At 43.7% G+C, this 51,653-nt stretch overlaps 1 protein-coding gene and 1 long non-coding RNA gene across 2 annotated transcripts; both read left to right on the top strand.

The window, feature by feature from the left end:
• The first annotated feature begins 590 nt into the window (after positions 1 to 590).
• Positions 591 to 2,665, top strand: LOC140525161 (uncharacterized). Its single transcript, XR_011973947.1, has 2 exons — positions 591 to 950; positions 2,324 to 2,665. It is a non-coding gene; the product is annotated as an uncharacterized lncRNA (long non-coding RNA).
• Positions 2,666 to 27,160: 24,495 nt separating this feature from the next.
• Positions 27,161 to 50,244, top strand: YWHAG (tyrosine 3-monooxygenase/tryptophan 5-monooxygenase activation protein gamma). Its single transcript, XM_072640267.1, has 2 exons — positions 27,161 to 27,535; positions 46,635 to 50,244. The coding sequence occupies exons 1-2, from the start codon at positions 27,449 to 27,451 to the stop codon at positions 47,289 to 47,291; spliced, it is 744 nt and encodes a 247-aa protein (XP_072496368.1). The 5' UTR covers positions 27,161 to 27,448; the 3' UTR covers positions 47,292 to 50,244.
• Positions 50,245 to 51,653: the final 1,409 nt, after the last annotated feature.

Raw genomic sequence — 51,653 nt, 5'->3', positions numbered from 1 at the left:
CCAGGTCCATAATCCTATATTCCAGAACTAGCATCCTATGGAACTAGTGAGTAGAAAAGCTGAGCCAGAACTGCAGATCAGTGCTAGACCCAGAGTCCCAGTACACTGCTCTTTCCACTCTGACCCAGTCTCTACTGTATGTTTCTCTGGCTATTTGTTCACCCAAGACTCTCTCCTCCTGCCTGTGGTTCAAGCACAAACAAAACCCGGCTAGTGAACCTCAGATCTCCTCAAAGACTAAGTCCGACCCATTCCCAGGTAGGTTAAAGGAAAAAAATAAACTAAACTGAAACAGTGATCACAGATCTGCCGGGTCCCCCCCAGAAGGGGCTCTGCCTGGGTTTGGGACAGTGACCCAGCGTGGGGAGGAACACAGGGAACCAGAGCAGACATCCCCAGCCTAAGCTTCCCTCCTCGTGGGGAGGGAAGCGACTGGAGGAGGGAGCCAGAGCCCACATTGTCTCCTCAGCAACGCCCCTGAAGGAAGGTGGTTTCTTCCTCCTTACAGCTGGAGGAGCTGGAGCAGGGTGGAAGGGAGGATAGGGGATAGACTGTCTGCCTCGGGGCGCCTGTGACCCGGCGAGGTAAGGAAATTTGGACCTCCCTCCCCCTTCCCCCTGTGCAGGCTGAGATGGGGGGTGCAGATCCCCATCCTCTCCCCATTCTGTCTCCCATCGGGTGGGGCTGACTTCATTGCTGAGTCACAGTGCGGATGGGCTGGGGCCGGCCGAGCTTGGGGGCTGGGTTTAGGGCTGGGCGAGCCGCAGTGAGCAGAGAGGATGAGGGGAAAGGGCCCCCCGGGAGAGGCCACCAGATCCTCCGCCGCAGCCCAGCCGCAGCCTTGTCTTCCTGCCTCCTGACGCTCGCCCCATCCTGCTCTCCAGCTGCTAGCCGATTGGCAGAGATGGGGGCAAGGTGGAGCCATCATCAGTCAGCCAGGCTGGGGGCTGGTAGGGACCAGATGCAGGGAAGGGATGAGGGTGAGGGGAGCTAGGGTGCGGTTAGCAGGAACCGACAAATGGACGCTGGGGACAGGAAAAATGGACAGCTCTTCCCCCACGGCCCCCCACTCCCCCCAAAGCAGCAGCCTCCAGTTCATACACAGCACAGGCTAAATCCCAATTCTCAGGGATGACTGGGGTGGGGCACCGGAAATTAAGCATCTCTTTAAGGATCAAATGAGGTACTATTTGCAAAATGTTTAGCTTTCGCCTAGCTCTTTGAGGGCGCTTAATCAATGCCTATTCCCTTCCGTTTATCCCCCCTATCCCCCGAAGTATCAGCACTCCCACACACATACTTGCTTCTGGATAGGCTGAATCCCTAGAGTGGCTCAGAAAGCTCTAGACCCGGGAGAAAAGAAAGAAGGAAGGGCTTTGGAGAAGCAGGATGGGCGGAGGTCCTAGGTGGGCTGTGGCCCTTTGAGAAAAGAGAGGGGAAGGAGGGAGGTCCCGACTTAAATGTGGTGTGCCCCTCTTGGGGGGAGGAGAAGAGGGGAGACTTGATTCTAACAGCTGCAGAGGCAGGGTTAGGGACCACGGGGCATGAGGCACAGCCCCCAGTGTTACACAGTGAGAGACTTTGAACACTGGAGATACAGGTCCAAGCTTTCAAAAATTCCCAGTGTAGTAGAGATAACAGGCTGCCCATACACAAGCATCTCAGGCCAGGGGATGGATTTGGTGTCAAGGATGTGTGCTCTCCATGACTCAGGGAAGGCCCCAATGATTCCCAGGGGAATCAGTGTTCAAACTTTGCTAGGGCTGCAGAAAAGCCTTGCCCAGACTCAGGCTGCTGGGATGGGAATGTGGATGTGGAGGGATGGCACATTTCCCTCAAGTCTCAGGAAGAGCTTTCTAACAATTAGAACTGGAAGAAGCTGCTTCCTAAAGCTCTGTGGTGCAGTGTCAGGAGGTCTAGGTTCAAATCCCACACTTTGATACTTAACTACCTGTTTGACCTTGGCCAAGTCACCACCTCTCTAGTCTTATCTGTTAAATGATAGGGTTGAACTAGATGACCTCTGAGATCCTTTTCAGCTCAACCTATGATCCTAGGAGGACTGAAGGAACCAAGGATGTCCTGCTTGATGGAGGTAGTAGGAGGGCATCCAGCTAGGGGAGAGATGCCCGCTGGGGGCTAGCACTGACAAAAATTCCACCAGCAACAAGATCATGTGCCCTGCCCTGGGCAGCTGCTTAGAACCACAATGGAGATAGTGGTGCAGGAGAAACATGGTGGGGGTGAAGAGGGGAGGGGAAACTCACTCTCTTCTCCATCCTGGTCATGCTCCACATCCCTCAACCTTTTTCCCACTTGACAGCTGACCTGATTTGGGGAGAGGCAAATCCAGTGAACCAGCTCCAAGGTCACACCTTGATCAAAGACCTCCTATCTATCAAGGACAAGTCCTTGGAAACGAAAAGGATCAGGACACGATGGGGGCTCCTGGTCCCTTGGTGGAGAAAAAGGATTAGCCAGGAGTCCTGTGGCCCAGCTTAGGTGCACACAGATGTTGGGAGAAATTTGGACTCACTTCTTTAGAAGTTATCCTTGGGGGGCCAGCCTAGTTCAGTGGAATGAGCATGGGTTTTGAAATTAAGAAGACTGGGTTTCCAACTTACCTCCAATACTACCATGTGACCTTGATTGGCAAGTGATTTCATTCTTCTTGGTCTCAGTTTTCTCCTTTGTCAAAATGAGGATCAAAATGGAACCTCTGAGGTCCCATTCAGCTCCTGATCTATGATACTTTGATCCCTGGGAAAGAGCAAAGGAGTCATTTGAGATGGAGCACAGGGATTCTCTAGGGTTCTAGACCAAGCTGTCTTGTAATGAGTTCCCTGGGTTGGGAGGAGGGGTAGGGAAGAGAAGGAAAGGGGAACTTTGAAGGGACTAATAGAGTCTAGAAAGGGAAACATGGGAATGGTGAGGGGAGGCAAGAAGGGAAAATGGAGAGGTCAATTTGGGTCAGTAAGAGGGTACTCCTTTCCCTCTTGTAGGGCTTGGTGGTAAATGCTCCATCACCCCAGCTGCAACCCTCCCTTCCACTCTCAGCCTGGCCAAGGCTCTGGGGAGTCAGAGGAGCACAATGCAGGACATTGACTCTGGAAACATCTGTATTTCCCAGACTGCAAAACTCAAAACAATGATTGGGGGAGGAGGGGGAGAAGGAGGCTGGAGGAGAAGGATCAGGAATGGAGGAGAAGGGAGGAGAGTGGAGGGGAGAGGAAGTGGGGAACAGAGCAGAGAGAAGAAGAGGAAAGAGAAGGGAAGGGAATAGAAAGAGAAAAGAAGCAGAGTGAGGAGAGACACTAGAGATTAGGGAAAAAATCAGAATCAAGGGAGGAGATAGTAAAATAGAGTGGCCCACTCCCCGGGAGCTCTGAGATTCTGGTTAGCACTGGTCCCCAAACTTAGCCACTGTACCTCCTTTTCCACCTCCCACATCCATTTCCCTGCCCAAGGGATTCAGATGCAGCCTCAGCAGGGGCTAAAGAACTGGGAGCTTCTTGCCCCATCCCCTCCCAGAACAAATCTCTGCGGTAGCTTCCCAGAGAAGAGGTCACCCAGACTTTTTCACTGAAGACCTCATTATCTCCTGAGACAGCAACTCTGCTTTTGTCAGCGCTGGTAGGAAATCTTTCCTTACTTTGAAGCCAAATCTTGCTTCTAAGTTGCCTTGGAATTCTTTCCTCCGTATATCCATCACTGAGCATCCACAAAGTGCTGACTGTATGCTGGACCCTGAAACAATCTCTGCCTTCCAAGAGGACCAGTTCTATCGATGTGTCCTCTCTTCTCAGTTCACTTGGTCATTTGTTAAGCCTCAAAAAAAAGGACCAAGGAGTTTGAGGGGCCTTTTGCCAATACCAAGGTATAGACACGTTGCTAAATGCTAGAACTAAATTAAAGTCTATTCCATTAGGTTCTATTCAGCCTAATTCCATTCCGTTCTATTGGGCAAAAGAACCAGTGTGATACAGGAGAAAAACTAGGAAGACTTGAGTTCAAGTCCTGCTTCTGACATTCTGACTGTGTGACCCTGAGCAAGTCTCAATGATTTAGGCAACTGTCCAAAATGATAATCTCCTGAGAAAGTGCCAAATTGCATTGGTAAAGCAGTTTCCCCGGCATAGGAGTTCCAAGGAAATCACAGGTGTAATCCCCATCCCGGTCTATGGATTCAGTCCTTAGTAAGCGTCCACTGTGTCCTCAAGGACAAATTCCTGTCCTTGAGAAGTTTATGCGCTATTGGGTGTGGGATCTGTACAGATCTACACTAGCCTGATGACTTGGGGCAGCTCACTTAAGCTCCTCAGGGCTCTTTTCCTCACCTGTCAAAGGAGGGGGTTGGAATCTGCACACTTTGAGATCCCGTCCTGCCTAGATCTAGGAACCTATGAATTGGACTCAATTGCCCCCAGCTTCTCAGACCCATCCATCTATTTTCCTGTTTGAATGGAAACTCCCTGAGGGTAGGAACTTTCATTCTTTCTTTTTGTATCCCCAGCTTTTAGCAAGTGCTTAATAATGCTTGATTGGCTAATCCAGCAGCGCAGTTCCCTCCTCCCCATTGGCATGTTCTTTCCTCTAATGCTGCTTGTGGTGTTCTGTGTTTCAGTCCTGTCCAACTCTCTGTGACCCTATTTGGAGTTTTCTTGGCAAAGATACAAGAGTGGTTTGCTATTTCCTTCTCCAGCTCATTTTACAGATGAGGAAACTGAGGCAAATGGGGTTAAGTGATTTGCCCAGGGTCACACAGCTATTAAGTGTCTGAAGTTGGATTTGAACTCACAAAGATGAGTCTTCCTGATCTCAGGTCTTGGGGCTCTATCCACTACACCACCCAATGCCTTTAGGCAACTCTTTTTTCTGCTCTTCCACCTCTTCCATGAAGCCTTCCCTCTGTAACTCAGTGATGTCAACTTCCCTCAACTCTTTTGTCACACTCATGGGTTCTGGCATGTGAGTTGTCTTTCCAGGAAGGGTTAGAGTCCCTGAGGGACAAAAACTCTATTTCAGCGCTATCTGTAATCCCCAGTGTGCCTAGCGCCCCAGACCCATTTCCTACCACCTTCTAACCCTCAGCCCTGGCCAAGGAAAGAAGAGACTTGGGGAGAGGGAGGGAGAATGAGCAGCTGCCATCCCTGCATCATCCAGGGCCTCTCCCTCCACCCCTGGAAGGGAAAAGAGCTTGAATAACCCAACTGATTTGTCAGGGCCCACGTCAGTTCTTATTTAAAGTCTGTGCTCTAAAGAGGCCTTATTGAGAGCAGTGCTAAAAAAAGACCCGCTACTCACCCATGGCCAGCCTGAGCTGGACCCTTCAGACAGAAGCCTTCCAAGGGCTGGGGGGTGGGGTAGGGAAAGGTAGAGAATGTGCATGTGTGCATGCACGTGTGTATATGTATGTGCACATGTGTGCATGTATGTGTGTCTATGTGCATGTGTATGTGTGAGTGTGTGTGGGGGGGAAGGACAGGTGCCCCAGATGCCCAGCCACACAGAGTCAGACCATCAGGGCAGACTTCAGGAAGCCCTGAAAGCCACCTTCCTATTGGCGCACAGCCTATTGTCCTTCCAGGATAGACCTGCCCTGACACAGTCTGGCACAAGACATAAATGCCTGGATTTGGTCTTTTAACTGTGGGTTCAAACCCTAGCTGTTCTATTTATCACCTATGTGGCCTTGGGAAAGTTGTTTTACCTCCTTAGCTCAATAAATGGAGGGTGGGGTGAGCTGACTATAGGAGATCTGAGGTTGTTTCATATTCTGAATCTATGATCACTGTATGGCTCATTGCCAAGCTCTGGGAGAGGCATAATTGGTCTTATAGGCAAAGTATGGATGAGTAGAAGTCCCGAATCCTGGCCCTCCACCCAGGTGTAAATTCTCCTTCCTCCCAGCTCCATTTTTTTTCTTTTCTTTTGATAAATTATTTTTATTTGTTTCACTAAATATTTCCTGATTATATATAAAATTTTTTAACAATCACTTTTTAAAAATTTGAGTTTCAAATTCTCTCCCTCCTGTTCCTCCCCCTGCTTGAGAAGGCAAGCAGTACATGGATTATACACATGAGATCATGAAAAGTATATCTCCATGTTAGCCATGTTGTGTAAGAAAACACAAATAAAATAAAACAATAAAAGCAAAGCTTAAAAAGTGTGCTTCAATCTGCATTCAGAGTTCATCAGTTCTCTTTCTGGAGGTGGCTAGCATTTTTCATCGGTCTTTCAGAATTATCTTGGATCATCGTATTGCTGAGAATCGCTAAGTCATTCACAGTTGATCACTGTGCAATGTTACTGGTACTGTGTACAATGTTCTCCTGGTTCTGCCCATTTCACTTTGCATCATCAGTTCATATAGGTCTTCCTAGGTTCTTCTGAAGCATCCTGCTCATCATTTCTTACAGCACAATAGTGTTCCATCACAATTATATACCACAACTTGTTCAGCCATTTCCCAATTGATGAGCACCCATTGATTTCCAATTTTTTGCTACCACAAAAAGATCTGCTGTAAATTTTTTTGTATTTTTTCTTTGATCTCTTTGGGATACAGACTTAGTAGTGGTATTACTGGTTCAAAGGGTATGCAAAGTTTTATAGCTCTTTGCTTTATCTCAAGTCAGTGGTTATAGCATCTCTTTTCTCCAGGATATCATCCTCCATCTGCGGTAATCCCAGACCTTCAGAGGCAGCAGGATTGTGTACAGTGGTTAGAGTGCTGAGGTTAGACGCAGGAAGATCACAGTTCAGACACTGCCTCTGACATTATTAGCCATGTGACCCTGGACAAAAGTCACTCAGTATGCTGGGAGATTTAATAGCTATACCCTAGGCCAGTCACTGAGGCCCGATAAACTTCTGTCAAATGAGGGGGCTGGACTTATGGCCCCTGAGTTTTCTTCTAGCTCAGAATCCATTGATTTGGTCAGGAGGCACCACCTCAGGGAAATGTTCCTTGATCTCCCTGCAGAAAGTGATCTGTTCTTCCTCTGAACTCCCATGGAATCTTTTCTGTACCTCTCCGGTGACACATCAAATCTGACTTTGGATTTTACTGGGACCCCAATCTCATACATCTCTGTGTCTCCCTGAGACCTAGCACAAGGCTCTGAAGGAGGTACTCAACTAGATGTTTGTCATTGTGAGTAGTTTTCCATTAGGGGAGGAAGGAAAGAAGGAAATAATGATAGGAGTGGACATAAGGAGAAAACCAGGACAGCTTCACAAAGGGAATGGCTAAGGTACCCAGTGGGTACAGAACCTTCCTCTGGGCCAGGAGCACCTGAATTCAAGTCCCACCTCTGATGTGTGCTAGCTGTGGGACCCAGGGCAAGTCCCCTAGCCTGCCAGTGACCCTGCCAGCTTCTGTTAAAGACTACGCATTGCAGAGAATGTGCTAAACTATATTGCTAGAGGGCTTTCCTCCCTGGGAGCTCCTTCCGTTAATGAAATCATGGGTCTATTGTTTAAAAAAAAAGATGCAGGACACCATTCTGCCTACTTTGCAGTTTTGTCCAAGATACGTGTTCCCCTTTCACCTAGACTGGGACATGTGCCCAGGAGAATCTTCTTCTTTGCAGAACCCTACCCTATGTATTGGGGCAGCTAGGTGGTGCAATGGATAGAGCACCAGTGCAGGAGTCAGGAGGACCTGAGTTCAAATCTCACCTCAGACACTTGACACTCACTAACTGTGTGACCTTGGGCAAGTCACTTAACCCCAGTTGCCTCATCCTGGGTCATCTCCAGTCATCCTGATGAATATCTGGTCACTGGATTCAGTTGGCTGTGAAGGAGAAGTGAGGCTAGTGACCTGCACAGCCCTCCCTCACTCAAAACAAAGTCAAGTGCAAGTCATGTCATCATTACTCTGATGGCATGGTCTTCTTCAGCAACGAAGGATGAACACACACCCTGCGTACTCCTTCCAGGAAGACATGCAATGAAAAACATTCAGAAAGAGTTTGGAGTGCACTAAGTACTGAGAATATAATTAGAAAGGCAAGAGAATGCTTGCTCTCAATTCAAATTAGGGGAGACAATATATCAAGAAGGGTTCAGCCTTATGTTTAGTTCACAGCAGATGGAAAATGTTGATTGTTCTTAGGCAGGGAAAATAGCAGGGAAAATGATGAGGCCCAGAGGATCTTGGGGGTGTCAGAGCAGGGGGAATGGTTAGTTTGCTATCAAGAGACATACAAAGGAAAGTATGGAGGAGTCTGGGACCCTGAACACTCACCCCACAGTTTGCCTTTGCTTCTGAGGAATGAGAGCTTTAGAGTTGGAAGGGACCTCAGAGATCCAGCCATCTCCTTTTACAAAGAAACTAAGCCCTGGAGAAATGATTTGTTCAAGGTCACACAGATGAGTGACAGAGTGGGCATTGTAATTCGAAATCCAGCCTGCATTTCTCTCCTTAAGCAGTTACTTTCTGGGTGCCTTTCATAAAGTGACTTTTCCTATCTGGTTCACTATTTCTCCACTTCCTCCTCTATCCTCTTCTCTCCTACATTCCAGAGGATGTGGAGAGAATGAAGAGAGAGAAGCCTGTTGGGACAAGTCCTAATATGATAATGGCATCCTAATATGATAATGGCCTCTGTGACTGGGCAACCTCTGTAGAAGGCCATGAAAGTCCATGAAAAGTCTTGCATCACTAGGTCAATCACTAGAGGAGATTTGAAGCTGGAGGGGACCTACCTGACTGGTCATCTAGTCCACCCCTTCATTTTTTCAGAAGAGAAAACAGAAACTCAAGGAGAAGAAGTAGCTCCCACAAGGCCGCAGAAACAGTAAGTAAAAGAGTCAGAATTCAAACCCAGGTCTTTTGGTTCCAAATCTTGAACCTGTTTTACCACTGTAGGCCACATCTCCTAAGGAAGGAGGAAAGCTCAGGATGGAAAGATCTAGATAGGGAGCAGTATGACCTTGGCCATGTTCTGCCAGCTGGCTCATCCATCTTGATCAATGGGAGATCGATGGCTAGGGCAGGCTAGGCTGGGAGATGGAGCTGAGCCAAGCTGGGCTGTCTCTTTTTTTCTGCACAACCCACTAGAGAAATCCCAGAGCCAACCACCCTATCTCTGCAAAGAGAGTTCTTTGATGGCTCTCTGGATGAATACTTCATGGGGGCTGTGATTTTCCCCATCCTTAAAGATTTCTTTAGGAATAGGAGAGTTCCTGGTATAGAGGACAAGCTCAGTGGCCCTGCAATCAAAGGATCTGGCCATGAATCTAACCCCTGCCACTTATTATCTGGGTGACCATGGGCAACTCACAGCCTTTATGAAACTATGTCCTCTTCTATAAACTGAGGGGGCTCAGACTTGATGGCTTCTGAGGTCCCTTCAAGCTTTAGGTCTGTAATCAGTCAATCAACAAGCCTTAAATAAACACTTGCTATGTGTGAGGCATTGTGCCTAAGCACCGTGGAAATGGAATGACAAAAACAGCCCCTCACCTCAAGGAGCTCACATTCTAATGAGGAAGACAGACAACATGTAATTGGCAACATGTAATAGACAAAAATAATGGACAACATAAAGATAATATAATCAACAACATGTAATAGAATATAATGGACAGCACATAATAGACAACATGTAATAGACAGCATGGGTCCTCTACCTTGAAAACTTGGATCCTCCCAACTCCAAAGCCAGTACTATGGCACCCTTCTCCCCAACCCCATCCTCATTACTGAGCCTCATCTCCCTACTATGGGGATTGGGGTGCTTTTTAAAACCAAGCATTTCAAAGCCTGTATCAATATTGACTACATTGTCAGCATGGCCCTATCATGATGCTTGACTCTCTGCCTCTCTGTCCCTACATACTGTAGGATAGCTAGATGATAAAATGTTGCACTAAAAGTCAGGAAGACCTTAATAGATGTATGACCCCAGGTAAGTCATTAACTTGGTCAAGCCTTAGCTTTTTGATGTATAAAATGGAAATAATAATAGCACCTACTTTCCAGTATTATTGTAAGGACTTAATGAGATAATATATCAGTGTTAGTTATTAATAATAATAATAATAAACCAGAAATCTCCTACTATCTGCAACCTTGGTTGTTTTCTGCAAGTCTGAAAGTTCCCTGGAAATAAATCTGTCTTACTAACAGATAAACTAGACTTCCTCTCTTATTTTCCCAGTTACAAGAAAAGAAAGATGCCCTGTGTCCTCCTTTTCCCACCAGTCCCCTGAAACCTGGGAATGCCCATCCCTGAAAAGGAATGTGCTCAGGAAATCTTTCAGTAACCTCCATATGGCAATGCAATCTTACTCATTAAGCCTTTAAAAGACTCTTCTCTGCTAAGCCCTTCTTAAAACTCAAGAAAATTCCTCTGAGGAAAGGAGCTGAGGAATTACAAATGCATTCCCCTGACTAATCAACCCTGCTGATCCTAACCAACCAACAAGCCATTCTGAAGGCCTGGGCCCCCTGTACAGAGCTAGAAACAATGCCATTGGCTCTTAAAGTTCTAGATTGGTATGAGCTGCTATTATTCAATTCATCTGACAAGTATAACTTGCCATTTGTATGCCAAGCACTATACTAGACACTGGAGACACAAAAATGAAAACAAGACAGTTTTTGCCCTCAAGAAGCTTATATTCTGCTGGAGTTGGGGGTGGAGAAGGGAAGGGAGGATAATAGGATTTGAACACAGGTACATATAATACAAGGTATGGAGTGGTGGGGCAAGTCATGGTTTCCTGATCTGTCAAATGAGAGGATCTCTTCCTGAGAAGGGACCCTGAGTCTATGATCTTATGAGAAAATCCAGACAAAGTGCTCTGGGAATATTTAAAGAGAAAAAATCCCTGTCTGCTAGAGGGATTGGGAAAATTTTCATGGAAGAGCTGACTCCTAAAGTTTAACCTTCTCAGGATCCTGGAATCTTAAATCTAAAGCTGGAAGGTGCTTTTGAAGACATTGGATCCAATCTCTTTTAACAAAGAGGTTGTAAGAGAAGAGGTTAAATAACTTGTCCAGGGTCTTATGGTAGGGTCAGAGGATCATAGATTCAGATGTGAAAGGAATGTTAGAGGTCTACCCATCCAACCTCTTCATTTTACAGATGAGGAAAGTGAGGCTGAGATGATATGGTTTGCCTATGGTTGTGGGATGAGAAGTATTTTGAGAGGCAGAGATGAAGAAGAAGCCGATTCCAGTAATGGGGAACAGCATGTGCAGGTTCACATGAAGGTGAAAGGTCAAAGGAGAAGGTTGAGAAGTGTACCATTGTGGCTAGAACTTAGAGTGTGGGGAGGGAAAGAGAGTAGAGTAAGGTAAGGCAGGAAAAAATAGATTGAACATTGTGCAAGGCCTTGAATGCTAAGCTGAAGAGTTTGTATGTCATGATAGAGGCAACAGGAACCTATTGAAGGGTTTGGAGCAGGGGGGAGATACAGTCGATCCCTGAACATCCCTGTTATTCACAGAATCTCACCTTTCCACATGTTAGTCATCTCTCAAGCTCTACTGCTCATTCAACACCCTCATAGTTAGTTTAGTCTTGTCCAATTCTCCATGACTCTTTTTGGGGTTTTCTTGGCAAAGACACCATGTCTTTCTCCAGCTCATTTGACAGATGAGGAAACTGAGGCAAACAGAGTGAAGTGACTTGCCTAGGATCACACAGCTAGTAAGTGTTTAAGCCAGATTTGAATTGGGGAAAATTAATCTTCCTGACTCAAGGGCTTATATTCTATCTACCATCCTACCAAAAACTGCCCTAACACTCTGATTATATGAATCTGAATCAATAGTTAGTCTTTGAACTCCCCTGAGTCTACAGGAAAGGACCAGGTCTCTTTGTGCCTCATGGCATCACTGAATGAAAAGAGCCTAGATCAGGAGTCAGGAGACTTATACTCAAATCCCAACTCTGCCCCTTACTAAATTATCTCTGTGTGCATTATATGTTTGTATGCATTTGTATATGCATGTATGTATATATATGTGTATGTGTATGTATACGTATGCATGTGTGTATATGTATTGTGTGTGTGTATATGTTGTGTGTGGGGGAGGGGCTAGGGGGAGACCTTAAGCTTCAGTTCCCTCCACCTGGAAAGATGGCCCCTTCCGGCTCTGACTTTACAAATTCTAATCCTTCACAGTCAATGAGTCCTTTTTGCTTTATAAAAATCTCTTTAACAAATTGCATTGGTCTGTCCCCAGAGCTAATGAGGTAGCCTGCCTGAGGAAAGAATCTCCTTGTTTGATTCACTTTTTATCCTTCTAAGGCAGCAAAGGAAGAGCCTTATAATTCTCCATTTGGGTATTTTCCAGACACCTAGACAGACACGTGTTTGTTCCTGACTGGGCTGATGTCATTGCCTTCCAGCCTCAGAACAGGGGGAGGGAGTTGACGTGCAGATCAGGTGTGTGTGAATAAGATCAGAATAGTGCTCCTGGTCCAGCCTCTGACAATTTACCTGGAAATCTCAGACCCCTCCCTTTCCCTCCCCCAACACACCATCATCCTGAACTGTCTTGCATTTCTCAGATAATTTGCTCCTCTCCCTCCTTGTTCCAGGTCCCTCCTCCTATCTGTCTCCTGTACCCACTCTTCTACTTCCCCTTGCTAGATTCACAGATTTAGAGCTGGGAGGGACCTGGGGGCCATCTAGTCAAAACCCTTCATTTTACAGATAAGGAAACTTCAGCCCAGAGAGGTAGCATCACTTGTCCAAGGTCATAGAGCTATTAAACGTCTGAGGCAAGATTTGAACCCGGTGTTTTGGACTGTAGATCTGGCCCTCTTTCTATTACCTTATCTTGGCTGCCAACCTCTAGGTTTACTATGAACACTGGATCTTTAGCTTCAAGACTGGCCAGTGGAGTGGAGGCCCCAAACTCTTCCAAGTCTGCTTCTATTGCCCCCATTGCCCAAATAGAACCCCTGCTGGGGTCCCCTGAATTGGGCCTCCCCCTCTTAGGTGAGGTCCTTGGTTCCTAATCCCTTTCCTCTGTTAAGGCTCACTGCCACCACACTTCCCTCCTCCTTCCACTACTTTCTCTTGTCATCCCTCATTCCCCTCCATTTTAGGTTTTGTCTGCCTTCTCAGCTGATAGCTAGAAAATCTGAAACCCTCATTGTACTAAGCAGAGAGCTCCAGGAGGGCCTTCCCAGATCTCCATTGAGAAGGCAGCTTAGAGGTCATCTCATCCAACCTTCCATTTAAAAATGAACAAACTGAGACCTAGCTACCCATATTCATCCCCAAGCTCTTCCAGAGGCAATAAATACAAAGATGGAGGGCTTACTGTTAGTAATAATTCACATTTTTTTATAGATCAGAGTTTTCAAAGTACTTTACACAGATGACCTCATTGGAACCTCCTACCAGCCCCATGCTGGTATCCCCACAGGCATCACCCATGAAGAAAACTGAGCCTTTGAGTCATTGTGACTCAATTATACTCTTGAAGGTAGGATTCGAACCCAGTTCTTCCTGACTCCAAGACCAGCATTTTGCCAAGTTGCCCTTCTTTAGGAAGATCAAGGACTAGAACCCAGTCACTTCTATGGTGAATTTTGTTCCCTAGTGCAAATGAACATAAGTAATAAAATGATGAACCAGGTCAGGGGACAGAGGAGTTTGGTGCAAATGCTTTGTATGTATCTCATATTTTCAATATGTTATATAAACATAAGACAGAACAAAGTGTGGACTATTGTACACATATATAATATACATGTAAATGGATGTAGACATTTGTATTGTATACGTGTATAACAGGGACAGAGAGGTAGAAGGAGAGAGAGAGGAAGAGGCAGAGGGAGAGAGAGAGAGGGACAGGGACAGGGAGAGGGAGAGAGATTTCACCAGACCTGACAGAGAGTTTCCCAGACCTGTGATTTTATTAGTCTAAAGAAGTCCCAGCAAGGAAGCCCTCACTATCAATGCAGGTCAGTCTCTTCATCAGCCATTTATAGCCTTAGGGAGTTGTGTGGCTCTGAGCAGTTGTGAAGCTCTTACAGTCAGCATGTGTTGGAGGTATGGCTTGAATTCAGGTTCTTCTGAGACCAGTCCCTTATCCATTAAGCCTCTAAGGTCAGTCCTGACCCTTAAGCCGCCCTGTCCCTCATCTGTAATCATGGTTATCATTATCAAATACAACACTTTAAAGTTTGCAGAGCACTATTCAAATTTTATCTCATCTTTATGCTCATGAGAACCCTACGAGATAGTTGCTGCTTACAGATGAGGAAGCAGAGGCAGACAGCTTAAATGTGACAGGGTCACACAGTTCACTAAGGTCCAAACTTCAGGTCCAGTGAGCTGTCTACTGCCCCACTTAGCTGCTGTCTCAAATAAAATGAATATGTGTGTAGTACTTACCGGTGTGTATACACACCTGTGTATATGTGTGCATACCTGAAGAGCTGTATTGTACACATTTGTGTATACTTATGTGATCAGAATAATCTCTGAGCTGTTGGTCTGGGGCACCTCCCCCAGAGAGCAGAATGTGCTACAGTCCCTTTCTGAAAAACATAAGGCTTGTTGAGATTTCACAGGGACTCCTATCAGGAGCTATCTGGGTCATCTCAAAAAGAACCCCCAGAAAGGAACCCTGGAGTCCCAGAGCTTGCTTAGCTCTTTGAGAAGTATCTCAGTCCACCAGATCAGGAACTTCCCCAGATCATGTTTATTGCATAAACACACCTACAGTTCAGCTCTTCCAAAAAAAAAAAAATTCTAAGACTATCACCCAAAATTTTAAAAGGTGGTTGACTCTTGGGGGAGGTTACCTAGGTCAACTTCTCTCTCTCTGTCTGTCTCTCTCTGTCTCTGTCTCTGTCTCTGTCTCTCTCTCTCTCTGTCTGTCTCTCTCTGTCTCTCTGTCTCTGTCTCTCTGTCTCTGTCTCTCTCTCTGTCTCTCTCTCTGTCTCTCTCTCTGTCTCTGTCTCTCTCTCTCTGTCTCTCTCTTTCATATTTTCCTGTTATTTCCCTGTCTCCTGTTCTTCTCTCCCTTCTCCCATGGCCATACTTTCTTTCTCTGTTTAAGACATACATTGTTTTTGCTGTCAGTTGATATTTCAAGTGCATCCCTTCTGTGCTGGGCTCCATAGCTGAAGGAAAGAATCTTTCCAAAAATCTATCTTCTACTTTAAAAATTTATGCCGTCTAGAGACAAATGAACAATAGATTAATAACATCTTAGAACTAAGGGAGAACTGCAGAACTCATCTAGCCCAGTTCCCTCATTTTGAGATAAGAAAACAAATATGCAGAAGGTTGGTAACTTTTCCAAGGTCATAATCAGTGTCTGAGGTGGGATCAGAACTCAGGATTCCTGACTCTTACTTAATTCTCTGCTCTCTTCACTATATATACTGCCTCTTAAGAAGAGGATTGGGGGGCCAGTTAAATGATTCAGTAGATACAGCACCACGCCCTGGAGTCAGGAAGACCAGAGTTCAAATTTGACCTCAGATACTAGCTATGTATGCTGGGCAAGTCAACCCTGAATGCTTCCAAAGGTAGAGTGGGAGGAAGGATTGTTTCTGAGGTCAGAAGACCCAGATTTAAATTCCACCTATCACTGTGACTTTGGACAGGTCCCTTAACTCTTCCAGGCCTCTTTGGACAGATGAGGAGCTGGGACTAGGTGACCCTTGACATCCCTTCCAGCTCTTAATCTATGATCCTGTGAAAACCCCTAGCCTCTCACTTTGACTATTATAATAACCTCCTAAATGGCTTCCCCACTTTACAATATTCCTAACAAATCAGATCCTCCATACAGATACTGCGATGGTCTTCCTAAGGCTAAGGCCTGATGGTGACACACTGCTGCTGAAAGCCTTCAATAGCTGCCTATTCGTTGCTCTAGAAGATGCAGACTCCTCCACTGTTCAGCTAATGTCCAACACAATTCGGTTTCTCCCTCCCTGAGTTCATATCACTCTGTCAAGAACTCCACATTTGGACTGGTCAAAGCTGTTTCTGCCCGCTTCTTCCTCCTTCACTCACCATGCTCCCCATTTCTAAGAGAGTATGAGGTCTCTGAGGTCTGTTGTTTCTGTGTAGCTCCAGTGCCCAGAACCTCTGGCTTGTTATTCAGTCATTTCTATCATGTCCAACTCTCTGTGATGCCATTTGGGGTTTTCTTAGCAAAGATACTGGAATGAGTGCCATTCGTTGCCTTCTCCAACTCATTTGACTAATGAAACTAAGGCAATGGGGTGAAGTGACTTGCCCTGGGTAACACAGCTAGGAAGTGTCTGAGACCAGATTTGAATTCACAAAGAAGATTGGAGGTCTAGGGCTCTATCCACTGAACTGCTGACTCTGGCATATAGTAGGTACCTAATAAATGTTTATTGGTTGATTGAGTGATAGAAACCTTAGCTGGCTTTTGGTTGAGAGGTCAGTATTATCTCTATGCTTATGAATTTTTGGGTTCTCTATTTTTTGAATGGGAGAGTGGATGGAGGAGAACAATCATGAATAGAAAGACATGAGACACTGTTGAAAGCATTGGCCTGCCCGGCTCAGCAGTTATCAGGGAAAATCCTTGGATGCATACCATGCCTTGCTCATTATGATGAATGAGGGGAAGGGATGATACAATGGGAAGGACATTGGTTCTGGAGTCTGAAGATCTGGGTTGCAATTCCACTTCTGATTCCTGCATTTCATTGGGCAAGCCCCTTTGCCTGTCTGGGCCTCAGTCTCTTTTTTAACATGAGGGATTTGTACTAGCTGGCTTCTGAGGCCCCTGCCGGGGGGATTTGGGAACCTGTGACTCATCTGCCCATCCTGCCCCCAGTGTAGGCAAGGGTTTCCCATCTCACTGTGTCAGCACCAGCACCAGCATTCCCGTTCGATGACCATGAAGCAAGCATTAGCGTTCTTGGCTGACTCGGCAAAATAGCCTGGGATTACATAGCCCTTTTCCTGCCTCCTGCCTCCCTCACTCCAGGAAGCCCACAAGATCTGATTCTCATCCTCTGCCCCTGAGCCTCACCCAGCTGTTTTCAGTATGTGAAGGTGAGAATGCCTTTCCCCTCTGCATTATACCAGATTCTGTCTGTCACAGGTTGGGGTACATCCACAATAGCATCAATAGCATTGTTTCCATCTACCCTTTCCCATTCTCATTAGTTGTTCAATCCACAGTGTAAGGTGGAAAGGTACTGAGGAATTCTTCTCATTGTTTTCCAGATGGAAAAGGGGGGTCTACCGTAACTTCCTTAAGGCCACAGAGCAGTAGCTAGACTCCCACCTGGACTTCTTTTCACCCAGCACTTCCAGCTGTTCAGAATAAATGACTGATTTCCTGGCTCTGGGCTGGGATCCCTCTCACCCTGCATATTTTTTTCCTGGGCAGTAGTGTCACCTCCCCTCAATTTCTAGTGTGTGTGTGGGGGGGGGGCATTCTTTGAATTGCATCTACCCTAAGAGTGAAGTAATTTCTGTATCAGTGGAGTACTTTTTAGGTTATTCCCCGCTCCATCCATCTTCCCTCACTCTCATCCCCAGGTGGTGAGTCAGTTGGCTCAGTATCTTAGTGGTACGCAGAAAGAAAGGGAGCCCACAAGGGGATTTCTTTCTGGTCATTTGCTCAGACTCACAGACTTGGGTCCACAGCTGAGTCAGGCATCCTGGATAGTGGACAGGAGGGGCAGGCAAGGTTCCAAGTCTGCAGACAGTCCTGCTGAAGCAGGGATGGGGCCATATACCCACAGGAACACAGCAAGTATCTCTGATGACTTCTTCCCTCCAACCCTGCCTGAGCCACAGGAGAGGATGCTTAGGAGCCAATTAAAGAACCTTCCAACCACTGGAGGAAGCCAGGAACTGAGTAGATGGGGAAGGGAGAGATTTATGACTGCAAAGTGACGGCAAGACACTAATGCACCCCAGATATCAATAAGAGAGAATGCATTAAAGGTCATTTAGAAGATAGGACCAAGGAAAGTGAGAGCTCTCCAAGGTGTCCAGCTGCATATGCCAGTGCCAGGTCAGGTTTTAGCTCTCAGGACATTACCCATCTCCTGGGTAGCTGCCAAAGAGCCAGTCTGGGCAAGGGGACACCAAGACTCTGAAGGTCACAGATCATGGGAGCAAAGAAAGCTGTTTGAACTAGATGGGGAAGAAGATTAGGTAGAGACTTCAAGGAGGAGATGTAAGTACAGGAAGACCTAGAATCATGGCAGGAGGGATGAAGAAAATATGAAGAGAGAAATGAGGCTCAGAGACAAAGAGAAAGGGTATGGGTATAGCAGAAAAAACCACTACTTTGGAGTCATTGGACCTATGGTCAAATCCTGCTGCTGAAGCTTAGAATAGCTGTTTCACCTTGTGCAAGATACTTAAGTGAGAAAGATGAATGAGTTATGCTGCTACTTCTCAGATGGGTCCTAAACCATTCTTCTCCCCTTTTAATGGAATGACTTAACTTCCCTGGGCCTCAGTTTCCTTATCTGTAACATGACAAGGCTTCACAAGATGACCTCTGAGGTTGTTTCCAGCTCTGGAATTATGATCCTACAAGTTCAGCCTCCAGATCCATATTCCTCAATTGAGAGGTTGATGATAGTTGATATTTGTATAACTCTTAAAGGTTAACAAAATGCTAAAAACATAACTTAGCCTCAGAATATCTGTGACAGGTAAGGATTATTATGTCCACTTTTGCTGTTTAGTTGTTTCAGTGGTGTCTGACTCTTTGTGACTCCATTTGGGATTTTCTTGGCAAAGATACTATATTATCTTTATACCTAATATTACATAGTATCTTTATACTACATAGTTACTTCATACTTTATTCTATATAGTATCTTTATACTACATAGTTTGTTTATACTACATAGTATCTTTCTTTCTACAACATAGTATCCTTATATTTGTGCTACATAATATCTTTATGACATACTACATAGTATCTTTCTATTTTCTACTACATAGTATCTTTATGTTTGTGCTACATAGTATCTTTCAACTACATAATATTTTTAAACCTTATACTACATAGTAGCTTTCTACTTTCTACTATCTTTATACTACATACTATCTTTATATTTTGTATTATGTGGTATGTTTAAAATATATATCTTTATATATATATCAAGTTACAAATGACTTGATCGAGACCAAAGAAGGATCAGAGGTGGGATTCAAAGCCAGTCCCCTCCTGATTCCAGGCCTAGTCCTTTTTCCATCATATCACAATGCCTATTTTCAGACCTTAAGGACAACATAACTCTAAACCCAGAGATGAAATGCCTCCTTTCTCCCAGAAAGACAAAAGAAGGGAGCAACCTCGATATCCATCCCTATTTAGAATATTGAACAAGAATTTGTAAAGAACTGTCAGGCTGAGAAGATGGATGGTCTTTGGGGAGTGTAACAGGAACCATTTCCCAGGAACAGCAGGAAGCAAATGGATGACCAGACAGCCCAGCTTCTCATACCAGAAAAAGAGTTAATGAAGCAGAGAGTCATCCTAATCCTGTGGGTGGGATCTGGGCATCTGGATATTACAAGTGGTACTCGCTGATTGGAATCACAGGAGTCATAATAAATGTGGCTAGTCATCCCAAATGAATGAGTTATAAAAAATGAAAAGGAAGAGTGCAAGGAAGGGGAAAAAAAGGAGGGAAAGAAAGAGGGAGGGAAGAAATGAGGGGGAAAGAAAGGAAAAAAAGGGAAGAGATCTTAGAGGTCATTCTAGGATGAGACAAGGACCCTGATCATTACTGGGTTATCAAACACTATCCTGGGACAACTCTAAGAGTAGAGCCATAGATAACAATTTTTATACTCTAGATAGGCAGCATGAAAACTTGGGGAGTGGGACAGGATTAGACCAAGAAAAAGTTTACCTAGTGAACAGTTAGGGAGAAGGGGGTGAAAGCTCTGGCCTATTTTAAATAATCATTCTTGCTAACTGGGTACTAAATCCAGTGTTTCTACACTGTTAAAGGAATATAGGCACATCAGCACCTTTTAAATTTCAAGGCCCTGGCAAAGGTGCCATTTACTCCACCCTAGTTATAGCTCTTTATAAGAGCCTCTAGATCCCTATTTTGCAGAGTTTGGGAGAAAGCAAGATTTGTATCTTTAAGGGTTAACTTCCATAGATTCATCCACCTAAGATTTTTGGAACAATGGGAGTGGAAGAGGGGCTTGTTCTGTATGAAATATACTTTTAAATGCCAGCTTTGAATCAATGAGGAAGCCTGAGGCTGCTGCTGCTTGTTTCTAAGCCTATAGGCACCTATGATCCTCTATCAAAATATTCTAATGAAGAAAAGCAGCATCCAGAAATCATTTCTCTTTGGCTTTGGAACCAATTTCCCTTTTTACATTCATCCTTTACCTCTCTAGTTATTTTGATTTTTACTAATATCACAACAGGCTACATTTCCTGAGCACATGTCTACTTTGGGTAGGGTAAGAAGGGGAGACAAAGAACATGTTGAGGAGGGTGCTGGGTGTCAGGGGAAGATAATTTAAGATTAAAACCATGCTGTTGCTAATGCACAAAGTGGTTTATCCACACTAAGGGAAGTGATCAGAGAATCATAGAATGTCAGAAGCAGGAGAGGTCTTCATTTTACAGAAACAGAAATCTGAAGACCAAAGCCACCCTTAGAATGGATGGCAAAGCCTGGACTAGAGGTAAGTAATATGTCCATATCAAAAAGTATTTATTAAACACTATATGTCCATATCAATAAGTATTTATTAAACACTATATGATATGAAAAATAAATATACAATGCTAAGACCTGAAAACAGGAGTTTGTGGATCTGCCAAATAGGTATTTCACCTCAATCCTGCACAATCCAAACAAACTCCCAGATGGCATTTTACTGGTAACCATCTTCTCTGATGAATTATCTAGTCTTGCTGGCAGTCAACATCACCCAATAGACCCAGGATTTCTAGAACTCACAAGGTTACCTCCAAGCCTGGATATCTTGAGAATGATGTTTGAACAGTATAAAATACCTAAGTCTATACCTGCCAAACAGACACAGGAATTATATAACTATAAACATAAAATACTTTTTATGTAAATAAACTCAGATCTAAATAATTAATATTTATTGTTCATGGGTAGGTAAAGCCAATATCATTTTAATGACAATTTTACCTAACCAATCAATTTATTCAATGTCATCCCAATTAAATTACTGAAATTTTTTTTTACTGAATTAGAAAAAAATAATAACAAAGTTCACTTTGGAAGAAAAAAAGTCAGGAACTTCAAAGAAACCAGGTGGAAAAGATGTAAAGGAAGTAGATTCAGCAGTATCAGACCTTAAACTATATTATGAGGTGAGAATATTGTTGAATTATAAAAAGAATAATTTTGATTATTTTAAATTATTTTTTTATATGAATAAAACCTACATAGCCAAGAATAGAAGGAATGCAGAAAATTGGGAGGAAAACTCTTGTAGATATTCTCTCAGATAGGATGTGATTGGGTTGGATTCTAGCTGTCTTGGAATATGATATTCCATAAGGCTCAGGAGCTTCAATTACAACCAAGGATCCACTACCCAGTGAAACTGAGCATAATCTTTCAGGGGAGGAGAGAAGAGCATAAAGCAGGAGGAAAATAGGATGGAGAGAAAGACACAGATGACAATCATAACTGTGATTGTGAACGGGATGAACTCTCCCATAAAACAAAAGCAGATAGCAAAGTGGATTAAAAACCATAATCCTACAATATATTTACAAGAAACACATTTGAAGCAGAAGGTTACACATAGAGTGAAGGTAAAAGGCTGGGGCAGAAAAAGTATGCTTCAACTGAGGTAAAAAAAAAGCAGGGATAGCAATCCTGATCTCAGACAAAGCAAAAGCAAAAAATAGATCTAATTAAACAAGATAAGGAAGGAAACCATATCCTCCTGAAAGGTACCATAGATAATGAAATACAGTTGTGCTGTAGGAAATGATGAGTTGGTTGATTTAGGAAAACATGGAAATGCTTGGATTTATGAAGGAAGATACTATCCACCTTTAGAGATACAGGTGATAAAAGGAAATAAGCATATTATGGCATATTACATACATATATAATATATCTGTGTGAGTGTATATATGTGCATGTTTGTAGATAACTATATGTGTGTATGTGTATTCACAATTAATTGTAGTCTTCTTTGAATGGTAGTGGGAGGGAGGGGAAGAGAATAAAGTAAAAAGTGCACAGTAGAGAACAAAGAAAACCAACAAGAAGGCAAAGAAAAACTGGGCAGCTTTGAAAACAAAATGTAGTATTTATTATATAGGTTTTCTTGAAATATAAATTTATTGTTTTATATTGACACCTCTTTCATGGTCTGCTGTGTACATGGCAATGTTTTTTTTTCTGTTTTTATTTTGTATTTACGTTTAAAATTTTTAAAAATTTACAGAGAGGGAGAGAGAGAGAGAGAGAGAGAGAGAGAGAGAGAGAGAGAGAGAGAGAGAATAATGTTTGATCATGTACTTAAGAAAGGAAATCCAAAGCAGGAAAGGCAGTCAGAGGTTCAGGTAGAAGCTTTTCTATTTGGTACCATGCTCCAATGTGGGAATGGTCAAAGGTTTGGGGGTGGAGGAAGAGACCTCCTATCCTCCTACCTCCTTACAGGAAACCTAGCTACAGACCTATTTGCCATATGGGAGTTAGTTTTTAATTGACACAACCATCCATGCCCATTCTGTTGTCAAAGGTAGGGGAAGGACCAAGGGACCTCTGAAGATTTGATATGAGATGTTAAAGTGCCAAATTCTTTCACTGCTGAGTCACACATACATAATCATATCAATAATAATAACGGCTGGTATTTATATGGCATTTTAAGGATCTGCAAAGTGCTTTAATATGTTAAATCATTTGATCCTCAAAACAACCCTGTAAGGTGGTCTTATCACCACCACCACCACCACCACCATCATCATCATCATCTCACAGACAAGGAAAGTGAGGAATAAGGTTAAGTGATTTGCCCAGGGTCACACAACCAGTAAGTGTCTGAGGAAGGATTTGAATTCTAGTCTTCTTGACTGCACGTCCCTAATTACTTTATCACCTAGTTGCTTCTGGCCCCATGTGATTGGCCATAAACAGTCCAGGAATCCCTGAATATTCTGTGAAATCCCTGTTACATGAACTCTGAAGGCAGAAGATGGGATGCTGTGAACAGAGAACAGCAAGTTGTCTGGTTTGGCTAAAATGTAACCCATGAGGGGGAATAAAGTGGGATCAAGGGTCTCTAAGTGGTTCAGTGGAGAGAGCACCAGGTCTGGAGTCAGGAAGACCTGAGTTCAAATTTGACCTCAGATACTTATTAGCTGAGTGACCCTGGGCAAGTCACTTCACCCTGTTTGTCTCAGTTTCCTCACCTGTCAAATGAACTGGAGAAGGAAACGGCAAACCACTCCAGTATCTTTGCCAAGAAAACCCCAAACGGCTTCATGAAGAATTTTCTCAACTGAAAGTGACTAAAACATAATCAGCCTAGAAAGATAGGTTGGACCCAAGCTATCATCAGGCTAGAGTGACAAAGAAGGAATTTTAATTTCATCTTAAACACAATGGGGATGCCCTGAAGCTTCTTGAGTCAGGGTGCCACATTCTATTTCTAGCCCTGAAAAGAAAAAAAAAGATGAATGAGACAAAGTCCCTGTCCTCAAACAGCTTATAATCAGGCGGGACTTCTTCCTCTTCCTCCTCAGGAAATGTGTGTGTGCTAGCCACACTGGATAGGAAAAACCGGAAACCTGCCTTAGTAATGGTCAGCTACTGGAACTGGAAGGACTAGGAGGGACATGAGAATATTGTTTCCAGGTGAAATGTATGGAACTTTATATAGTAGTAGCCCAATGTAAACATGGTAGCCAGGCCCAGAAACCTTTGGACAGCCAGATAGAAATAAGCAAACACAAGATGGCAGAACAAGGGCATATACTTTTTAGGCTAAAAAGGCCTGCCTGGAATTTTCTGTGTATTTCTTTGAATATGTTTAATATTGCAGTAAGTTTGAACTAAGAGCAGGACTGGTTTTTGTCTTTTTAAATTTTTAAAAAAATATTCCCACTACTTAGCACAGGTCTTGGCCCACAGTAGGTGGTTCATAAATGTTTGTAGACTTGACCTAGCTGGGGAGGTAGGAGAAACCTTTCACCCAGCTAAACTGTTTTCTGGATGTTCCTTCCTCACCAGACCTCTATCCTTAATCATCTACATGAACAGAAGGGGTTTGGAGTTGAAAAAAAGACCAGGGAACTCCAAACCCTAGAGCATTTACTTATCTACTTTTCCTCCTCTAGAAAACTAGGGGGTTGGGCTTCATAACCTCTAAGGTCCCTTCCCGCTCTAAATCTATGACTCTATTATGTATTCTTCCAGGGAAATGCAAGCTCCTTAAAGAGAGGGATTAATTGGTTTTTTTCTGTAGCCCTATACGGTAGACATTAGTAAACGTGTGTTAACATTATTCATTGAACTGAGGTCTTAGAAACAGGCCTCCTGGTCCTCTTCAGGACTGTGTGATAGTTTGGTCTTGTGGATAGTTTGGTCGTGTGTGTGTGTGTGTGTGTGTGTGTGTGTGTGTGTGTGTGTGTGTGTGTGTACCCTCATTTGAATTCCCAGGAGGCCCATAAAGTCCCAGGAGGACTACATAAGGATTGGAATACTGAGGGCTTAAGAGTCATGCACACAGTTTTTACTGTTCTCTTAGGAAAGTTGCAATGTAGGGCAGTTGGTCATGCCTGTTTCCTTTTTGCCTCAAGTAGTTTCATTTTGTTGATGAATCACAGTTCACTTCCCATTTATACCAAGGTAGAGAGAAGTGAGGAGCAGCCCTCTGTGGCCCTGTCATCCAGGCCCCTCCTTCCTTCCTACTGAGAGCCAGGTTGTTAGCTAGATGCTCTCCCTGGGCATGAGATCACCATCCTATCGATTGTTCCAGCTGGACGCGACCTTCATTTTGTAGTGGGAGAAAGCCAGGCCCCCAAAGCATAAGTGATTCACCCCGGGTCACACAGTGACAGATATCAATCAAGAGCAGGAATCTCCATACTCTATGTCCAGGACTCTTTCCAAATGACCATGAGGCCAGAGTCCATGACCTGTGATGGAGAGAAATGTTGATTCATTCCAGAAGACAGGCACTGGACTTCTGATTTCATTAAAATCTATAGTGAGGAAACTCTGTCAATGAAAGCCAGAACCTTCTCTGCAACCTCTAAATTTAGAGAGTTGTCTGCAGCCCTTAGAAATCAAATGACTTGCCCAGGGTGACATAGCCTGTGTTAGAGTCAGGACTTGTACTCAGTTCTTTGTGACTCTCTGTGCATTGTGTACCCAACCAAAACCAGACTATGTCCTTAATGGAGGAAAGTGTTAGAATGTTCATGGACAGCTTTGTTGAGGAGTAGGGATGGACCTTAGCATTTTATTCTGTTCAGGCCATTTCAATCCAATTCAACAAGCATTTATTAGGCACCACAAGCAACAAATTGGTAAAATATACATTAAGCATTTTACTATGTACCAGGCGCTGTGCTAAGCACAATAAATATAAAGAAAGGCAAAAACTCAGGCTTTCCAGGAGGGACAGGAGGAGACAGCAGGCAAGCAACTGTGTGCTGGCCACACTGTATAGGAAAAACCGAAAATCTTCCTTAGTAATGGTCAGCTACTGGAACTGGAAGGGCTAGGAGGGACATGAGAATATTGTTTCCAGGTGAAATGTATGGAACTTTATATAGTAGCTCAATGTAAAAATGGTAGCCAGATCGATCCATCGATCTATCTAATATTGGTCCGTATTTATTAGGATATATGTCTATTGAGATCTGTCCATATCTGGATATATCTATCTTGTATCTATCTAGATACACACCTATGTCTATCAAGGCCGTTAGATATTTCATATATCTATCTTGCAAACAACACACAATGAAGGCATCTCTATCTGCAGATTGCATATCTATAGATATGTAAGGCTATCTGCATCTGTAGATTGTATCTCTATAGATAATAGAAAGATCTCATTTGGTCTCACTTGGTCCCAGCCAGGTTAAACTGGATTTAATCTCACTGGAGGCAGGTGGAAGGGGGTGATGAGCTGGGTGCTGAAGGAAGGACTCGCGAGAGTCCAGGACACCGGGATGGGGTGGAGGAACATCCCAGGCTCCAGGTGCAGGGGACGGAGAGAAGGGACTAGGGGTCTGGGTTGTCCAGGGTCCTACTGGGGATCCCAGTGCCTGCCCTCAGGGGCCTTCCACTCACTCTCCCGGGGATCACCATAATAGCTAAGTGGGAGGACACCGATCCAGGAGGGTGGACGGTTCTTGGGCTGAGCCCCGAAGGGCCTGGGGATCGGAGGGGGAGGGGAACAAGAGGAGGGGGGCAGTTAAGGAAGTTCGGTCCCAGGTTGTGGGGGGTTTTTACAGGCCAGCAGAAGATATTGGATTTGATCCCAGGGGTAGTAGGGAGCCACTGGAGCTTACTGAGCAGGAGGGTGACAAGGAAAAGAGCGCCCACCCCCACCCCCCATTCAACCAGGGTCAACATCCCTAGAGAACAGGATTGGGAGGAGGAAGGGAGGGAGGTGCGCAGGCCCGGGCCGGGCTGGGCTGGGAAGGGGGGAAGGGCGGGGCTGGGCAGAGAAGGAGAGGGCGGAGCCTCCGGAGGCAGTGAATCAGCATTCCGTCTGGGTGACGCATGGCACGCCGCGCCCTCCCTCCCCCACTCCTCCATGGTTGCGAGTACAACCCGGGGAGAGGGGCGCGCCCAAGGTGGCGCTCCCACCCCCACCCCCGCCCCCTGTGGCTCAGGCTCTCTCCCCCAAGTCCCTCCCTCCTTGTGTAAGTGCCCTGCTGCTAAAAGCCCCACTCTCCTCGGCCTCTCCCCTCCTTCAAAGACCGAGGGATTTCCGCGCAAAGCCTCCTGGGAAGTGTAGTCTTCCCTTCGTCAGCCCAGACGTTATCAGAGGATCTCGCTCCCCGTGGACAGAACTACACGTCCCAGGGGTCCTCGCGACGAGGCGGTGACGGGAGAGGACGAGGAGAGGGCCGAGGAGGCGGAGGGGGGAAGGGGGTCGTGGGGCGGGGCCTCGAGCTGACGTCAGGACCGTGGGCGTGGCCGGAGGGGGTTGTTCTCCCGCGGCACGCGCAGCAGCCGCAGCCGCCTCGCGCCGGGTTCCTCCTTTGCAGCACGAGCCTCAGCAGCAGCAGCAGCAGGAGGAGCAGCAGCAGCAGGAGCAGCAGCAGCAGCAGGAGCCGGAGCCCGAGCAGCCTCTGCCGCCGCCGTCCCGCGGACGTGATTGGTCGGCCTGCCGCCCGGGCTTGAGCCGTCGCCGCCGCCTCTGCCGCGCGCGCCTTCCCCGCCGCCGCCCGCAGCCCCGCAGCCCCGCAGGAGCCGGCCCGAGCCGCCCCGCGAAGATGGTGGACCGCGAGCAACTGGTGCAGAAAGCCCGGCTGGCCGAGCAGGCGGAGCGCTACGACGATATGGCCGCGGCCATGAAGAACGTGAGTGCCCCCTCCCTCTGTCGCGACAGTGCCCGGGCGGCCCGAGAGCCTTGTCGCGATAGGCCCCCCCCCCCCCCGGCCTCGTGTCGCGACAGGGCGGATGGCTGGCGTGAGGCCTCCATCCCCATCCTTTACACTGCTGGGCTGCCAGATGGGGGGGGGGTCACCCTTTGTGCCCTCCCTGCAGTGTGGGGGGCGTTGGGAGTAGGTGGGGTGGGGCTGGGGGGGGCGCCGCGTCCATGCGGTCGCTCTTTGGAGGTTCCTCTTTCTCTGTCTGTCTGGGCGGCGCCTCTCCCATTCACTCGCCAGCCTGCGCCTGCTTTCTCCTTTCTGCTCCCCCCACCCCTCCCTCCCCTCCCCCCACCCCGGAGGAATTCAGGAAGGGGGAGTCGGGGTGGGGGGCAGAAAAATCCCTGGGTCAGTTAAAAAAAAACCCAGTCCTTCCGAGATCGCCGTGCGTGGCTCTTATTTGCTCAGTTTCTTCTTTAAAAATGCCCCCACCTCCTTCCCCTTCCTTCTTCCTGCCTTCGGGGAGGAGGGATGGGGGCTGGGGGGGGAGTATTTTACCGTTTTATCATTTTCTTTTCATTGTCTCGAACGTATCTCCGTTTTTTTTTCCCTCTCAGACTTGTCAATTGAAACATGCGGTATTTCCCCTTAAAATAAAGGTTATGCATCAAGCCTAGTGGTTCAATTTGTGACATTTGCTGTTTCTTTTCTAAATGCAGGCATACATCTATTGAAATCCTTATAAGTTAAAAAAAAATCATCTCTCTGATCTGATCTTGCAAACAAAGCGATCGTGGGAGGCAGTATCAAGTCATTCCAGAAGATTCTGCATTTGTCATATTGCAGAGAGGCTAGACTGGGTGGAGGGAGGGAGGGGTTGCTTTAAAGGGGGAAAATGTTTTTTTATTTGTTTCGTGACACAGGTCTGAGCTCTTTTTTTCTCCTTTTAATAAAGAAAAGGCTGGAGTGTCCCCTCCTGCTGATGAAAAGGAAATGCTGATCTTGAAATGTCGCAGCCTGTCTGGTGCACAGATGTCTGCCTCTATTGCAGCATTTTTTCAGTAACCTTACATTTATCAGAGGGGCAACATGTCAGCATGCTCGAGAACGGGGGAGGGAGGGAGGCAGGGTTGGAACGGGACCAAAGGAACCCTGGAAATGGCAGGATCTGATGGATGACTTGAGTGCCTCCGTTCTAATATTTGGCAGGCTCTTTTCAGGTATCCTTGACAAATAGATAACAAAGGTATACAGTTATATAACTAAGGTATTAAAAATACACCAATTAAAAACTGGATGACTGAATAAGCCAAGTATATAGGATAAATCCTCCTTAATTGGAAGATCCCATGTATTATCATGATTTCAGTCACACCTATGTAAGTTGAACTGGATCATTAAAGTAGGCCATGCTGAAACGTTTTATGTTTAGACATTTAAAAAGAGTATTAGGAGGGTAGGAGCTCCCTGCTAGAATTATATTACAATTGAGGGTAGATGCTCTATCTAGCCTGTATTTCAACATAATATCGGTACCATTGATAGCTTTTAACCTTTCATTCAAACCTCAGTTTCTTCTTTTTGCAGTATATTAGCCTGGGCATTTTAACAGGCCTTGATCTTAAATGGATTTGTCTTGACTGCTGTCTTCCGAATCTTCTAATTCTTCCTCATTTGCAGTTTTTCAGGAAAGCTTATGACCTCGCACTCATTGCCTTAGCAACATGGTGATGTCACACATAATGGCACCGAGGCTGCAATGCGCCCGGGTGGTAGGGAGTGTTCGAATGGCCCATGGCCAAGGTAATGCAGAAATGTGATATAATACAAGAGCCGAGTGGGACTGAAAATTTTATTGTATATACCCTGCTGGAGAAAATGATATTTGTGATAGGATGAAGGGTTGTTCCACTGTCCGGAATATTTTTACCATATCACTTTGCCTTTAGACATACTAATCAGTGACCTCCAGATGTACATTGGGGCTGATCATCTTTCTATCTTTAATGTCACATCTAGCCATTCTGTAGGATGACAAACAGTGGAACACAAAGAACAATTGGTAAGCAGCTAATATTTGAATTTCTTGGTATGTTTACACTACACTTGGATTCAGCTTTAAACAAAAACTTAAAGTTCTCCTAAAAATGAACTTTCTTGAACAAATAGGTGAGTTTATTACCTGTACTTTGGCCTAGTCGTAGAGCTCATTAATCAAATCACAGGATTTGGACTTGAATTAAGGGGAGTGTTTTTATGAAAAGTATTCACAAGGTATATAGTAGATTCAGCAGCAGCCTCGAAAGGGCCTTAGGAAGACCAGGGTTCAAATCTCACCTCCTTAGAGGAGTGTGGCAGCTTGATGGCTCAGTGGGTAGAGAGCCAGGGCTAGAACCCGAGTTCAAATTCCATCTTAGACACAAATGGTGGCTATGTAAACTTACAGTTAGCAAACAGGGAACTTGTCAGCACACTTTAGAATGGGGGAGGGAAACATGGAACTTCTAGGACTAAAGGAAACTAGGAAATGCCATGATTCCCCGTGTAAGTCGCTTAACCTCTTGCCTCAGTTTCCTCATTTGTAACATGAGGATGAAAATAGCACCTACCTTCCAAAGTTGGCACAAAAATCAAATGAGAGAATTGCAAAAACTTGGTAACACAGTGCTTGGCATGTAAGCGCTCTATAAATGTTAGCTATCATCCTTATGGGGAAGTTACCCAGTCTTTCTCTCCAAGCCCCCATTAGTACTGGCTACACTCCAGCTGTCATGATTGGGTGTCATTCTGCCTCAGACATAATTCAGTTATCTTGTCCCCAGTATTTAGGTACTTAAAAAAATAGTAGTTGTATATGGGTGTCTTGCATGAAAATGATTAAATATCTCAGAATGATATGAATTGATATGTCTTCTTCCTGAACTGTTCCTCTAGAATTTAAACGGATGTCAGCTTTTATTTTTTTTTTTTAGAGAGAGTACCTCACTATTCCTCATGTCTTAGACAATACCATTTTTGTGCTTGGGTTTTGTAACAGCCTGCTAAGAAGTTAATATTTCTAAGTAGGCTACTGGTACTTGCAACTGCCTTGGGAAAGGAAAGGAGTCTCTCTGTGAGTGACAGAACCTTCACTGTTAACCCCTTATATTTCACAAGGGATTTGGAGATTTCCTTGATTTTTAAAGAAATCACCTTCCCAGTGCAATTGGTAATTAGGAATCTTTACATTATATCTTACTTTTTTTTTTAAACTGATGCGTATTCCAGGATGGCTGGATCAATAGCCATTATCTCTAATGGAGTAATAATACCTCTGCAGGCTTTTCAGAGGTGGCTATCCGCCAATCCTTATTTCAAGTGATGGGAATTCTTCCCTCTTGGGGTTGTGGAGTTCCACAGTTGATGGATCTTCTGTGTATCCCCTTTGGAGAGCCAGTATGGAGGAGTAGACTTTGGAAATCAGGAGTGAACTGCACTTAGCACGATTCCTGGAACTTAAATGTTGATTAATGGATTGAATTGTTAATTGAATAATTGGACCATGAGTACAGGTCCTTTAATTTCTCTGGACCTCATTAAGAAAAAATCCTAAACCTGCTTCAAAAGTGGGTTGATTGTGAAGGTCAAAGGATATGGGGTGTTTATGAGGCTATTTCTATAAGTGTCATTCACTGTTGTCTTGATAATCTAGGACCTCAGCTCATCTTTTTTAAACCTTAAGTTTTTAGATAGAGAATCAGAGGCAGGAAGAGCCTCTGCTTAAATGTATAACTTTATGAAACTAGCCTAGTGAATACCTGTAGAGTTGACCCTAGAGTTATACTAATATTACATCCTTAGTATCTTTGAGTCGCCAAGATGGCACAGTGGATAGAATGCTGGAGAACCTGAGTTCAAATTCAGCCTCAGACCGTTACTAGCTCTGTGATCATGTGCAAGCCATATAACCTCTGTTTGCCTCAGTTTCCTCATCTGTGAAATGGGGATAGTGATGATACTAACACCTACCTACCAAGGATGTTGTAAGGATCAAATGAGATGCTACTTGTAAAATGCTTTGCAATTCTTAAAGTGTTCTATAAATGCTAGCTATTATATTTTAGACATAGTTTCAAATAAGTCAAATTCTGGTTTTGTGCAGAAGGATAAAAGTTTTTGGCTTTCTACTCTACTTAGAATACATCCAGTAGGGTGACAGATGTCCCTGTCATTGCGCAGAGAGGAAATGTACTAATTAAAATCTTACAGCAAATGAGGATTATATTGATGATCATAAGCACTGAGCCAGGTGGAAGTGTATATCTTGTCTTTGCTTGGTTTCCATTCAGATCATTCAGACCTTTATTAAGCACCTACTGTGTGCCAGGCACTGTGTTAAGTGCTGGCTTTCTATTTAAAAGATGTCAGCCAGCACCCAGAAACCACATATTACTCACCCAGGGGGATTCTTTAGACACTGATTCCAAACCTAGGTGTACTGCCCCACTAAGTAACGGTTTGTGGAGGAGGGAGGGACCTTCTCAAATGTATTTAAAAAGGTATTCTTCCTCCCCCCATCTCTAATGAAGTAGTTCTTTCCCAGCTCTTTTTGACCATTCCTTAATGGATGCTGTACTACTTGGTGATAAGGGGATCTATGAAAGAATAATGCTTTGGGGTTCCATCAGGTTGGTTTATTTTTTCTCCAGGAACAGATTATTAATGTCATTTAGTAGCCTTGTGATGAAAGGTACAAGTACCTCACCTCACTAGTGATTCTTCCTCTCCTCCCATCCCCCTTGTATAAAGGCCTTCTAGGGTGACCATCATATTTTTCTGCTTGTACCTCTGAAGACTGGAAATACCCTTGGTGGATGCAAGTCGCTGTCTCTTCTGTAACTTGCATTCTTAAAGAATTGCCTGGGTCAGGTTTGAGGTTGAGTAACTACCATGGTGGCATAAGCCATTATGTGTGTTACAGGTGGGATTTGAACTCAGACCTTCCTGATTCCAAGGCTGGTACCATGTTGTGGAGTCACCCAATCAACTCTAAGACTGTTGCAGACTCTTTGGCTGATGTGCATTAGTGATAGGAATTTCCACATGAAGCATTCTCTTTCAGTGATGAAGTGGTCCACCTTGACCCTTGACCCCTCCCCCCCCAAACAGTATTAACAAAAAAACGAAATAGCCCAAGACTTAAACAGAATGGTTGCTTCGTGGCTTTTTGTTTGGTTTCTCTAATTTCGTTACATTGTGGAATTAAGACTGTGAACAGAGATGCAAGGCATAGTATGTTTTCAGTGCAAAGAAGCTACAAATATTTGATGTTTAAAACTACCAGTTCTTACCCCGCTTCTGCTGCCAAAGCTCTTGCAGTTGAACAATGATGAGATATTTGCTCCTTGAATAGAAACTAGTCATTTGGTGCCAGTCATGGCATCCTGGTGAGCTTCACCCGTCTCTTGCTGGTTGTTCCTCCATTGTTTAAGCTTACCTTTTGCAGTAACCATTCATAACATATGCATTTCACTGGTGAATCTGCCATAAGCAGAATTTTCTTTGTTTGGATTGAACATTGGTCTTGTCTGTGGTATGGTTTTTGGTCATATGTAGGCAAATGGCACAAATTTCACATGTACATCTTTTAATGGAACTAAGAGGAATTTTTTTTTCCTCTTGCACATTTATACCATCAGAACAAACAAATCATGAGTCTTCTGCCTTTTTGCCCTCTTGAGATCCAATTTCTGAGCTTGAAGAAAAGGATCAAGTATGATGTGGATTGTCCTTTCATCTTCAATAATTCTGGCCTAGTAGGACTGCTATCTAGTCTGGGAATATGACAGTGATCACAGGGGGCAGCTGGCAGTGGGGGAGGGATGGTTAAAGAGCAACACCCCCCCTCCCCCAAACAGCTGAGTGTGAAAAGGCAGCTGCAGTGGGACAGCGAGAAGGCAGCAGGAGCCTTTAAACCTGATCTAGCATAGAGCTTGAGGGAAGGAATTATGGGCGCTAAAATGTGCTTGGTTAGAGTTCTCTTGAGAGGAATGATGGCTATGTCACCAGGACTGGACCTAGGAAACAAGAAGCTACGCGTAGGACCAGGATTTTATAGCTTTAGAAAGAAGTTTGCTTTAAGAAAAAAAAATTCTAGAATGGTTTGATTCTCATGCTGCCCCCCCTTTATAACAATCCAACATCTCAGCAAAAAGGTAATGAATGAATAATTATCTTGCCTCAGCATGGAAGGCCCAGCATGGGTCAGCAGATGTACAAGTAACCCCTCTACACCCTGCCAGTGTACTTTGATACAGATGTGTTCCAGTGTTGATAGTTTAGAGTCTGAGAGAATAAATTAAGCGAAGGGTAGGGAGTCACTAGTAGAATTGGAAAGTATGGATTCGGGGGTAGGTGTGGGGTGGGGAGGAGACTACCAGGGCACTTGGAAGTATGGAGAAAACTGGCTAAAAAATTTCAGATAACATAGCTTCAGAGAGTGGAATATTCTTGTGTGTTGAAGTAATGCATTGTAGATGTAGTCCGTTATCTGTTGCAGGACTGGAGTCAGCTGGTAAATGTTTGTGCCATTGTTGCGTTTCTGTATAGATCCTTGACCAGCAAGACCCTCCTACTGCTTTAAACATAGTGAAAACTTTTTGTCTTGCTTCTCCCCTCTGCCTCCCACCTCCCCACTGCAAAAGGAGACAGGAGGACAGGCCAAATAAAGGTTTTTGGATAAGGTAATAAAGATTACATCCTTAACAGGTGACACAAAGCCAGGAGGGAAAGACAGGATCCAAGAACACTGATCGTTTTAGACATTGGGTTGCCAACATTTTGAAGTATGATAGGGAGAAATGTAAAGTCTTACATTTGGGTTCAAAAAATCAGTTTCCCCAAGTACAAAATGGGGTTAGATAGTGTATTGTCAGAACAAGATTTGGGAGTTTGAGGGTGTGGTTGTAGTTGAGTTGTTTCAGCATGTCCAACTCTCTATGACCCTGTTTGGGGTTTTCTTATGAAAGATACTGAAGTGATTTGCCATTTCCTTCTCCAACTCATTTTGCAGATGAGGAAACTGAGGCAAACAGTGAAGTGACTTGCCCAGGGTCACTCAGGCTAGTAAGTGTCTGAGGCCGGATTTGAACTCATGAAGACGAGTCTTCCTTGGCCCAGTGCTTTCTCTGTTGCATTGTCACCTAGTTTCCCTTCATTGTACTACAAGGTCAATAATTAGATTAACTAATTTTAGCCTGCCAGGGTGGGGAGCAGCCAAACAAAACTGATGGAGTCTTGGGTTATGTAAATGAAACAATAAACTCCAGGAACAACATAGAGACTCCCCATGTGTGGAGGAGAGTGTATGGTTCAGGGCAGTGTGGTTGGTTTGGGAAGACCATTGGAGAGGGGAAGGCAGCCACCACGCTGGCAGTGGGCCATTGAGTTCATTTGAGGATTGGTTGGAAAGGAAGTCTGGGGATTTGAGGGTAGTGGGGTTGGTGGGATCTTGAAGAATATTTTAAGCCAGAAAAACTATCAAAAACAATGGATTGGACTGTCTCAAAATACTGGGTTCCCCTTCACTGGGGGTCTTTTAGCAAAGGCTGGACTACCATTTGTGTGGTGTCTGACCAGTGGAAGCTTTTCTTCAGATGGCCCCTGACACCCCTCAGAACTCTACTCTACCTTCCATCCCCAGCAGATGAGAGTGATGATGAGGCCAGAGCTGTGGGTGGACAAGGATGAAAAGTTGAGGGAAGGGTTCTTCATGGTGCTTCTTTTTCTTGACCTTCTGATTACTTAGTAGCTGAGATAATTTAAAAAGGGAGAGGGTGAACACCCCTAATTGGCCACCTTTGAAGAGGAGCTACTCTCTTCCTTTTAACCTCAGGTAATGGGGTAGCAGAGAATGGCCTTCATTTTCAAGGGTAGCGCCTTCATGGGGATTGGCATCAGACCTTCAGGGGCCTGGAGGCTGTCACTGTTTCATCTTTTGAGGTCCTTCACTCTTGGGTTGCCTGATAGAGGGGTCAGAGGGATGAAGGGGTAAACTTGAGCTATAACAATAAGAAGCTGATTTTGTTCCAAGTGTGGTGTTTAATTTTCCTTCTTGGACAGATTTGGCCCATTGCTTTAAGCACTGAAAACTGGATCATTCTACACGGATCAAGGCTTCTGGAGGCTTCAGAAATAACTTTATAATCATGTACGACTTAGTTAAAATAAGGTTGCTCATAGAAAAAGAACTAGTCCTGTGGGTCCAAGGGAGCTGACTGAAAACTGAAGTTATCTGTACAATTAGTGCCCAGTTTAGATGTTAGATTTTTAAAACCCAAATAGTGTCGGATGGAAATTGATGAACTCAAAACAAAGCTGTATTTCAGAAAGTCCAGATAAGAAAGGATGTTAATGACTGGCTCCTTCTTTTGGATAGGTACTGTTGATAAAGCTTTTTGAAAAGAGCATCATGTTATCTTTTTATGTTATTAATGTCTGATCAGGTCCTTAATTGCTTTTAATGATGATGCCAGTAATTTTGGAAATGAGGGGAATATAATTTTTTAGCACCATTTAACTGCCAGTGTTTAGAAATGTGATATAAATGGCAACACTATAAAAAAAAAAGGCCTTAGAATAGAAGTGGAGCCATTTATTGGGAAAGATAAAGGAATATGATTATCTGTTTGCAAAGATAGTCGTGAATTTCAGCTCCTGAAGTAAACTCCATCAGATCAACCAAATTAGCAGTAATGTAATAATTCAAGAATCTGCGACACTTTATAGAAATTCCCTCTTGTAGCGCAGCTCATAGCTCTTCTGGATGCCCCTGCAGAAACTTTAATGAATTCTTGTTCTCCCCTCTGAAAAAATCCTTGGTAACCAGTCTTTCTGTACTTAAGCTAATCTTCAAGAGACAAATGTGGCTGTACATTTCATTCAAAGCTGTTGCCTTTAGAGGACCTCGCAGTCCATTTGCTTGGCTGTGGATAATTCATAGCTGCTCCCATTAGATGGGAGGCAGAGGGGAAGGACCATAAAGCAGGGTCAGAAATCGATTTTCCTAGAGGACCACTCACAACCTAAGTACTTCTCCCTAATAATAATAGAATTCTCCCCTCCCACCCCCCGTTAAAGTTTAAGAGCTTATCCTAGGAATAGTTTCTTGTTCCTGCTATAAACTAGTTAAAAATTTGACAAATATTTTATCCCATGTAATGGTGTGCAACCTTTTCCGATCTTTAATCTGGGGTGTGTGTCTTTTTATGCTCCACATGTTGCCTCTAAGTAAAACTACCAGTTTCTTTTTAACCAATGGTGAGTCTTCTTATGAGTTACTAATTTCTTTTTACTCTTTTGACTTGGACTTCCTATGGTGCTTTTTAATTGGTTCTGTGTCCTTAGCAGTCACCAGTGCCACTCTGTAGAATTACTAACTGCCTTCTCTTTATCATGTATTCAGTCATTTCTTAGGTTGACAATTAACCAGTGCTTTTGGGCCAGAGGAGTAAATAAACGCAGGTCCTTGTACACGTGAATGACTTATATGGAGCTCTTTTAGAAGTCTGTTAGACAGTATCTTTTAGAATGGTCCTAAATACCATAGAGAAACAATTCTAGACAGATCTGCCATCTTTGGCCATCATTATAATCCTTAATTCTCACAAGTGTTCACTTCAAGTGCATAGTTTGTGGATGTTTGTCCTTCTTAATTGCTGTTGCATCACTTTATTAATGGATGGGTTTGATTTTAGTGTGTGTTCTGTTTATAAGAAAACATAGAGAATTGTGTAATATCGTTCCATTCATGGAACTCTAAGAATACTAGGTCCCATAGACGTATTGGTATGTATTTAAAATTTCCCCTTTAGTACATGCTCTCATAATTTAAAATGTTGACAAGTATCATACTGTTCAATAATTGTTTTGTGGTCACATCCTTTGTTCTCACATTAGCAGCCATATATGTCATTCAATAATTGTAGACTAAATTCTGATGTAATTTTGCTATTAATATCTGATATTACCTTAGATAATCATCAGTGCCTGCACTTTGGTAGAATTAGTTTCTCTATCTTCCTTCCCCAACATCTCCTGACCCAAGGACAAGGATTAAGTTAATTAGAGCTTGAGCTTTCTAATCCCTCTTCATTCTCACTTTCCTGTGTACTCTCTAATGAATGATTTAATTTCATTCTTGGAATGTTGATTCAGCAGTCAGTCAATAAGTACTTATTAAATGCTTATTATGTGATCAAAAATGCCCTCAAGGAGCTTCTACTCTACTTTTAGGAAGGTATAGTATTAAGACAAGTAAATAAAAAGGGTACTTAGGCAGTCACTTGAGGGGTGTGGGATGGAGGCTTTTCCTAAAAGGAGGTGTGGGAAGTTAGCTTGCTCCCAAGAGCATGAAGGGTTCTGAGAGGGAGAGAGAGCATGAGAACTCTGAGTTCTGGGCAGCAGACTGCAGAGCATGGAGGCAGGAAAGAGACTGTTATGTATAGAAGACCAAATGGGCCCAGGTGGGTGGGGATGCAGAGGGCACTTGAGGGTTGTGAGACATGATGTGAAATCAGCCTGAGAAGATAGGCTAAAGTGTCTGTGAAGGCTGGTAAATGCCCCACAAAAGAGTCTGAACTTTGTCCCAAGGTCCATGTAAAACCATGAATGGTTTTTACCCCTAGGTCTCAAAGATGGACTGGAGAGATTGGCCAGTGAGAAACCAATTGGAATCCTCCAAATGAGGGGTACCTCTGACAGAGATCTGAATTGGGAGGGCTGATTGGGACCATGTGGCTGGACAAGATGACTGTGGAGAGCCCTTGGAGATCCAAATCTATGGTCCTGTGATGGTCACATATTTACCCACATCAGGATTTTGTTTTGTCTTAAGAACTAGTGGTATGTATCGGTTGAGATGATGTACTTTCTTGGTGAAAACCTTAATCTGGACCAAAAGATTGGACACAAATTGAGGGCATGATACACAAGGGTGCTAAAGTCTGTTTGCTAATCATATCTTGTATAGGGCAGGATAACTGGACTTTTTCTGGTCTTTATAAGAACCTCCAGTTAGAGACAGAGTAGCTGCCATTGTACTTCTGACCAAAGCTGCTGGGTCAAACCCCAGGATGCTAGTTAAATCAGGTTTAAAATAAATGTTAAGAGCAGGCTTGAAAAGGAGAAGGAATCACAGAAGAGCAACATGTTACCTTAGGGGGGGAGGGATCTGCCCCACAAGTCCTGCATGGATGCTTCATGATGGTATGACAGTGACTGTGCCTTAGAAGCCCAAAGGTGGCTGGGCCTACCCAGCTGCAAAGAGCTTGAAGACAGGGCCACCAGCTGATTGTTTTGGTGATCCAAAACCACCTTCTGTCTAACCTCATAGAGCCTGGGGACGAGAAGACATATTCATTCATATAATAACTAGAAACTTTGCTTTAATTGTTAGTTCCCTACTAGGTCATAGAATTGTTGCTTATAATTTCTTAGAGTAGGAATTGTTCATTTTCAAGACAGGAAACTGAACTGAGTCTTGGCATGCCAAAAGGAAATTATTTTGTTGCAATTTTACTTTTATTTCCAGCAATTCGAAGACAGTTTGGGTTCTGCTGTATAGCAAGATGTTTTACAAAGTATCAAAAATCGCTAGATGGTTCTGTGGCCTAATTGTAGTCTCAGTTTCTGGTAATGTCTCTTTATCCCTTCCTACACAGCGTGGCTTTTCACTTAGTTCCAACTGCCCATCAGACTGATTTTACCTGAGTCTTAGGTTCTTTTACAGGTCTTCAAAGGGAATACTTGAAGAATGAACCAAATAGGTAAGACAAGGGTATTCCGTCCATGATTTTTCTTAAAATATGAGCTCACAGAGAACAGGAAAGGCAAGCAGTAGATATGGGTACTTAGAATATTGATGTGCAATGCAGTTAATTTACCACACTATGAAATGTTCTTGGGTGTGATGAAAGGAACCCTGGAATAGAAGTTAGGAAACTGAGTCTCTGCCCTGGCTGCACCAATCTTGGGGACCCCAAGAAAGGCACATTGGGAGCTGGATATCAGTGGTTGGGCTCTATAATGAACAGTTACTATAAATTAGTCATCATGATTAGAATCCTGGGTGTAATACATCTATTTGTATTGCTTTTAAAATAATTTGTAATGGATAGCTTTTGTTTTCTTCCACTACATTTCTGAGGGTCTACGTCTTCCTACCAGAGAATTTTCTATTATAACAAGTGGTTAAAAGCGGGGAGGAAGGAACAGTCAGCAAAATCAGTTAACACCCAGAAAGTCTGACCTCCCAGGCTGGTTCCCTGGCTAGAGGCCCTTCCTGGGGGTTGCCTTCTTGAGTCTTTTCTTTGAGGCTGAGCTGGGTCCTCCTTCTCAGCTGTTTGGCTAGTGTTACTGTGGTCATGTATCTTGTTCTCCTTATTTCACTTGTATCAGTTCATAGAAATCTTCCCATGCTTCTGTAGTCATCATATTCTCCAGGAATATTCCATTGCATTCATGTACCTCAGCTTGTTTAGCTGTTCACCAGTCAGTGAGTGTAGGGTTGTCAGGTCTTTTTCACAATTTTCCTATTTCTGGGGCCTTTCTTTTTACCATTGGCCTCCTTGTGAATGTGTGCCTTGCAGAGAGGGGAGTGGCCCTCTGGGTCAGAGTAGAGACATTTGAGTTATTTTCTTAGAATAATTCCAAATTACTTTCCATAGTAGTTGGACCAATTTGCAGCTCTGTCCATAGTGCTTCTGGGTGCCCATCTTTCTAGTGCCTCTAACGTTGAGTATTCCTGTCTTCTGCTGTATTTGTGAAGTATTAAGAAACCTTGTCACTCATTCACTAAAAAGGGTAAGAGAAAAAATTGTGTTTGCTTATGTCTTATTAGTAACGTATTCTTCTACCCATTAACAGAAGTGTGAGCCCCTGTGGCACATAGTTTTGAGTTGGCAGTAGTGATTCACAAAGATGAAACCACTGACTCTTTTTTATAGCCTTAGGAACAAAAATACGTTTAGAACTAGAAGGAACCTCAGACCCCTTTTGCTTTCAACATCAAGAAGTACATAACGACCCAATTGTCTTCCTTGACTTTCCCACATAGCAGTCTGGATCTGCTTGCTTTCCTTTTACTGTCCCTTTTGCTGAGTCTTCATCTCTGGCCCTGAGCCTCTCTCACCTGTAGATCTCTCCTGCTCCCCCTCCCACTTAGGTGACCCACCTGTCCCTCAGACTCCCATGTTTGAAATTGAGTGAGCTTTCACTCCCAGCACGTCATCCTCTTGGCCTCTCCTTTATTTCAACAGTGTCAGCCATCTTTGGACCCTTAGTATAGCTTTCTCCTGATAGAGTCTTTTCTATATTCTTCCACAATTAATCACCTGCCACATTAATTTATCCTTCTGTTCCCATTGCTCCCGCCCTATTCAGAACCCTCATTTCCACCAGACTTGACTATTGCAGGGGCCTCCTACATAATCTCTCTCCTATTTCACATTCATCCTTCCTGTTGTTTCCTGATTAATTTAATGTATTATGTGTCAGACTTTGGGGATACAATGACAAAAAAAAAATCCCTGCCCTCAGGCCACTTAGGTTCTATTGGGTGGATGATGGGAGTGCAGAAGTAAGAACATGTACATAGAAAACAAATACCAGATATATCTGGAGGATCTGCTGGGGGAAGGCTCTCCTAGTGACCTGGGGTTTGGGGAGGCTTCTTGGAGGAGGTGACACCTCAAAGGAAAGAGCTTTGAAGCAGCCTGTCTGTGATGATCCCATCATATATCTCCCTGATAGAGGACTCAGCCAATTGTCCTATTGTTAGATGACCCCCTCTCTAGTCCTTTGTGCTGTTTTCCTACTCTCTCCTTTGGAATGGTCGCATCTCCCCACCTTTCCCAGCCTCTTCCTGCTCAAGGTCCTGCCTGTCTTGAGCACCATCTTTTCCAGGCAGCCTTCCTTGAGTCTTCTCCTTTCCCCTCCATTCAATAATGATCCGTTTTGTACTGGTTGTGGCTCTGTGGAATCCATTAGATACCCTCCCGGCCAGAGCTTCTTCCCCTTTTTGTGTGTCATGACAGGCTGGTGAAGCCTCTGAACTCATTCTCAGAATCATGTTTTTAAATGCTATGGATTACAAAGAAAATAAATTACTGAGTGTGGCTTTCAGTACTTTTGAACAGGTCACTGGCTCCAGGTGAAGGACCCTCGATCTAGTCCAACCCTTTCATTTTACAGGGAAGGAAGCTGAGGTCCAGAGAAGGGAAATGACTTGCCTAAAGTCACAGAGATCATAATGTCTGAACTCAGACCCCAGCCCATTGATCTTTCCTGTTGTTTCACACTGTCTTGTTAGTGTTAGTATAGGATATATCCTGTGAGAAGTCATCAAGTTTTTATTTCTTTTGATCTCCTTAGCACTTAGGGTTTGGCACCTAGTTGGCCCTTCAATAAATCTTTGTTGAATTGTTCTTTATTTAGGGTCTGTAAAGCACAACTTTAGAATTAATATACACAGAACACATAACTTAAGTTTCCAAAAGGTTCCCTTTACCTTCTGTCTACAAAGATATTGAGCGTAAATAAGGTTTTGGCACATATCAGCAGTGACCCATGGTCATTTCTGCCATGCCAGTCTGTGCCAATGATAATGTTATCAAATGTGTATCTTTAAAATATGTCACAGGTACGGAATTTTAAACCCATAATAACATAATTTAATAGAAGTCTATGTAGAATCTCCAGCAACTTAGTTCTCAACTCTTTGTGACTAGAAGGCCCAGGTTTGAAAAACCAGTTGCTTAGTCCAGGAGAGATGGTTGTGGCTAGCCTATTCAAATGGAGGGAAGAATTGGAGGAGGGTATGAGTCACCAAACCCAGTGTGAATCAACAAAAGCTAGTTCATCATATTAGCTTGTGGTATTTGAGCTCCACAGCCCTCTGTTCTGCTCCATTCTGGCCTAGCCTCTTGTTGGAGGGCATTTGATAAGGGGCTTCTAAAGAAGTTATACTTTGTAAAGACTGGTGCAAGGACCCTGCTGGGGGTGAATTAGCTGAGGAAGGACTTAAGATTCATCTTCTGGTATTGAAAAGGCCACTCTACTCTAGGTAAGATGGAGTAGAGGTCCTACATGGCCCCAGAGGACAAAAATAGGGACATGTAAAGACAGATGTCAGCTCCATCTTTGGTAGAAGGTTTCACTGGAGAAAGCTGGTCACACATTGAAGGAGCCTCCTCAGAAGCAGGCCAGTCTTAGTTCCTTAGATTCTTAGATTCAAACCCAGCTCCTGTGACCCCAAAACCTTTGGCCCTGGAGCTCTCTAAGCAGGTGTTTTTTGTTGGGCATGTGGAGAGATCTCTATTGGATCTAATCACAGACAGGCTAGAGGGGCCTCTGGTTCTCAGGAGTCTCTGTCCCCATTAGGCGGCTTATATTGTACTTTGTTCCTTCTCGTAGATCTCTTCAGGGTGCTCTGATCTTACTTGGAAAGAGAAATCTTGATGCAGCTGAGGAGTTAGAAAGTTTAGGGATAGTGTGTTCTGTACATGGCTGAAACATAAAATAAGGAAGTCAATGAAAATGTCTTCAGGAGCAGCAAGGTTTCCTTGAAGAGGCAGCTCTTAGCTACCCATTTACATGGGCACATAGGACTGTGGCTGAGCAGTTTGTTAATGACTTGTTAATCTGGTTAATAGATTGTGGTTAATAATTGGTTCTCCTTTCTTTGGCACCCTTGACCCAGTAAGTGAAATCTGAATTTGAACTAGGATCATGTGTATCTCAGAACTGGAACCAGTGAGTAGTGAATTCTTGCCATATAATTTCTTTTTTTTAGCAGAAAAGCTCTGGGGAGTAAAACCTTGTACTTTTTCTACATTTCTTGCTAAACTCCCAGACACTCACTGGTGATTTGTTGCAATGTGGTCAAAAGTTGTATTCACTTTATTTGTATTAAAAACCGGATCTGTCAGTTTTGAAACATAAATGTCTATTCCCCTCTCCCCCAAAAGAGATAGATTTTGTACCTTCCATTCAGTTGACTAGCCCTCCCCAAATTAACAGATGTTAAGTCTCTTGGTTTTTAAGGGCTGAATGACACAGCTTAGTTTTTAGAAATTTAGAAAGGATCTTGTGTCAGGACTTTTATTGGCAGAGAAATATCTTTGGGGATTTTCCAAATGTGACTGAGTTACCAGATCTAAAGGTAATAGTACTATTTCATAACATTGTTATGTTCCAATTTAAGGCTTGAGAATTAGCAAAACGTACTTCTTTCTATAAGCACAGATTGCTAATTTTTGAGTGCCTCTGAACAAATCCTTATTTGGTGAAGGCCTTATGATATATAGTGATGAGGCAATTGGGGCTTTAAATAGTTTTTGGCCCTTCAAATAAGGGCAGCATGATTTAGGGAAAGGGCCAGAACTTAATCTTGGTAGTCTTGAGCACCCAAGGTTCATGTTGCAGTGAAAGATATTATATTATAGCAAGGAGTGCTGTACTTGGTGATCTCCTGTGCTGGTCAGACCTGTGTAGTCAGTGATCAAGTAATGTAATTCATAAGTGTCATGAATATATTGCAGTAAATTTGTCTAATTAAAAGCAGCTTTGAGTGTGAGTTTAAGCAGTACTTTGTGTCTGAATAAACTTGTTTGTTATTATTTAACAAAGTTGTTAAACAATATTGTTTTACAGAGAGCTACTTTACTAGTAAATTTCATCTGTCTGTCATGAAGAATGCCATTTTCTTGGCCTGGCTGTTAACCCCCCATTCCCTTCTGCCCCTCCCTTTCCCATCCCCAAGTATGGCAGAGGTCTTCTTAGTGGTAGAAATAGGATTGCATAAAGATTGTGTCCCAGAGGATTCAAGTTGGAGAGCCAGTGGAAATAGGGGTGAATTGGTAGGGTGGGACCAAGTGATTTTCACAGACTCTTCAGCCCCAAACTGAGGAGCGGGGGTGTTATTTTGAAGGCAATAGAGAGTCACTAGGGGTGTTTGAACAGAGGAGCAACGTAGCAAAGATAAATGGAGGCAATTTAATTTTGGGATACGTGGAGAGCCAAATTGAAAGTTGGAGAGCCTAGGGGCTGAAAAACCCACATTAGGATGCTGTTGTTAGGAAATGGGACCAGTCTAGGGATAGGAATGGAAAGGGAAATAGGTTTGCACACTGGAAATGGCAAGACTGGCTTCTGGACTAAGGGAGAAAAAGCAAATACCTTTCTGTAGTTTCTGAAAGAATGAGCCTGATCTAGCTTTGGTTTGTCAAATATGGCCTGGGAGAGTAGGGGAGATGGTGGCAAAGGGGTGAAGGGAGTTGGACATTCTGAGGATTTCCCCACACTTGGAAAATGTGGTCATTCTCCATGATGTTGGGAGATTCGACTTTAAACAAGGAGCACCATCCATCTCTGCATTCTGGTGTTGCTGTGTCCTTTAAATCATGTCAAGGAAGAGAATCCTTAGTAAATGTTCTTCACATCACTTGAACCATGTCTGATGGCAGCACCACAGCTTTCTTAACACTGGAATGGAGAATCGAGGCCATGAAGTAAACCAGATGTAATGAAAAGAAAATTAAGTGGGCTTTAGGGTCACAGTAGCTGAGTTCAAATCTAGGTTTTTAACTACTATACTATGTGGTCTTGGTCAAGTCACTTGACTCCTGGGCTTTGGATTTCTCCTCTATAAGATGAGAGGGTGACTGGATGGCCTTTGAAGTCCTTTTTGCATCATAAGTTTTACTTATTTGTAAGATGGCATGTAGTATAAAGTAGTGACTGTAATGAGATCTTAGCAAGCATAGTTTTTCAAGATGAATTTGTCATCTTAAAGAATTATAACTAATTTGATGTTCTGTTCCAGTAACTTCTGACAAATTAATGGCTTTTGATATGGCAGATGTTAGTTTAATATGGCTTGGCAGAACTTGGATTTTAAGGTAGGTTGCATAATAGAAAGAGCACAGCCCAAGGGCAGAGGACTCTTGTTAATTTTGTGCCTTTACATAGGCCACCTGCCTCGTCTGTGCTCTGTCTTCATCTGGAGATACAGAGGACCGTGCTCCCTTCTCTGCCTGCTGCCTGCCTCACTCAGGGGTGATGAGGATTAACTGTTATCTGTTCAAACTTGTTCAAGGAGAATGACATTATTGGACATTTCCACTATTATCATTCGTAGATGGTGCCATTCGTGGGCAATATTCCTCAGATATCCTCTTCCCTCTAATGTATGGCCACAGGCTTGGGGTGAAAAAAGGTACATATGAAGATGAGGATACAGGTAGTTAGCCTGGGGAATTGTGGGCAATCAATCTGACTCATAGGGTGTGGCCAGATTCTTTTTTGGAGCTGCTTCTACCCATAAAGCAGAAGAGTTTGTGCATTATTCTGAAGGAAGAAAGCTTTGTGCTACATAAGTGTTAGGGATGTTTTAAAAAACTAATTCATAAAATTTTGTAAATTGGATTAAGTGGATGAAAGTATAAAGGGAAAAAACAACCTGGTTCTGATTCAGAATAAAAGGGTGGTGTTGTTAAGTGCTAGTAAAACCTTGTGTGGTGTAATAAAACCCTTCGATTTCATGAATGAGGCCAAAGATCAAGTCAACTTCCTGTCAGGTAGTGTGTGTGTGTGTGTGTGTGTGTGTGATTAACTCACTTATTCAATATTAAAATGTCAGTATGGAGAGATAGAAAATGACTTGTAGACTTACTTAATTTGGATCTACATTTTTGCTTTGTCATCCTTTGTCCCAGAATTCAGTTTTTGTGTGTATTGCTCTTTGGAGCTTTAACTGGGTGAAAGTGTCATTTTCCCCATGGGCAAAAGGCTGGGTTTTAATCAGCGTTAGACTTCTGATTCAGCATCCAAAGTTGGAAATGATGAAAAGACCAGATAACTTACGTGACTTAGGCCTTTTCTTAGAGGTACCAGATTTTGATAGATTCCCATGATTTGGTGTTTTGAGGTTCTGTTTTTATGCATCTCACCCCTCTGGTGGCTGTCTTATTTGAATCTGAATGGCATAACAATGGCTTGAAATCCTTCTAATATCACCTTTACTCTAATGTCCTTTTTGTCTTTCTAAACACAGGTGACAGAACTGAATGAACCATTGTCCAACGAAGAAAGAAACCTTCTCTCTGTGGCATATAAGAATGTGGTGGGGGCTCGGCGCTCCTCCTGGCGGGTCATCAGCAGCATTGAGCAGAAGACATCTGCTGATGGCAACGAGAAGAAGATAGAGATGGTGCGGGCCTACCGTGAGAAAATAGAGAAGGAGTTGGAAGCTGTCTGCCAAGATGTGCTCAGCCTGCTGGACAACTACCTGATCAAGAACTGCAGCGAGACTCAGTATGAGAGCAAAGTCTTCTACCTGAAGATGAAGGGGGACTATTACCGCTACCTGGCTGAAGTGGCCACGGGGGAGAAGAGGGCAACGGTGGTGGAGTCCTCAGAGAAGGCCTATAGCGAAGCCCACGAGATCAGCAAGGAGCACATGCAGCCCACCCACCCCATCAGGCTGGGCCTGGCTCTCAACTACTCCGTTTTCTACTACGAGATCCAGAATGCTCCCGAACAAGCCTGCCACCTGGCCAAGACCGCCTTTGATGACGCCATCGCTGAGCTGGACACCCTCAACGAGGACTCCTACAAGGACTCAACTCTCATCATGCAGCTCCTCCGGGACAACCTAACGCTCTGGACCAGTGACCAGCAAGACGACGATGGTGGAGAAGGCAACAATTAAGACCCCGGGTGGACTGGCAGCCACACGCTGATGCTACTACTGCAGTCTTTATTTTTTTCCCACAAGTTGGGGGGATCGGGTGGGGGAGGGGAAGGGAGGGGATGACCTTCCCGGGGAGGAGCCCACGGCCTATCTTTGATTGCCTCTTTGACATTTTTGCCAAAATACCACTAGTGGAAAGTCGGGCTGGCTGTGCTGGGATGAAGTGGCAGCCTCACGCTGCATATGGACTGTTCTGTAGATTAATCCGAGTGGAGCTGTCTTTGATTTAACTTATTGCTAGTGATAGGGTTTTAAGACGAAAAAACAACTTGAATGGATTGGCCCTCATTTGAATAAGTTCTGTGGTTCCAGTAAGAATTCTGTTTTTTGGGGTTTTGTTTTTTTTTTTAATGTTCATGTGCTCATGTCTTGAGTTGTGGGTGCTGTGTATAGTTTCTGTGTTGTAGTGGTGTATCTTCCATGGTGCACGCTACCTGTCCTGGCATCGCTTTGATCCCCACAGTATGGCGGCTCATTTAGCCTTAAGACTTAGGCCACGTTAACTCTTCTGAGACGCCCCTTAGCTTTGCAGTATTGACACTAAGTTACAGTTTACAGTATTCTACATGACAGCCATCCATCACATCAAGCCATCTCTTGTATCTCTTCATTTGCTTGGGTGTTTGGTGTTTTTCCTGAGCCCTGCTTTCCACCTCGCGGTCCCCACGACTCGCTCGAGGAGTAGCAGGAGCCACCCTGCGTTGGGGCTCATGGGCAGATAATAGGTGCTTGGCAAGTGGTGATGGAATTTTCTCCTTTTCTTTTTATTTTCTGCTATTTACTCCACCAAAAATATAGTTAAAACACTTTAACAGCAGTAGATTTGGGGAGAGAGATTAAACACCACAAAAAAAAAAAAAAAAAGAAAATTCAGGCCTGTATGTCATGTGCCCAGTTGGTGTTTTCCAAGATGGCGCCACAGTTTTCTTCCTCAGGGATTATACTGCCAGTCCCCTTTCACTTGACTCTCTCCCACTGTACCTTTGGCCCCTGGCACTCGGTCACCTGTTGGGTTATGTGGAAACTTGGTGGCCACCCTACAAGGCTGGGCTAGGTACAGTGAGGGAAACTTCAGGTGCTAGAAGCCCATTTGGTAGAGAAATCCACAATGGAAGAACAAGGGTTACATGAATACGTCCCTAGGAAATGTGGGGAGCCCTGTAACTGTCCATTCTTTCCTTCTCCCCTATAGAGAAAAGAGAAGCATCACCCCTCCAAGTTCTTTTATTTAGTCAGGGAGAACATAAATGGACCCAGATCATGACCAGATAGTATTTGCTTTTATTTGACGTAAAGACTTTTTTCTTTTGACTTTTCCAGCTTTTACAAAATTTGAGCATGAGAAATTAGAGGTCGCTGCCATTCCCTTCTAATTGATTTAGTCAGTCGGTCCACAAACATCAATTGAGCGCTACTGTGTACTGGGCATTGTGCTGAATGCTGAAGATAGAGCTTTCCTTGCTTGAGATAGAAGGAAGATGCAGGGCTCTTGCCACCAACTGGTTTCCAGTAAGCCTTGAGTCCCTTCTCCTTTTGGAGAAGCCAATCTATAAACATGATATATCAGTGTTGCTTATGTGTTATGTTCAGTTATTTTTTTGTAAAAACTGCTATAATGTGTCTAAAGTCTTACGGTCACAGATATTTTGTCCCTTCGTTTGGGCAGGAATCATTGAATGAAAAAAATAGCTGACAAAAATATTTCTGCTAAATTTTCTACCAAAATTGACTTTATAGTCATGAAAACTGGACCTAAATGCCAGTGAAGTCAGAAGAAATCATTCTTCTAATATGGAATAAATGTATTCTCTGTGTAATGTCACACAATCTCCCCTACAGCGACTCCCTTTAGAAGTTCATCTCTATGAACTAAAGGGAAAAGTCCCAATTAAATGACCTTGACTGAAAGGACAGATAGGAGAAACCTGGATTCCTTCAGATGCTGCCAGTTGATACTTTGAGTAGATGCCATGGAGTGGAGGAGATTGGGGGGGGGGATGGGGTGTGGTCCTTTTTTCCTTTCAAGTAATTTAAATTCATGTTCAGACGTGAGCAGTGTTGTCTCTACCTGTATAACTTGGAAGTAATTTACTGGAATTACAAAACCTATTTTTTTTTTTTTTTTAAACTTCAGCTTTGGCTCTGGCTGCTTTTAGCAAACCCTTCAGACCATGATCACGGAGAGGCTGGGACGAGTGGGGGCGGGGATTGGATTCTTAAGCAGCTTCATTGATCTTTCCTCCTTTTTTTGGTTTTGTTTTTTTCTTTTTTTAAGAAATGCACTTGCCTATGATACTGTTTCTCCAGTGAAATGACTGCTCCTCCATTACTCTATCGATACCATATTGTGCATGCTAGTGTTGTATTTCTATACAGTAGCTTGAGATTTATTAACTTATACTGTAGATGTTATGTATTCCTATGACAAAAAAAATTAAGTCTTCAAAAATTTTTTAAAGTTTTTTAATTTATTTTTTTTTCTTTTGGGGGTAAAGTTCGCTCTACCAAATAGTGATCGTAACAAATTGATCTGTTATGGATGTTGCTATAGTGACATGCAGTTATATCTTATTTTGTTTCTAAAAAGGAAAGCAAAGCAAAAGAAACACCGGTATTAGCTTCATCTTAATGTCTGGTGTTCATTGTCATGGTGAAATTAGAACTCTCACCGTGTAGGAGAACAATAACTACGTTCTTGGAATGAGCCTTTGTGCTTTTTGTCATGTTATGCAGTGAACTATTTTTAAGGTCTAATCAGTGATTATTTTTCAACTCCGTGTTTCTGTAAGGAATTATTTCACACACGGACCATTCTTAGCAGTTTTCCTCAGTGATGGAATATCATGAATGTGAGTCATTATGTAGCCGTCGTACATTGAGCAAATAAACTTACAGATCTGATGTCAGTGCACACTTGCTTGTATTCTGTGTGTTGAATTTATTCTGCGTCTTCCACCAAGGTTGACATGGGCTGTTGTCCCCTGTGTCCATCTATACACTCTGGGGAACGTAGATGAGTTGGCTCTCCCTTCCTGCCCAAACTCATGTTCTTCCCACTTTCAGTGTCTCTTCATCAGTATGTAGGAGAGATTGGTTCAGCCTTTTGGTGACTTTGAGAGGAGAGTGGGAGTTCTTAAAATGGCCAAGGGTGTGTTCCCTATCTCTAAGGATCTTAAGTCTTTGGGAGAGAAGAGTTCTCTCCTGACCCTGCCCTTAGCTTAAAGCAAAACTTGTGGATTTATGTAATGAAAGGAAGAAATTCTATCTAAAAAGTTGAATTTTAATTCTTAGGTTATAAATTTCAGCAACAGATTGGTATTTAATTTGGAACAGAGAGAGGAGCCAGAGACTAAAGATGCTCCTTCAGGTGTTGTTGAAGGGCATCATTGTCACTCATAACAGTCACTCCCCAAGCTTTGTGTGAGCAAAGAGGACCTCACAGCATAAAAGTGGGGCTGGCAACCTGATCCCGGAAATTTGCCCAAATTAATCAGCACTGTGCTCTTGGACAGACTTGTGTGTTCTCAGCCAAATGAGTGAGACATCACTTTTGCTTCAGGCAAATCATTGTCATTATTTGTAGGGATACTGAGTCTGAGCTCTCAGACAATGACAAGAGGGCAGAATAATGAGCCCGAAAGGACAAACTTAAGCACAGAAACAGTGATTTAATAAATAGCTGTCCTAAATCGAGTAGTCAGTGATAGAAAACAGGTTTAATAAATACTTTAAAAATCTGGACTGCAGGTTTTCTCCATTCCATTTATTTTTAATTATCACATAAGTCATTGTTCAACTTAATCCACATTTGAAGTGGCCAACCTGGAATGTATATTGACTCATAGCAGATGTGTCCAAAAATGGTGCTGGTCTCCATTGGGCGGGCAGTTATTCTCAAGAAGTGGCTGGTGTGCAGTGTTGTTAGGGGCTCTTATCTTAAGGTTTGGGGTGTCTCTTCCCATAGGTGCTGCATTATCCCCAGCATTTCATGATCAAACCTGGGAGGCCACTTTCTAAGTAAACTGACAGACTGAGATTTGTGATTAAAAAAAAAAAAACTTAATCTGGGTGGCAAACTATACCTTGAACCCAGTAGGTCACTTAGTGCTAGGCTTGGAGTCAGGAAAACCTAGGTTCAGATATTACCTCTGACACTAACTAGCTAGCCATGTGACCTTGGGCAAGTCATTTAGAGCTTCGAAATTTCTCCATTTGTAAAATGGGGTTAACACTCGAATTCACGAACTCACAGCAATGTGAGAGTTTAAATAAGTGCTATATATGTCAGTTTTCTCTTCAATGCATCCCTTTCTCATTCTC

This window comes from Notamacropus eugenii, chromosome 2 (assembly GCF_028372415.1).
Source record: "Notamacropus eugenii isolate mMacEug1 chromosome 2, mMacEug1.pri_v2, whole genome shotgun sequence".
Classification (NCBI taxonomy): domain Eukaryota; kingdom Metazoa; phylum Chordata; class Mammalia; order Diprotodontia; family Macropodidae; genus Notamacropus; species Notamacropus eugenii.
The sequence above is the reverse complement of the archived record's forward strand: the minus strand, read 5'-3'. Positions and strand labels throughout refer to the sequence as shown.

Bases quoted from the DNA above. Each gene is read 5' to 3' on its own strand.
- YWHAG (XM_072640267.1), top strand. From the start codon at position 27,449: ATGGTGGACCGCGAGCAACTGGTGCAGAAAGCCCGGCTGGCCGAGCAG. The intron at 27,536-46,634 runs GTGAGTGCCCCC...TTCTAAACACAG, and splicing joins TGGCCGCGGCCATGAAGAAC to GTGACAGAACTGAATGAACC.